This window comes from Dipteris shenzhenensis, chromosome 21, assembly GCF_047967505.1.
Source record: "Dipteris shenzhenensis isolate YYH24624 ecotype China chromosome 21, Dip_SZ_1.0, whole genome shotgun sequence".
In the NCBI taxonomy this organism is placed as follows: Eukaryota; Viridiplantae; Streptophyta; class Polypodiopsida; order Gleicheniales; family Dipteridaceae; genus Dipteris; species Dipteris shenzhenensis.
The window spans coordinates 10,950,230-11,009,827 of NC_141616.1; the positions used below are offsets into that span (position 1 = coordinate 10,950,230).

General features: G+C 42.6%; 4 protein-coding genes across 4 annotated transcripts; 2 read left to right on the forward strand and 2 right to left on the reverse strand.

Annotated features, from left to right (window-relative positions):
• The first annotated feature begins 6,006 nt into the window (after positions 1-6,006).
• On the forward strand, positions 6,007-36,746 carry LOC147888480 (pentatricopeptide repeat-containing protein At2g33680-like). The gene is made up of 2 exons (XM_087392451.1): positions 6,007-9,442; positions 35,938-36,746. The coding sequence occupies exons 1-2, from the start codon at positions 6,568-6,570 to the stop codon at positions 36,273-36,275; spliced, it is 3,213 nt and encodes a 1,070-aa protein (XP_087248577.1). The 5' UTR covers positions 6,007-6,567; the 3' UTR covers positions 36,276-36,746.
• Positions 25,510-35,835, forward strand: LOC147888481 (pentatricopeptide repeat-containing protein At2g39620-like). Its single transcript, XM_087392120.1, has 3 exons — positions 25,510-25,549; positions 32,380-35,724; positions 35,822-35,835. Exons 1-3 carry the CDS (start codon positions 25,510-25,512, stop codon positions 35,833-35,835), a joined length of 3,399 nt encoding a protein of 1,132 aa, XP_087248246.1.
• A 12,731-nt stretch (positions 36,747-49,477) lies between the features above and the next one.
• On the reverse strand, positions 49,478-52,096 carry LOC147888482 (pentatricopeptide repeat-containing protein At2g33680-like). Its single transcript, XM_087392171.1, has one exon. The coding sequence runs from the start codon at positions 52,094-52,096 to the stop codon at positions 49,478-49,480; it is 2,619 nt and encodes an 872-aa protein (XP_087248297.1).
• Positions 52,097-53,089: 993 nt separating this feature from the next.
• LOC147888483 (pentatricopeptide repeat-containing protein At2g33680-like) lies at positions 53,090-56,203 on the reverse strand. Its single transcript, XM_087392172.1, has one exon. It carries the CDS (start codon positions 56,201-56,203, stop codon positions 53,090-53,092), a length of 3,114 nt encoding a protein of 1,037 aa, XP_087248298.1.
• Positions 56,204-59,598: the final 3,395 nt, after the last annotated feature.

Here is a 59,598-nt window from a genome sequence, read left to right on the forward strand (position 1 = left end):
TAATCCTCATTATCTTCATTTATAGGGGACCGTAGTACTGCAAAATGATCACCCATTTGAAGTATGTCAGCCAATTGGTCTCTATCCATCGCATATGTTACAAATTCCTTTTCCATGTCTGATGCAATCTATCCATTGATGGGCTCCAACCTATTCAAGGTCCATGGACTTGCATGAGATAAATTGGTGCACTTATCCCATGTTTCATCCATGTAGAATGAACAAAAGCATGACAAATGTCTAAACAAGGCTTGTGTGGGATCTTTGTTACTAAAACCCAATATGCAGTGTGTTGAATGACTTCTTTTGATGGTCTAGCAATTCCATGCTTTAGACTTGTCAACATCACTAACCTTTAGTTCTACAAAGAGCCTTTGTTTAGAATCATCTCCCACCTTCCATGCCAACCATTCCACAACATCATGTGCATTTTGTAGCTTTGCACCATTTACATCCAATTTCTCACTGGTTAGGCACGCATTATGACTGCACCAGCCCCATCATGTTCTCCCTTGCCATGACCGCTTCTGAAAAAGTTCCACATCATCCGAATGCCAGTCAAAGAGAAATACCTAGCATAACAAAGAACACATATATTGCATTTTAAAATATGCAACATCTTCAGCGTGATGTAGAAAATAAGGGGGCAGTGTCCAATGTCTTACCTTGCAACAAAGTAAAATGGGTGACCGGCCTTGAACTGAGATGCTGCCCCATCTGACCAAACCTAGTGTCTTTTAAACTTCAAGCCTTTGGACACCAACCATTGATGGTGGAGCATAAAGCAATGCTGCACAAATAGTGTGTCATGTTCTTTGTCATCTTCTGAAATGCAAAAGGTGGATTGCTTTTTTCTCTCGCTCATCTCCTTCCAATAGCAAATATGAACCAAGATGGTCACTTGGTCATTATGTCAATGCATTGATTGAACCTCATTCTGCACTTTGAATGTATAGTTCTCTGCAAAGTCAACAACTGAAAGCACCACATCATTAAGAAAATTTGTGGTGCACTCTTTGAATTGAGAGTGTTGCCAGTAACTACAGAAGTTGTGAGTGATAAACACATTTAAGTGTTGCAAAAGTATTGAGGGATGATGATGGATGGAGGAGTTTCCTTGTATAAGAATTTTATACTTTTCTTTGCATCACCTTTTCCCGTATCCTCGGTGACATATTCATACGTATTCCATCTTATCAATGCACCATTTGCATCATCCAACTTACATGGGCAAAACAATGGCTGTGGGCACTTGTCACATTTGCACCATAAGCATTCAAGCTTGTGCCATTCAGCATCCTCTTCCTTTAAACATACTACTGAATGTCACATTTTAGACACAAAAGAACAACTACTGGTATGGGCAACACACGTGTCCTTCCCTTGGGGCCTACAAACCTTGCATAAGCAATCACACATATCTCCATTCAATAATGTACTATTCTGCCTCATGGAATTCACTATTAGTTGGAACAAGTCTATTCTTGTATGGTAGATACAACAACAAGTATTCCTTGCCTTTAGTTTTTTAATGAAATAGGGCTTCAGATTCTAAAAAGAACGAAAACCAATATCTATGGAAGGATGCTCCTTCTTGAAATTAAGGAAGAATTCTACCTGCAAAATCAATCATCAGTAATCAATATTATTTAAACCTAGACAACAAACAAAAAAACTATAAGTTATTGAAAACTTAAAGTGCCATCATTATTTTTCTAAGTTCTATCACTCAATTACTAAGTCTTAACTGCTACTAGTAGTGCCAAATATCAGTAAGTGCTAGATAGTACTAAATGCTAAATAGTACTAGGTGCTAAGTGTTGTTGTAAATTCTAGATAGTACTAAATAGTAAATGCTAGATAGTACTAAATATGTTTACATAGTACTAAGTGCGAATATTACTAACTACTAGTTTAGTACTATTAGTAAGTGCTGATATTAGTACTATTAGTAAGTGCTAGATAGTACTAAGTGCTAATATTAGTAAGTGCTAATATTACTAAGTGCTAGATAGTACTATTAGTACTAAATATTAAGCGGTAATATTAGTAAGTGCTAATATTACCAGTGCTGGATAGTACTAAACTAGATAGTACTAAATAGGAAGTATAATATTAGTAAGTGTTGGATAGTAAGTGCTAATATTACTAAATAGTAAATGCTTGATCTATAGTACTACTAGTACTAAATAGCAAGTGCTAGATGGTAAGTGTGATATTACTAGGTGCTATATAGTACTATTAGTATTAAATAGTAAGTGCTAATATTACTAAGTGCTAGATAATATTAAAGAGTACTTACTTAGTGCTAATATTACTAAGCGCTAAGAATTATTGAGTCCTAAATAGTACTCAGTAAATAGTATTTACTTAGTGCTAAATGTTACTAAATGCTACATAGTACTAAATAGTGCTAAAATACTGCAAAATAATACTAAATAGAACTCATAGTAGTAATAGCAGAGTTAAGGCAAGGAAGAGAACAATATCTAAATAGTACTATATTGTACTAGTAGCAAGCTTAGTGCAAAGGATAGTACTAAATAGAACTAGTAGCAGGGTTAGTGCAAGGAGAGAATGATTACGCTCGAAGTCCTTCTCTAATACAAACAATTTCAAACATCACACACTACTAATTAACACTAAATAGTACTATTTAGTCATAACGAGTATTCTATTTAGTCATAATAACTAACTTGAAAGAGCAAACGATACTATTTTGTCCTATCTTTATTCCTAGGACTGATTTCTAAAATATGGTCTATACTATAAACATATTAAGTCTCCTGTGTAGTATTTAGTACTATGATTCTATGATTTAGTGCTAAATTCACTTCATATGGAGTCTATTATAGTGTTAAATGTTAGCTTAACATCTGAACAATACTAATATTATCCCTGATAGTACTAAATAGTTGTAAAGAGTACCAAATAATAGTGTGTAACTTGGGCTTCATTGAAAGAAGGAAGATGCACCTCTGTGAGCTCCAAGAAATGGGTGGGATGTATTGCATACTTTTTTGGGCCAAGCCTATGCCTGCAAACATCCTTCTTGTTTGGGGAAACCCTGGTGTTGTCTTTCCAGAACTGGACAACACATTGAACAACCTCACAACTTAAGGAATCCTGTCGATGCTTTCAACCTCCATGTGCCCATTTGAAGGAAGCTTGTTTTATATCCACGCGATGTTTCTTCAGATTTTGTGCTTTAATTTCAAGGGCTTTAGCTACTTTGCTATCACTATATTTTTTTAATACTGAAGTGTTAGCAACCGTGTGGAGAGCTGCTCTCTTCGCAGCAGCTAACTTATCAGCACTTTCTACTCTTTTCACAAGACTCAATGATGTCTTTAGATTATCCACTATCGCCATTGATATGGACTGGCTTTGAAAATTTGTCTCATCAACAACCTCTTGCATATCTCGATGTTTTATAACCATAGACAAAATGTCAGCCTTCGCTTTCTTAAGTCCAAGTTCTTTGTGGTATGCTTGAAATGTCGCACAACTGTTAATGTCAAGTGTCTCATGTTTCTTTCGGAGCAATGTTGTGGCAGTGCATTAAGCGAGTTCCTTCATGGTGTGGCACTTCTAATGTGGAGTTCTACATCCTACGCACAACCATATTTCAATGGTAAATCATAAATTAAAATGACGCAAGAAGACAATATGTCAAAACATGCATGCTCAATCTTACTGTACAAGAAAGTCATCCTGAGAGAGAGAGAGAGAGAGAGAGAGAGAGAGAAAGAGAGAGAGCTCTAGAGAGGGAGAAAGAGAAGTGTAGAATCACTCAAACATAACTGGTTTTTGCGCCAGAGAGAACATACAGTCCAAAGTGTGAGGGCTTCAATAAGAGAGAAGGGGAGAGCCAGTTTGCACAGAGAATGGAGAGAGCCGAGGAGAGAGAGAGCAATGGACCTCTAGTGAAGATGAATGGAGATAATTGCAGAGATGAAGACAGGACTCCATGAGAGAGAAGAGAGTCGATTGTCAATGGTTTCAAACATGTGCAAGTGATTCCACAAGAGAGAAGAGAGTCAATTGAGAGTAGATTGCAGATCGCGGATTCCTTGATGTGCGGGCAAATCATCCTCGATTGAGAGTGGATTGCAGATTGTGGACTCCTTGATATGTGGAAATCTAATCCAACTATTAGCGCCTTTTAGTACACACTTTAATACTATATCTATGCTAGAACCTTTGGCAAAAAGAGTACTTTTTTAGACACCGTAGCATGCTTTCACCCAAGAATCCTCCCCCACTCTCCCACATTATTTATATGGTAGAGCTTGATTTGTTGGTGAGGAGCTGAAGTAGGAAGTAGAGGATATGATACCCTAGTAAGAGGATCTGTGCCTTGCTTACTCGTGTACCATCAAGAGTGTCTACCCATGAGGGGGTTTATGCTCAAGCTATCGTTATAGGGATAAGGTTGAACCTAATAAACTATAATCCTTTGGTATTCACTCTCAAAACAATGTCTAAGAATGATTAAACTACATGAGTACACAAGAAATGTGTGAATTGAGTCAAGGTGGAAGAATCAATGTGAAAGATCAAGCCTGTAGTAAAGTAACTACAACAAAATTTGGGGAATGGCCAAGAGTTTGTACAAGGCTATACAAAAGGCCAAGAGGCCGTACAAGGCTAGTCTATATGTGTAGGAACCAATGCAAAAAAAAAGAGTCAATACATCTAAATTTAGATGGGTGGCATGTGTGTACAAGATGTGTGCAACTATCCTAAATCCAATAGCAAGACCACTCTACCAATTGATGTTAGGAACTACCCAATGCAAAGGTATTGAGGTGGTATGTTATATGTATGAGTGTGTATACCGATGATAAAACCAAAGGCTAATTCAAGCAATGGCTCACATGGAGTGGTGCCAAGCTGGATCTCCTCTAAGGCTATACCACTCTACAGTTAGACTACATGTCGATGCATAAAATGCAGCAAAAGATTCGATCTTCGTTCATATGGCTACAATGGATAAAAAGGTGGTTTCAATGATGTTGGTTGAGCAATTGTGAACTCCACAAAAGTCAAATTTCAGATTTGATATGCTTAGCATGTAGAGCATGATCTATTAAGCATTTTTGCTTTTGTTGAGCTTTGTCCAAGGAGTGGTTAAAATGATGAGATGGCATGCATGATGATGAGGCACTATGTGTCCAAATGTTCCTTTCAAAAATGTGCGTGTGTGGCAATGTATGCATTGATGGCACATGATGAATGATGTGGCACTAATGATGCCACATGATGACTTGGCATTTGATGATGTGTCAGGCTGATTAGATATACTAACATAGCATTACCAGGTGTCATGATGGAATGGCAAAATGCGATGGTAGCACTGACATGGCATTGTGATGACATGGCAAATGTTGACTCGCCTCAGAGGTTTGGTTCCTAGTTGGTGGTTGGATGAGATGATCTGGAAGCAGATCTGGGAGCAAACCACTCTAAGGGGCTTTCATTAACGTTCGGGATGGATGAAGCCCCTGAATTTCGTGTCCGGATGCAAATGCTGACAAAATGGGTGTTTGCCCATCAGTTTTTTTTTTCATTTGAAAAGCTGTCGATCAAGGTTTTCAAACATGTGCCACTTTACCAAGTATAACTAGTCTAGTGGTTGGTATTCCTAATCTCGGCCCCTCCCGGTCGGGTCTGTACCGCCCATCAGTGCCACGTGTGAAAGCAGGGGCAGTCGGCACATATTCTCATTGGTGGGACGGGCGCCTAGGTGTGAAAACAATTAGGAGTTGTCAAAGGCTGGGGCTGCACGTAACGCGATCTCAGCCCCGTTAGATTAAAGATCTTGCAAAATGATAATTTTGACTGCGCAGAAAAGCTGCGCGCAGTCAAAATCATACAAGTGGCGCACTCCCCACACCTCTGATGGAAGGGAAAGGGGGTTCAACCCCCTTTTTCTACTCCTTGAAGGGAGGGGTCCTCTCATCGTTATAGAGCTTCTCTATATATAACGTAGAACCCCAACAATCAATCAAACACAGGCACTGTTACGTGGCAAAGACTTTCGGAGCAATTTTATGGCGTTGCTGTGTGGACATTGCGGGGATCTGAAGAATGAGCCAAAGCATTCGCCAATGGTAGGCAACACATTTCTGCCATATTGTCTCAGAGCCAACACAAGGACGCAGCAAACTTTGAGCAAGAACAAGATTGCCAGCCCTGTCCTCCAATGACCACAGATATCGCCTTGCATCTCCTGGGAAAGCTCTCTTGGTTGTGGGCACTGCCCACATGCCACCCAGCATCATCCAATGCTTGAACAGCTCTACCCACAATTGAGCATACAGATATTCCCCTTTACTCAGTTTCAAAGTCGACGTGTGATCACAAATCGGAATCGCACGCACATCGAGCAATATCACCATGGGTCAGAAGACCTCTATCCCTCTCCCCCAGCAGGGCTTTATTGGAAAATCCACCACGGCAGCCCCAAAGTCCGGCGGATCGATTGCTGTCCTCGTATAGATCGCGTGGCTACTTCATCTTCTCTTCTGTAAGATAGATCTCTGCCTACATTTTTTTTTGGTCATGGGCCCACAGCGTAGACTTCCCCCCTGGAGTTATTCCTTGGGTGATAGCAGAGTTGGAAATGGAATCCAAAAAAGACAGGTTAAGGAAATTCATCCCTCCACGGACGAAAGTTTTAATGAGCTTACAATATATAAGACAAACAATTTGATGCATACTTATGTGAAGCGTGGGAGCATGATGGATGCTCGCCGTCTGTTTGATAACATGCCACTGCGCAATGTGCTGTCATGGAACATTATGATCCTAGGTTATGCAAAGCACGAGGAGAGTGCACAGGCTTTGGAGTTGTATGCCTTGATGCAACGGCAAGGTGTCCAAGCGAGTGACCGAACCTTTGTTGGCACATTGAAGGCCTGCAGTAGCCTGGCAGCACTAGAAGAGGGGAAGCAATTCTATGGGAAATTTGTGAAAATAGGTTGCCTGCAGAAGGGTAGAGCTATCCACTCCAAAGTAGTAAAGGTTGGCTTTGAGTTAGATATCTTTGTTGGAACCACCTTGGTGGATATGTACACAAGATGTGGGAGCATGGAAGATGCACGGCATGTGTTTGATGAACTCCCTCATCGTGATGTGGTTACATGGACTACCCTGATCCAGGGGTATGCTGAGCAAGAAGATGGGGTGCTTGCTTTGGAATTATATGCACGGATGTACGAGGAAGGTGTCCAACTGAGTGCTCGAAGCTTTGTTGGTGCATTGAAGGCTTGTAGTAGCTTGGCAGGGAAAGTTAATGGAATCTTTGCAAGAGCAGGATGCCTGGCTAAAGGTCGAGCCATCCACTTCCAAGTATTAAAGAGTGGCTTTGAGTTGGACATATTTGTTGGGAACACCTTGGTGAATATGTATGCGAAATGTGGGAGCATGGAGGATGCATGCCGTGTTTTTGACAAATTGCCTTGTCGTAATGTCATCACATGGACTGCCATGATCATGGGGTATGCTGAGCAAGAAGATAGTGCACAAGCTTTGGAGTTCTACACTCGGATGCAACAGGAAGGTGTTCAACCAAATGATCGAACCTTTGTTGGCGCATTGAAGGCTTGCAGTAGCTTGACAACACTGGACGAAGAAGGGAAGCAAGTTGATAGGAAATTTGCATTAATAGGATGCCTGTTTAAAGGTAGAGCTGTCCACTCCCAAGTTATAAAACATGGCTTTGAACCAGATGTGTTCGTGGGCAACACTTTGGTGAAAATGTATGCGAAATGGGGGAGGCTGGAGGATGCATGGCATGTGTTCAACACATTGCCTCATCGTGATGTTGTTACATGGACTATTATGATCCTGGGGTATGCTGAGCAAGAAGAAAGTGTGCTGGCTTTGGCTTTATATGCACAGATCCGCCAGAAAGGTGTCCAATTACATCCTCAAACCTTCGTTGGAGCATTGAAGGCTTGCGGTAGCATGTTAGTATTGGAAGAAGGGATGCAAGCTGAGAGGCAATCTGCAAAAGCAAGATGCATAGAGAAAGGTAGAGCAATACACTCCCATGTTGTACTTAGTGGCTCTGAATCAGATGTATTTGTTGGAAGTACCTTGGTGGATATGTATGTGAAATATGGGGACATGGAGGATGCACAGTGTGTCTTTGATGAATTGCCTCATCGTAATGTGGTTACATGGACTTCCCTAATTTTGGGGTATGCTGAGCAAGAGCGAAGTGTGCTGGCTTTGGAACTGTATGCACGGATGCATGAGGAAGGTGTACAACCGAATGGTTGGACGTTTGTTGCTGCATTGAAGGCTTACAGTAGCCTGACAACTCTGGAAGAGTTGGTGCAAGCCAACAGGAAATTTGGGAGAACAGAATGCCTGGCAAAAGGTAGAGATATCCACTCCCAAGTGGTGCAGCGTGGATTTGAGTCAGACGTATTCTTGGGAACCACCTTGGTGGATATGTACACGAAATGTGGGAGTATGGATGATGCACGTCGTGTCTTTGACAAATTTCCTCATCGTGATGTCGTCACATGGACTACCATGATCCTTGGATATGCAGATCAAGGAGACAGTGTGCAGGCCTTGGAATTGTATGCACAGATACAGCAGGAAGGTGTCCAACCAAATGGTCGAACATTTGTTGGAGCATTGAAGGCTTGCAGTAGCCTGGCAACATCCGAAGAAGGGAAGCAAGGTGACATGAAATTTATGCAAACAGGATGCTTGGAGAAAGTTAGAGCCATCCACTCTCAGGGAGTAAAGAATGGCTTTGAACTGGATGTATTTATGGGAACCAGCTTGGTGAATATGTATGGAAAATGTGGGAGCATGGAGGATGCACGGCGTGTCTTTGATGAATTGTCTCATCGTAATGTGGTTACCTGGACCACCATGATCTTGGGGTATGTTGAGCAATTGGAAAGTGAGGAAGCTTTGAGACTCTATGTACAAATGCAAGATCAAGGTCTGTCACCAATTGGCGCTACGTTTGTTGCTATCCTAAAAGCATGTAGCAATACAGCAAACTTGAAAACTGGAAAGGAACTCCATTTTCAAATTAGCAGGGGTGGTTTTGATGCTGATGCAATGGTTACAAATAGTCTTATTGATATGTATGCTAAATGTGGGAGCATGGTTAATGCCCAACAGTTGTTTGATGTATTGCCTACAAGGGACATTGTACCATGGAGTGCATTGATTGCAGGATATGCCCGCCAAGGAGAGAGCGAGCTCGTGTTTCGTCTATTTGAGAGAATGAGGCAGGAAGGCATACAGCCAAACGGGGTTACATTTCTGAGTGTTCTCACTGCATGCAGTCATGTGGGTGTAGTGGACAAGGGCAAGAAGTACTTTCAGGCTATGAGCAAACAGTATGGCATTTCCCCAACGATTGAGCACTATACTTGCATGGTTGATCTTCTTGGCCGTGCAGGTCAAGTGGATGAGGCAGTGGAGATGTTGGAGAAAATGCCTTTCCAACCTGATATAGTTGTATGGTTGACCATACTGGGTGCGTGTCAAAAGTGGAAGAATGTAGAGGTTGGAAGGCATGCCTTTAAAAATGCAATGAGAATAGATGAAACGCTGCCTGCAATGTATGTTGTGATGGCAAACATATATGCTGACGCTCACATGCAGGAGGACTGTGATAAAATCCACATAATGAGAAAGAAAGCTCAATGCCTTGAAGTACCCAGAGCAGAACTGCTGAACTGACCTAAGCGGAATCTGTGCATATCTTTTTCATGGAGGAGAGGAGGCATCCCCAAAGCAGGGATACAGGTGCAAAGCTGAAAAATCTTTTTGACAAATTGAAGGCCAAGAGATATATGCCTCATTAGGACTGTATTTTAAAGCAAGTATGTGATGAGGACCTTTGTCTAACGGGATAAGTGGCATTCCCTAGCCTGATCAGGACTATGTGTTACAGGAATGTCTGGTGATGAAAAAGATGATGTGCATTGTTGACACAGTGAGAATCTGGCAAGCAAATGAATTAAGCGGAGGAGACACCATATGGGCTGTAAAAGATTCTGCTGGTCTAAGTTGATTCTCACAAGGTTGCTGTGAGAAGGGAAGCACATTGTTTGCAGAGATGCATTAGAATACAAGGATGCTCAGTATGACATGCCTCAAAGTTCGATTGACCACCAGTGAATGATATGAGGCAGAATCTACGTGATGCTGGACAGCTAGCTGACAGTGCCTGCTCAGATGAAGGCTGCATTCCTGTTGGAAAGGTCACCATCCCATCTGCAAGCCCCCATATGAGGAGAGCATGGGGGAGGTGGACCTAGGATCTGATGGATGGTCACATGGGACGCAAGATGGCTGCCATGAGGGCAGGAGTCTTAGAGATCAAAGGCGCCTTGCAATGGACAGGTATGAGGGCAGGCACATGGACTGCATCAGGCCTGGAACATGGTAAGAAGATAGTGCAGTAATGGCAGGGTATCCCAGGAGAGAATACGAGCCAGGTGGCGAAGCTTGTGGGCAGGAAGACGACCTGCAGCAAGCACTGTGCATGGCGCAGCATGGAGAGGGCAGCCAGCAACCAGGAGTCAACGGTTTGGAGGCTGGTAGGGCTGGTCACAGCCAGCCTACCAGCCCTGGAACATGGCTAGACTATGGGGGGCTGGACCCCTCAAGGTTTAGAGGGAATATGCCGTGGTTTTATAGCCCCACAGGGCAGTGGGGAGGCAGGGCACAAGGCATCCTGCATAGGGGCTGTGCCCCTGCCTTGAAGTGTGGGCCAAAGGCCCTGGAAAAGAGAGCCCCAAAGGGGCATTTATAGCAGACCAGGTCAGGGCCTGGTCAGCCTGTTTGGGTCGGCCATAGGCAGCCTGACTGGTCGGTTTTTGCAGCCCCTTGAGGGCCTATAAAAGGAGGGCCTCTAGGCCCTCATTTACCATTCTCTGGACCAACCACCAAGGAGCAGTTTGGAGCAGCACATCAGCAATCTCTGGGCCTACAACCAGGAGGACAAAGACAGGCTGAGGAAGCTGCAGACCTAGCTCAAGGTGCTGCCCACCTAGGCTGATACAGAGGCAGTAAGGTGGAGAGGATCATTCTGGACAGAAAGTCTACAGACATTCGAGGTGGAAGCCTGAAGGCAGGAACCTTGCTGAAGGACGACCCTAATTCAGAAGCTCTTAGGAATCGACTTCTACGATTGGAGGACAGTGCCCTTGCGAGAAGGAGGGTGACTTAGGTTCAGTCAGGTGCATACAGAGTTCTAGTCTACGGAAGATGAGTTTGATCGACTTTGTTGTGTGGTTTAGCAGTAGAGATATCGGTTTTAGAAGCCTATTCATCCCTTGCTCTCACTTCCTTCTCCCCCAAATTTCTTTCTTTCACCATCCCTAACTTTGGAGAGTCTGGGAAACTGGATTGGACAAATTACCCGATCTGGAAGGTGAAGTGTCACAGGGAAGTGATGGTGATGGTGAAGTGTCTAAACTGTCACTGAATTTAGCCTAGGGATGCTAGGCTAGGGGCCTTAGTTAATGCCCAAAGGGTACCTATGATTTCATGTGCAATAAGTGCAACTCCTAGTGCTATTAGAGTGGTTCCAATTTCTAAGGTCATTGTTTGGTTCACTAGGGTCATCCTTTAAAAATTGACCCCCTAGAGGTTCTATAAACTAGGGTCATTGGTTCCAAGCATTAGGTTCATGGTTTGCCAACTGGCCCCTCTAGGGGCATTAAATTCCCATGCCCCATTTGCCATGTGTCTGTGTGGAGCTTGTGTGGCCACTCTGCTTGCCTTGTGGCACTTGGGTGTCACCTTTGGAAGCACCTAGAAGGCCCTGGAGCCCTTCCCTTCCCTTCCTTGCTGTTTTGAGTCTTCTCCCCTACTAGAGGTCTCTCATTCTGAAGATGGTGGATTTTTGCAGCTTCCCTCTTGCTGGCTGAAGTGGATTTTGAAGCTTTCTCCGCGACAGTTCTCCTCCCCTTGGTGTTTCCTGCTACTTGCATGCTTCTTGGAACTGGGCGCCTTCATTCTAGGCCTTTTCTGGAGATTTTCTTGACTTTCTTCGCAACAAAAGTCCTCCTTTCCTGCATCTGAGGCCATAATCTTGGACGCCTCACTCCTAGCTCCTGTCTGGTGCAAGGTGCACTGAGATCCGCGGTGTTTGTGGGCTGGAATCTTTATTCCTGGTGGACGCAATCATGGTGGATTTGCTAGAGCTTGTTGGACGCTCTTTCTTTTGACCTTTGTTGGTGCTAGAAGTCAGTCAAGGGCAGCTCCCTCCTACCAGAGTTTGATGTATATTGTTCAACCATCTTCTGGGGCTGTTTCGAGCTGAAACAGGTTGTGTATGTTGGCTGGATTCTTGTCTTCTCCTTCTGCTCTATGCTACTATCATTCTTGCTGAGTTTCTGCAAGGTTGGATGCCCTGCCATTGGCCCGGGAGAGGATTGGGACACTAGTTGTGATACTCTCTTCTTGGGGGTGTAGTGGCAAGCCTTGGGCTCAGTAATGGCTTTGATCTATGTGCATGCATTGCTTGGCATGTTGTCAGGTTGTTCTCCTTGTGTTGTGCATGGCTACTGAAGGGAACCAAGAGAATAGCATTGGGACTTGGTCACGGGCACAGCCACGGATTGGTATTGTACTGGGTTACACCTGCGGGTGAGCTCTTGAAGGGAGTCCCTTGTATTTGAGCTAACTAGTAATTAAATAAATACCGCAAGGGGCGCCAAGTGTTGGGGCCAACAGGTGTCATTGTGTATGCTTTTGAGTAGGGGCATTCTAGCCTCCCTTGTTTTGAATGGTTCAATGATGCTATGCTGTCAAGTTTTATGCTCTAAGTATTGCTTGTGGGCAATGGCAATGGTTCATGTTGGTTGTATTTCAGAGTTGTGAGATAATAGTGTCAGTTACACTGCCCTTTGTTAGTCAAAGGCCGGTTACAGTGGCTCCATTGCCGGGATTCTCATTAAATCATCCAGAGTCGTCCCTAGCCAGCTTGGGTATTCTTGCATATTCTTGGGGAGGACGTTGTTATCTAGTTATGACCTTCTAGCAGGTACCGAGTTTGATGTGCACGAGCCTAAATTTTGATGTGTGACCAACATTATCTATGTAAGTTGTAATGTAGATTAACATTACTTGCAAATCAACTTCAGTTCTGTTATCTTTTGAATCAACTTCCAAGATCTGTACTGTATTGACTCCCAGTTCTTGATTTACTAGGAATTTCTTGTAATCATCAACGCTATCTTAGTACCTTGAATGAAATGGACCATTTCTCCTTCAATCTCTAATCATTGGTGTCTGTCAAAATTCTACCATACTCCCTAGGCACAAGACTATAGAAGTATTGGCATTGCCTCTAGGATGGATATCTCCATGTCTTGTTTTTGACATTACATTAGATCTTCGGAGTCCGTCTAAAATTCCCATGGAATTCTCTTTCCTTTCACTGCCTTGCAACCACTCCACCATCCATCTATCCTGTTTAATAGCACTCCATAGACCTACTCTTATCACAAGAGTTCCCTCGGTTCTCCACGAGTCCTAGCACCATCACTTGTCTTCCTTTTCTCAATCCAATGCACAAAACCTCTCTTCAGCCAAGACTTTGTATGATTAGCATATGGATAACGTTATCTTTGATTGCAACCCTAAGCTCTGAAAGACCTAATTTCAACGGTGACTATCCTCGTCCTTGTAGATGAAAAGCCATTTATCCCAATGAACTGACATTTTTTCTCTTGATCATACTCCCTATATTTGTCCATTTCAGGGATTACTCTCCCTATTTCCCAAATGGTCTTATTGCATCAGACTACAATCCCTAAAGTGAAAACAAAGCTATAATTGTTCAAAACTATTCCATTTTTGTTAGTGCTATCTTCTAGGCGACAACGCTCTACTAACATTTTGAAAAAAAGTGTTCTCCCAATTAATTTTGGACACTCATCCCATGCCCATGCCTCTATTCACTCCATTGTATTCTCATATTGCTTGTGCATGAGTGCTCTCTCTCTCTCTCTCTCTCTCTCTCTCTCTCTCTCTCTCTCTCTCTCTAGCATGCATGTGCTCTTCTCCCTCCCGCCCCCCCGCCTCCCCCGACCCACATCAACTATCGATATACTCCATAAAAGTTAGAAAAAGCGAAATAATGAAGGCAAGCACACCATGTGCTCTAACCATTTCTCCCTTCCATAGCATCGCAATTTGACAAATGCACCTCCAAATGTAGCTTTTGGAAGTTCATGCTCATTTATCGAAAAAGAAGTGACATATTTGTTGGCCATTATACTTGTTTTGGTTTCAAAAAAATCAAAGTATAGCCCTAAAGAATACTAACATTCCACAATTTTCCTTTTAACAACACGCCATTCCCAATGCGTCAATTAGAAAGATATAAATTTTTGAAATTTAAAGTGCATTCAAAGGCACCACTCTTTTTTCCTTTGACTTTAGTTGTGGAAAGTTCTGTATGGTGGTTGTCTTCTGTTGAATGCTTCTAGAGTTCCTACTATGTTGTTGAGTGCAATACATTGATATTAAATACTGTGGGTACAAGATTTTGCATGTTAATAATGATATGCATGGTCTTTTCATTGTGTTGATCTTCCGATGTAGATCCTTATGTGATAGGCCTTGTGTATATCCTTATGTGGATAGGCCTTGCACTTGAGCTTTCCTCCTCGACAGTAATTTTGGCTCAAGAAATGTTTATTTGTTATGTGATGTATTCCATTGGTATTCAACAAAGGGCTCCATCGATCTTGCCCCTAAGCACCATATGTATCTATGTATGTATGTATGTACGTACATACATACATACATACATATATATTATCTACCTAGCTAACCGGCTAGCAGAGCCGCCACCAACAACCAATAGCCGCCAGAAGCAAGCAACCCCCAACAACCGTCAGCCGCCAGCTCCCCTAGCCGTCATCACCAACAAACCCCCAATCCCGTCGTCAACAACATTCCTTTTCGTTTTTATAATTGGACAAACATAAAGTAAAGCAAGATTTAACCCTTTTTCACCCCCAGAAGAGCAACCTTCCAGCTACGCATCATAGCCTAGAATAGGTGATGGTTCTTAACATGCCATGTCCACATTAGTTGTCATCTTGCATTAGTGATCTTGAATATCTTAATATGACCCACGTAACTTGAACATCCAAAGAAGGCCATTAAATATCCCATGAAAAAGTGAAATTGTGAACTATAATAAAACTGAGTAGCTCATCACATGTTTAAGTGGAGAGGGATCTTTTAAGGAAACCCAAAACGAGTACTCTATCTTAGTACTGTATGATAGTACTCTATAATAGAGTGCTCTATATTAGTACTATAAGGGAGTACTACCTTAGTACATAGTATTGTACTATGTTGGTAGTCCTGTAACAAAGTGCTACATTCATAGTAATAGTAGTACTACCTAGTACTGTAATAGTACTATGTTTGTAGTTCTATAACAGAGTACTCTATTTACATTATAATAGCACTTTTTAATACTGTAATAGTACTCTATATGTACTACGGTCCTGCTCTTTTAGTACTGTGATAATAGTACTATAATAGTAGATTTATATGTATTTGTATATAAAGAATTAAAATATTTAATATTTTTCCTCTCTCTCTCTCTCTCTCACTCTCATGTCATGGCCACGTCATCTGGGTGCGAATGGCTAGGGCATGTCAAACTTTGCCACATGTCAACCTCTAGTTGCGGGTCACTCTGCAGTTTCTCACTCCTGTCTGCACCACACCATGTGTTGCCATGTCATTCCAGCTTCTGTTTGTGTGCCATGTCATCCTACTGCACTGCGTGTCCCACCCCACATGCATTTACGCCTCCCCTCCATCCTTGTGTGCTACACCACATCGTCATGTGCCTTCGCACTCTGAGCACTGAGCAACCACTGCATGGCCACGTGTTGCAAGCACTGCTTCTCAAGCCACAGTGTCTGCCATGTGGCTACATCTTCTATGCGTGGTGCCGCCATGTCTCATCATCGCGCTGGCACCTTGGCACTCTACAAGTGCATTTACTGTCCCAACGAATTATGCACTATTGGATCAACTGCGGGGCCCGAGCTTCTATCCACAAGCCTCTTCAGACCATTGATTCAAATTGCGTAGTCTGCCTCTCTAATCCTGTCCGCGCGACAGTCGCCATTGTTTCGCTGTGTGGACTCTATAGTCTGCCTCTACCGCTCTGCACTGTTTCTACCCTCTTGCACCACATGTCACGATGCGGCTCTCCTTTCTCTCCATTCCTGAACCTCCTCCTCCCCTTCCCGAACCTCCCGCAAACCTCCGTCCTGCTCTCTCCAAGCCTCCACAATGCTCCACATGGATCTCTTCCTTAAAGAATAGTAAGATTTAGCATGGAGACAATGATTTACTCATGGCCAATGGTACATTGGGTACCTCAATTTTATTGAGCCCATTGTACACGTGACAGCCACTGGGCTCGGCCCCTCCTTGAAAGCGCAAGCAAGTATTGCGGCCACTGGTCCAGTCACACCTTCTCCATCGGCATCTACTTCTACCCCGCCAACTTTGGTCCGGAGACCTCTGTCGCTCAACTACAACTAGGGGGGTTACCACTCCCACCAAGTGTTTGACGCATTGGTACCATGCGCACCCTTTTGGACCAACCCTTGTTCCCACCTCCAGGTACTCTAGAACGCCAAGCTCCCTCAAGTTACTTTTAGCTACGGCCAAGATGGCCGACTCCCTATGACCCACACGAAATCTTTCCTAGAACACTATCTTGTTTCGAACCTCATGTTCTCATGTAAGGGTCGCTTGCCGCCATGGTAGACCGAAGCCAAGAAGCATTGCCATGAGCATTAGCGTCCATTGAGATCCAAGGCAGAACCGTGCCATGAGCTTGGCTTTGTAAATTTCACCTTCAGCCATGTATCATATATACTTACCATACAATTCAACATCAAGTCATTGACTGCTTCTATCGATTTGCCACAATGTTGGTAGCACGGGTTGACGGGGAATCGTTTCGCTAGCTGGCCTCTAACCGGCAACCACTAACTCATGACCTTTTACATTAGAAAGTTGGATTTCCCAATTGTGTACACTTTCCAAACCCTCCTTTCTTTCCACCATCCTTGATCCCTCCTCAAAAATCATCTTCGGGAGTGTGGTGTTGTCTTGGGCTAACCGGCATTAGACCACCTTGGTCGCAACTTTACGAAGGAAAACCTTGCCTATGTACCATTGATTGACCTTCCAAATTTGAGAGCCAAGGGTTCGAGATGCTCTCCAACATAGCCAGTCTCCCGTTCATTGAGTTTAAACTTGGTAGGACCTATGGAGTCCTCACACAACTAACTTGCTTTCAGTTGGAGTGCTATTTCCCATGGTCCCACCCTATTTCCCACCTTTTACCCTTCTATTTGCTATAATGCATTTGCAAAAGCATAACACAAATAGCTATTTCTTACGTATTTCCCTTCCATGGCATAAGGCCCTAAGATCCCCCTAGAGTTTAGGGCCTCCTGTCTCCTCCTTCAGCCTAGATGAAGGCCCTGAACATCTGCTCCACTTCAAGCAAGTGACTCTTTTGAAAGTTCTAGATTGAGACTACATATGCATTCAGGAACTACGAAGGAGAGAAGACACAAGCAAAGCGAATACTTGTGGTACTGGAAGAGGGTCTGTAGCTGGATTTGAATGTGTGGCATGAATTATGGGCAACGGGTTGGTGCCGATATATCGGGTACGTCGGACGGCACAAAAGGTGACAAGGAGAGTGTACTGGACTAGAGGTGTGCAGAGTGGTTAAGAAATGCAGGTGATGTCTCCCATTGAACTCTGAGAATGGAGGAAACACCTTGATGGTGCACCGACTCGAGGTACTCCCTAGGTGAAAGGAGGGGTTGCTCTATGAAGCCCGGGAGTTCATTTAGGAGTATGTACGATACACATGCATCAGAAGGGACTTCAATTTTCTTCTAGACTTAGTCATAAGGGGTATAGGGGGTATATAAATACCCTTTGAGCGCAGGCACTGGCTATATTGTGTGGTTTTGTGTAGCATGCCATTCAATACTTGAACTGAAGGAGGATAGCGCTCTCTACTGACAAAAACGGACACATTGAACTGCTCTTCCACATTAAAAAACGTTGAAACTTCAGACTGACAGAGCTTGAGCTGTGTGGATTTTTTTAGTGAATGCCCAAGGTCTGTGGCATGCCATTCAATACTTGAACTGAAGGAGGATAACGCTATCTATTAGCAAAAACGGACAAATTGAACTGCTCTTCTAAATTGACAAACGTTGAAATTTCAGACTGACATAGCTTGAGCTCCATGATTTCAATCCAAGAGCTACAAGTACTAGAAGAAAGAACGTAAAGATGCACTATAGTTGGAAACACTCAACAAGGAACTACGATTGGAAAACTTAGTATCCTCGGCAATGTAGGGGATAACACTAACCCTTTAGCTCTATTACCATGTTGAAAGAAGTGAGAGGAGTGGGAGAGGAGTAGGAGGAGGCAGGCACCATAAGGCCAGGATCTCTATACAAAATATACACTCCTCTTATGGAACATAATGAGGGTTAGAATGTAACATTGGCAATCCTACCTAGGAGAACCCTAATCTCTAAGTTCTCATTACACACATTCTATGCCATTAGGGACATATCCCTTTACACCACTCTTTTGTACGTTGTATGCAATTGACATCCTCAATGGTCACATTGGTGATAGTGGGAGTGGTGGTACTGAAGTTAAGGTGGGAGTGGCAGTAGTGACAATGGAGAAGGTGGAGAAGATGGTCATGATGGTGGAGATAATAGAGGCAAAGGAGAAAGTAGTGATAGTGGGGGAGAGGCAAAGGTGGAGGTGGAGGTGGAGGTGGAGGTGGAGGTGGAAGTGTGGAGGAACGGGTGGAGGACAAGCGATGGAGGTGAGACGCAGATGGAGATGGAGATGGAGATGGACGTGGAGGAGTACGAGGAGGAGATGATGGAGGTGGATGTGGAAGTGGAGGTGGAGGAGGGACAGAAGGACTATAAGATAATTAGAAATGTATGGTATGGCACAATATGTAAACAAATGAAGTTGAATACATTACACTCCACAAGTTCATATATTAACCCCTCATGGCTCTGACATGTTTCCCCATTAGTTTGTTGATCTATACTTCCCATCTACCTATTCTAGAAGCCCTTCATTTCAACAAATTATGCCCTTGACTTAAGCCAAAACCTAATTGAAAAGGCCATTACTATTTTCAATGGAGAAATTCAAGTGAACTTCTTACGCGAAGTGGTGGAGATAGCCAATTAAGCAAAGGTAAAGGGATAACTTTAAAATTTCGTGCAAAGAGGAATTTGAACTCAAGACATTCTTTATCCCCGCTGAGAGGGACTATCCACTTAGCTACATGAGATGTTGTCAAAAAATTATTGTAGTGTGTTTAATTCTTACCCTCATAAAGAAGAGAGAGGGAGGCCCTTCACTCATAAAAGAAAGGACATCCTCTTTATTCACTCGCCTCTTTTACACCCCCCCCCCCCCCTTTCTGGCCCCTCTAGCCTTTTTTTTCCCCTTACCAACCCTTCCCTCTTCCTTTTCAACTAATTAATACATTTGTGAATTGTTTTCGATCAAGGGAACTTATTCGTACTTTGCACAAAAAGAACCAAATTCTTTTCCATCTACTTTCATATTACTGCAATCCTTGCATAACGATTCCAGTATCTCATATGTAACAAAATCCTTAACCAAACAACCTATATATCCTCTTGAATTGCTTTTAAGAAACACATGCTAGACCTCAAATCCTGATATATGTTAGTTATATGCATGTGCATGCATGCGGTCCATGTTTTATGGTGTGATCAAGTGTATTAAGCTTAGCTTGCTCTGAGATGTTTAAAAACTTCTAATGATATGGATTCTTATGACATTTATGATACCTTTTGAATTCCAAACATTAAGATATGCTATGGATATCAGCAATCAAGCCTTGATGGATATGCTCGATTTGGAAATTTGAAGACTTATATAGCATCATTCTCATTTCTTTTTTAACCCATTGGATAAATTCTGAAAAATAAATACATTAATGCATGAAACTCTTACTAAGTTCTTTTACTCTTGCATGTCATATGAAAATTTCCATCACGGGACAACTCCATAATGGAAAGTAGGAATAGAGATACGGAAACATGAAAACGGGACTGTGTAAGCTTACACGAGGAAAGTACACCTAGGAACTGTTACAAAACTCTACACGACAGTATGCCACACTAACAACCACGAACAATACTCTCAAATTGTCAGCCTATGACAAAAGATCTAACATAGATCGATGTAGGCAACTAGGGGAAGTGTCAGTTACTCAACAACAAGCCCAAACATATTATATGCAATCGGTGGTCTCTCTGCATTATAAAAAACTCACATACAACTCATTTTTACACAACAAAAAAATCGTCAAATAAAGGAATGTGGGATTTGATCAATTAGCAGGTCTAGAGTTATTAGAATAGATACATGCGGATAGGTAGGACGTACAGATGAGAAGATGCAAACATGGATACTCATTCAGAGTTGGACCAGGGGCCCTTTCATGACACGGCGTGGTGCAAGCCTTATCATCGAGATATTCTTTTAAGTAGCTCAGTCCATGTATCGTGCAAAAAATGTTGGTAGAGATGTGCTTGATGGAACAACCACCCGTACGTTGGCTCCTTTGCTACGGATGCCATACCAAGAAGCAAGCCCTTTTAATAGAAAGTTTACATATAAGGGGTTTGTTTATAACAAGACCAGAATGAAAGAAAGGTGGACAAGGAGAGAAGAATGATGATGATGACTATCGCAGAGATGGGAACCAATCAAGAATGATTGAAAGATAATGAAGTCTGAGGCCTTATGTGGACCACATCATGTGATGGCATGCTGTTAAGGCCTCCATTATATATGCTCCCATGGCAATTGTGCATGCAGTATAGGCCAGCAAACTAGCAATGGTAGCATGGCAAAATGTGATGTTCCAGAATTGTTCCCTAACCTCTGTATATGCTGAGCATCAGAAAGATGTGTTGTTCCGACTCTATGGCTTCCATAAGACACAGGGAGTGAGGTCCTCTGAAGCCATGTAGCCTGCTATAGTGGGAAAAAACACCAAGTATTCATTTCAAAAATTTCGGAAGGGTAAGATGCATCATGAGGTTGGCCAACATCCTCTCCAGAGTCCATAACATGCAGAATCGTAATCTTGAGGTCTGAAAAGAAAACATCTGCCAAAATATCAAGAATTAACTTGGCTCACAGTTGCATCATAATCACTTACTATTCTGCAACGGTTAAAAGACCATCAAGTTCCCTTATCAAAAAACCCTGCCCAATGCATCTCTTATGCACAAAGCATTGCCAGACCCCAGAGAAGAATGCAGTGTTCTGAACAATAGTCTCTACACGAACATCTTCTGTCATTGTGAATGTGATTTGCATCCCTGCAAGTAATATCTCAATGTTCTAGAGCAGCAGCCATTTGACAATGGTTTCATACCAAGATTGTTCACAATACGTATGGGTGTCCTCCTGCCTGTATTGAAGAGAGTAGCACTGATCAACAGCTTTCACTGTGCCTACACACAATGCTGAGCACGCCAGACTCTATGGATTCCACAAGACAGGGGGAAAGTGCAGTCTTCTGAGACAATGCTTAGTGCATAAAAGATGAACTGGGCCAGGGTTTTTTGATTAAGAGAACTTGATGGTCATGGACCATGGCAGGGTGGTATGTGATTGTCACAGAATTGAGCCTTCTGGAGAGTTGGCAAATGTTATCTGTTCAGACCTCAAGATTACAATCCAGAGAGAACTACATTGTTGTGAAGCAATATTCTCTACAAGAACAACTTCCGTCCATGCAAGTGTGAACCCGACTTGCATTCCTGCAAATAACATTTATCTTTGATATAAAAGCAGCAGGTTTCATACCAAAATTGTTCAAAACACGTATGGGTGCCCTCTGTATATTGACGAAGGCAGCAGCTTGTCGCTGTGCCCACAAACAGGTGCTTCCTTTTCACCAGTGTGCATTTCTTGTAACAAATAATCGAAATCAGGCACATAAACCAGCTCCTTTTTTAAAGAAATGTTTTTCAGCATTGCACTTACACCTTTTCTTAGGGTATGTCTCCTATCCCCCACTGCTACTATTCCACCGAGGTCTGCCCATGAGCTGCATACTGGCATCTTCAATGCTTGGGCATTCTTTAACATAACCTGGATTTTATCATGGTCTTCCAGCATATAAGCATCAGCATATATGTTTGCCATCAGCACATATGCCACAGGAAGCATCCTATCTAATCTCAATAGATTTTCAAAGGAACGCCTTCCAAGATCTACATTCTTCCACTTCCGGCAAGCACCCAAGACAGTCAACCATACAACGACATTAGGTTGGAAAGGCATCTTCTCCACCATCCTCACTGCCGCCTCCACTTGACCTGCACGGCCAAGGACATCAATCATACAAGTATAGTGCTCAATAGTTGGAACAATGCCATATTGTTTGCTCATAGTCTGAAAGTACTTCCGGCCCTTTTCCACTAGACCCACGTGGCTGCACACGGTTAGAACACTAAGAAACGTGACCCCATTTGGCTGTATGCCTTCTTCCCTCATTCTCTCAAACAAATGGAATACAAATTCACCCTGTCCTTGGCGGGCATATCCCGCAATCAATGCAGTCCAATGCACGACATCCCTTGTGGGCAAGGCATCGAACGACTGTTGGGCATCAACCATGCTCCCACATTTAGCATACATATCAATAAGACTAGTTGCCACAATTGCACTAGTCTCAAAGCCAAGCTTTCTAATTTCAGAATGCAGTTCCTTTCCAGATTCCAGAGCCCCTGTGTTGCCACATGCCCTGAGGATGGCAACGAATGTAACACTACTTGGTGACACATCTTGCTTTTGCATATGTGCATATATTCTGAAAGCCTCCTCGTTTTCTTCTTGCTCAGCATACCCCAAGATCATGGTTGTCCACGAAACCACATTGCGATTGGGCAACTCATCAAATACGTGGCGTGCATCCTCCATGCTCCCACATTTTGCATATGTATTCACTAAAGAGGTTCCCACAAACACATCTGCCTCAAAGAAATTGTTCACTACTTGGGAGTGGATGGCTCTGGCTTTTGCCAGGCACTTCAATTTCAGAAATCTCCCGTCAACTAGCTCCCCCTCTTCCTGTGCTGCTAGGTTACTGCAAGCCTTCAATGCGCCAACAAAGGTTCGATCATTCGGTTGTACACCTTCATGGTGCATCTGTGCATATAATTCCAAAGCCAGGGTGTCATCCTCCTCAACATACTCCAGGATCATAGTAGTCCATGTCACTACATTACGATGAGGCAGCTCGTCAAAGACACGCCGTGCATCTTCCATGCTCCCACATTTCGCATACATATTCACCAAGTTTGTACCCACAAGTACGTCTAACTGAAATCCACTCTTAACCACTTGGACATGGATGGCTCTCCCTTTTGCCAGGCAGTCTATTTTCACAAATTTCATGCCAACTTGCTTCCCCACTTCCAACACTAAAAGACTACAGCAAGCCTTCAATGCACCAGCAAATGTTCGATGATCTGCTGTTACAGCTTCCTGGAGCAACTTTGCATACAATTCCAGAGCCAAAGCACTTTCCCCTTTCTCAGCATACTCCAGGATCATCGTATTCCATGTGATAACATCAAGATGAGGCAATTTGTCAAAGACACTCCGTGCATCTTCCAAACTCCCACACTTTGCATACATATTCACCAAGGCAGTTCCTACAAATACATCGGTCTCACAGCACCTCCTTACCACTTGGGAGTGGATGGCTCTACCTTTCACCAGGCATCCTCCTCTCACATATTTCCCATCAGCTTGTTTTTTCTCTTCTAGTGCTGCGCAAGCTTTCAATGCACCAACAAAAGTTCGATCGCTCGATCGGACACCTTCCTGGTGCATCTGTGCATACAATTGCAAAGCCACTTCACAGTCTTCTTGCTCAGCATACCCCAGGATCATGGTACTCCATGTAACCACATTTCGAATGGGCAAATTATCAAATACGCAGCGTGCATCCTCCATGCTCTCACATTTCACATACAAATTCACTAACGTGGTTCCCACAAATATGTCTGATTCAGAACCACTCTTTACTGTTTGGAAATGAATGGCTCTACCCTTTTCTAGGGATCTTCTTTCTGCAAATTTCTCGTCAGCTTGCCTCCCCTCTTCTAAAGCTACCAAACTACTGCAAGCCTTCAATGCACCAACAAAGGTTCGATCACTTGGCTGGACACCTTCTTTGTGCATCCGTACATAGAAGTCTAAAGCCAAATCACAGTCTTCGTGCTCAACATACCCCATAATCATGGTTGTCCATAGAACAACATTATTATGACTCAGTTCATCAAAGACACACAATGCATCCTCCATGCTTCCACATTTTGTGTACATATTCACCAGAATAGTCCCCACAAATGCATCAGACTCAAAGCCACCTTGTATGACTTGGGAGTGGATGGCTCTACCTTTCACTAGGTACCCATTTTTCACAAATTTCACATCAACTTTCTTCATCACTTTCAGTGCTGCTAGGCTACTGCAAGCCTTCAACGCAACGACAAAGGTTCGATTATCTGCTTTGACACCTTCCAAATGCATCCGAGCGTACAATTCTAAGGCCAACCCACAATCTGCTTGGGCGGCATACCCTAGCATCATAGTATTCCACGTAACCACATCAAGATGAGGCAACTTGTCAAAGATGCGCCGTGCATCCTCCATGCTTCCACATTTCGCATACATATTCACCAAGTTGTTCCCCACAAATACATCTGACTCAAAACCACTATTTACTACTTTGGAGTGGATGGCTCTACCTTTCACCAAGCACCCTGCTTTCGTTGATTTGTGGTCAACTTGATGCCCCTCTTCCTGTGCTGCCAGGCTACTGCAAGCATTCAATGCACCAACAAAGGTTCTAACATTGGGTTGGACATTTTCTTGAAACATTCGACCATACAACTCCAGAGCCCATCCACCCTCTTCCTGCTTGGCATACCCAAGGATCATAGTGTTCCAAGACACCACGTCGCGCATTGGCATGTTATCAAAAACACGGCGAGCATCTATGATGCTCCCACGCTGCATACACATGTGTATCAAATTGTTTGCCTTGAACAGAGGAAGCCCATTTAAACAGTCCTTACGGGCACGAATCTCCTTGACCTCCTCTGGCTGGGCCAACCTCTTGTGGAGTGGTTTTCCACTTTTCCCCGCGTGAAAGGCCGGACTGCAAAACAGCAGCCTAAGGTGGCAGCCCATGACCAACGAATACACAATACAAAAGAGTAACCCAATACCTCAGTTTACGCAAGTAAACATGCTGGCGGAAAAGGCCTCTGCTGCAAAAATAGAGCGCAGAGACGTTTGTATCAGAGGCAAGCTGAGGAAACGATGGCGATGCCAAAGCTGAAGAGGAAGGCAAGGAACTCCGGTGAGACGTGTTTTGTGACACATTGCGAAGGGGATCGAGCAAAAGATTGTATCGGCTGGTGTTGCGATCCAAGCAAGGCAACTGGGTCTCCCAAGCCATGCTCGTGTATGGAGCAAAGCTCTCCTGGAGGAGAGGTGACAGAGGTGAGCTTGGGGGTTGCGCACCATTTCTGATTGGTGGTGATGGTGGTGCTCCATGGGAATGCATGCGCAGAAGTTGATGTGGAGGAAGCACAAGACCTTTGAAGTAGAGATTGTCGCTATGAGTGTTCACACTGACCGGGGTCGACTCACATGTTGATCAGACCATCTTGGATTTCCTTCAATCTTGCATCCATCTTGGATTTTCTTGCTCCCTTGCATTGATAACATGCATTATAAACGAGAGGCATGTTGTAAGAATTTAGATTAAAAACAAGAAATTCTGAATAGACCAATAATTGAAAATATTTATATTATTATATATAATATATAATTGTTATAACCACACATAGTGTGGGCGGGAAGGTAGTGCGCTTCCTTCCCCAAAGAGTTATAATCCGAGGGAACGGGCCTTTCCCTGGGTGCCGAGATAACGTCGAGAATATAAACGCTGAGAATATTAGCACCGAGGGTAAGTCTCACGAATGGATAAGAAACTAGCATATTACATGAATGTCAATATTCGTAATTGTAGTCGAAAGCCGAGAGACAATATCCGAAAAACTTGCCAATGTGACCTGGAGAGGATTTGTGTGTGTCCTTATTCCGACATTCTCAGATCATTCAGTAGACTCTGGACAGCACAAAAAGACAACTATCATTAGAGGAAGCCCGAAGTGGAGCGAATAACATTCTCACTCTCCACTTAGCTAGCGTTATGTGCCTCTCCAACCTCGAGAAAATGGGAGTTTGATCACTATAGTAAGTCGAGCTTTTAGGCTTGTGAGAGTAGAGCATAAGGTCATCGTCGCTCGCGAGGCTCTCCAAAGCTTCACATGCCAATAAGCCCAAACTTGCAAATCAAGTAGACCATCTCTTCAAATCGAATAGGTTTGAAACGTTTATATAGTCTTGTTATTGTGAAAAGCACCTATATGCTTTTAGTGCTTTAGTCAAAAGCTTAGCTTTCACATTAAAGGAAATCAATGGTATAAAATGAAACCAGATCAAGGGCTTAGATTATCATGACACGTGGCTCAAGGAGGTGTGAAAAAACCCAAACATCTCCCTAGGCTACCTGCCCTAACAAGTGCCATAGCCCGAAGCTGGATAAAATTTTTGAAGTGCCCGTTGGGCATTTGGGTTAGCCACAAGCCAGGAAGCTTGGCATTGCTCGAGGGACCCTGGAATACCTTGTGATTGATGTGCCCACCTTTGGGCGCCCAAAACGGAAGGGCTCTCCCCAAGCATGTAGTGGCATCCACTTAAGAAGGAACGTTGGTAGCTCGGGCATTTGGTGTGTAATGGCTCACTCTCCCATTGGTTACGAGTAGCATGACCTATCTACGATTGTTAGAGACCCGCTTCGCTAGATAAGATGTCTTTGATTTCAAGACCTCCTCCACTATAGGCACCGCTTGGCTTGGCTCTACGCTTAGTTTACTCATCGATTCAACTAGATGGTGATGTTGATCGAGGGACAAAGCATTCACACAACCCCCCCGCACACATACAATATTTCTCTCTTCATCAGACACCCATGTGTGCCTTGAATGTCTTCCTCACATGCATACACATGTGGACACTCAAACATATAAGATCCCTCCCCCACCTTCTCTTTCTGACGTACACCTCCACATACATACATGCACATGTCCTTGTTACAGACTCTCTCTCTCATTCACAAACAAACTCTCTCCTGTAATGCCTTCGAGCGAAAAGCCAAGCACACTAAGGGCAGGTATTGACTCAAGCAATTAAATAACAAAATCTACTCCTTAAAAACCTTTCTTTATTTTAGACTTCCTTCCAACACAATGGTTTCCATTTATACATAAGTTTTATGTTATTGCTCATCACCTCGTCACACATTTTCTAACACTATTGCTCAATGTCCCCCTCACGATTGCTAGAGGCATGTTGAGTAGAGCCTTAGGATTTGTGACAGCTTTAGGTGCCGTCACCTCATCACACATTTTTTGACGTTATTGCTCATCCTCATAATAGGTGTTTTGCTAGAGGCATGTTGATTCAAGCCAGACAATTTGTGGCATCTTTGGGTCACCTCCAATTCGATTTAGTGAGCGTCCTTCTCTCCTCCTCTGCTCCGAAGTCTATCCTTTCTAGCAAATTGAGTTCAATGAGAGACACCCATCCCTCAGTGTGCCACATCACACCAACCCTCTGAGTGCCATATGCCAAGCTCATCTCTCTCTCTCTCTCTCTCTCTCTCTCTCTCTCTCTCTCTCTCTCTCTCTCTCTCTAAGTGTGTCTGTGTGTGTGTGCTAAATCTCTCTCTAAAACTACACACACCACGCACTTTTTTTATGTGAAATCTAGTTGTGATTATAGTACAACATATAGCCCCAAAGAAAGGGACTCTCTCTCTCTCTCTCTCTCTCTCTCTCTCTCTCTCTTTAATATATCTATCTATGTATCTATCTCTCTCTCTCTCTCGGCCACACACCCACACAGACACACACACACTTTTTTGTTGTTGTAAAAGCTACACACACATCTTATATATAATATTGAATCTCTCTCTCTCTCTCTCTCTCTCTCTCTCTCTCTCTCTCTCTCTCTCTCTCTCTCCCATGTGTTAATCTTCCACATATTAATCTACCACATGCTTCCACGATATGGAAGGTGTAAGGCTCGCACTACAATGAATGAACAAAATTAATGCCCATCTTGTGCTTGCCCTTTCCACTCTAATCCAGGAAAGTGCATTCAAAGAGAGCCAAGACATCCATCCCTCTATGAGGGGTGCCACATCGCTCCGCCCTTTGAGTGTCATGTGCCATTCTGTCTCTCTCTCTCTCACCTCGACAAAGAACTCCAAATTAAATAAAATGCGTGCGCATGTGTGTGTATGTGTGTGGAAGACAAGACGACAACCCTTTTGGCATTGTGAAAAGACGAAATAAATGCTTGTACTTTGAAGCTTTTCAACTCTTTCTAGCCTTGTAGGAAAATAGGAGAAAATTGGTTAAAGATGCCTGGGGGGAGAGAGAGAGAGAGAGAGAGAGAGAGAGAGAGCTTTAAGATAGAAATTGAAAAACAATTAGGAGGAATCAAGAAAAATTAGGGAGTGTTTGTGAGATAGAAGGAAAAGGAATTAGGAGAATTAGGAAAAGGGAAAATTAAGAAAAAGGAGAATAGAAGGTGTGTGTGTGTGTGCACCTTTGCCCCAATAGGATACAACACACTAGTGTGATGACGTACTAGGAAAAGGGAAAATTAAGAAAAAGGAGAATAGAAGGTGTGTGTGTGTGTGTGTGTGCACCTTTGCCCCAATAGGATACAACACACTAGTGTGATGACATACTGTCTACCCGAAAAGGAGTAGTAATGTTTAGAAGTGTCAAATAAGTAGTGGAAAAAGAGTAAGAGATGTGCTTGAGTAAGACATGCGATTTTGGAGCAATGGGAGTTGTTGGTTTTGCAAGTAACCAAGGGAAAAATAGTTTATATGATAGCCATAACAGGGATGGAGTGGGCTAATCTGGGAATTGTTTGGCGTGGAAAACTTCTTAGAAAGAAGAAAAAAACCAAAAGAAAGAGAAAATTGCTTTGGCAAGCAATGAAGTGAGTGAAAAAGCAACCCCATGATGACTTAAATGTAATAAGTGCAACCATCCAAAGATGCTTGGGATGAGGGAGAAGGAGCCGGAGGAGGGTTGTTGAGAGCTTCTGATTGGAGTGAAATGTGCCATCGAAAATTCGGAAAGGAAAACAAGACATAAGTTAGAGAAAGGAGTCAAGAAGCCAAAAAAAGCCGTAATGACTTAAGTGTACTACGTGCATCTGTCCAAAGTTGTAGGGGAAAGGACATGTGAGTGGAAGACAAGACAACAACCCCTTTTGCATAGTGAAAAAGCAAAAGAGTCAAAGGAGAATAGTAAGTGTGTGTGTGTGTACCCACCTTTGCCCCAGTAGGATACAACACACCAGTGTGATGACCTACTGTCTACCCGAAAAGGAATAGTAATGTTTTAGAAGTGTCAAATAAGCAGTGGAAAAAGAGTAAGAGAAGTGCTTGAGTAAGACATGTGATTTTGGAGCGATGGGAGTTGGTTTTGCAAGTAACCAAGGGAAAAAAGAGTTTACATGATAGCCATAATAGGGATAGAGTGGGCTAATTTGGGAATTGTTTAGGGTGGAAGACTTCTTAGAAAGAAGAAAAAACTAAAAGAAAGAGAAAATTGCTTGACAAGCAATAAAGTGAGTCAAAAAGCAAACCCACGATGACTTATATGTAATAAGTGCAACCATCCAAAGATGCTTGGGATGAGGGAGAAGGAGCCGAAAGAGGGTTGATGAGAGATTCTAATTGGAGTGAAACAGCCCATGAAGAATTCAGAAAGGAAAAGAGGACACAAGTTAGAGAAAGGAGTCAAGAAGCCAAAAAAGGCCTTAATGACTTAAGTGTAGTATGTGCAACCATCCAGAGCTGTAGGGAAAAGGACATGTGTGTGGAAGACAAGACAACAACCCCTTTTGCATAGTGAAAAGACAAAAGAGTCAAGGTAAAGGATAGAAAGAAAACATTATAGAATTAAGGAAGAGCTTGAGTATGTAGGTAAAGCACCTACAAAATTGCATAAAAAGTATATAAGAGCTTTGATAAGAAATGACAATAATGTTTTTGCAAAAATAATTTGGAGCTTCGTGAAGTCGTGATAACCATCTCTTTTATTGAAGATGCGAGTCCACATACCTGCCACCATCCAACAAGAAAACCTAGTAAGAACCAGCTTAACTTTAATTGGGAAGACAAGTGTCATAAACACCCCTCCCTTGTTATCATGGTCACAATAAAATAGTGGCTTAAACACATACTTAAATAGCTCGATGTAGACTTTAAAGGTGTAAAAAAAGGGGCGTAGAGAGAATTTGAAAAAAAGGAAAAAGGATTTAAAAAGTTAGTTTTAAAAAATTAATAAAAATAATTAGGGAGAAATCAAGTGAAATTAGGAAAAATTATGGGGAAGGAAGAGGGAAAAATAGGGAAGAAAATAGGTTCAAATTATGGGGAAGGAAGAGGAAAAAATAGGGAAGAAAATAGGAGAAAATTGGTTAAAGATGCTCAGGGGGGGGGGGAGAGAGAGAGAGAGAGAGAGATTTGGATTTCATGGAGTTGGTTCTCCAAACCGACTTAGAGGCTCAAACTAGCCTAGCTATTTGCTAGAGTATGTGGCATTCAATAAATCACAAAATTGATGCAATGGGCAATATGCATGGAAAATGATGATGTGGCAATTGTCTGCACATGCAAGGTGTGCCTATGAAACATCATGCTGACCATGGGTAATGTTTGTGCACATGTAGAATGTAGAGTGTGCTTAGATGGCACTGTGTGTGCATAGGATGCATAGAGATGAGGTTGCATTATGTGTTGAGGTGGTAGCATGGTGATGACTTGGCTTATTACATCTCTAGCTAGCACTAGTTAGCTAGTGACTGGTTAGCTAGCATTGGGTAACAATCACCTATGGGTTGGAAGAGCCCCGAGTGGGTAGGAGGAAGAGGTTAGAATGTAACTAGCAAAAACCCAAATATATAGGGCAAAAATATAGAGAGCCCTCATGCTTGCTATTAATGAGATAGCTTACTATGTATTAATCACCTCATGCATTAAATCACATAACACACAAGCACAACTGATTAAGATCATACTCATCTCAATTTCAATTTCTTTATGCTTGTGTTTAGAGTGCAATTTCTCAATAATGCAAATCGACTTTTTCAATTCACACATTGCTCATATTGAAACAAAAATAACTTTTAATACCTTTAAAGTAGCAAATTCACGTACATGACTTCTACCTTATTGATTCAATCACATCTTAGCATTTTATACATTATGCCATACACTTGAGAGCTTCTTCTTTTCTTCCCAAGTACAAACTAATCGCCAAAAATGTAACTACGCATATTTTGTTACTGTAAGACTTTTTACATCATGCCATAAAATGGAGAACTTCTCAAATTATATACTTTGTAAAGTGAATTTCAAGAAACTTATTCTATTATGTAGTTTCTTAAATCTCACAATGTTATTTCCTTTCGAAGGTTTTTTATTGCATCCACCACATCTAATTTATGGTGCCACCAAAATCTCGAAGAGCTTATTCATCAAACTAACACATCTTACTCACCCATTCTTGCCAAACGAAATACCTTTTTATCATATGCTCATGTAATCTTGATAAGGATATCCACAAGATTTTTGCTTCCACGTTTTTGACAAGCTTTTGTTTTTAATATATTCTAACGTGACATGCTCATATATGATAAAGGAGGAGGATGTTATGAGTTGATTTGGTGCAGAGAGAGAGAGAGAGAGAGAGAGAGAGAGAGAGAGAGAGATTAAAATAGAAAGGAGTGTTGGCACGGGACGAGTGTCCAAACTGTATTGGGAGGCTCCCAACTCCTCCTTCCTCTCTTCCACTACTATTGTTCGAGGGACCTTTTGGGCAGGTGCCTTATGAATGACAAAAGTCATCCACTTGTTTTTCAAAAGTCTCAATAGAGGGCTGCCTTGCACTTTAAAAAAAATTTAGAATATAAAATAATCATTCACAATTAGATGAGGCCTTTCTTTAAATGGAGCGAATTAATTATTTCGAATCTTTCGCTTGATTCAAATGCTCATGTTGTTTTGTTTGTGATAATTTGACTTTGCAGGATGTTGTCTCGTAATCTATACGGGCCTCATGGGCAGGCCACCCCTCTGCATTTCTTCCTTTAACGCCTGCAGAATTGACAACGCTGTCCACAAGAGATTGCCCCTGCTTAAAGAGCAACCTTCAATTGATCCAGTATCGAAGACAAACAATTTAATACACATGCATGTGAAGCGTGGGAGAATTGTGGATGCTCGCAATGTTTTTGATACCATGCCAAAGCGGGATGTCGTGTCCTGGAACATTATGGTCATGGCGTATGCCAAGCAGGAAGAGGGTGCAATCGCATTGGGGTTGTATGCACGGATGCACCAGGAAGGGGTCCAACCCGATGATCGAACCTTTGTCAGTGCATTGAAGGCTTGCAGTACCCTCGCAACATTGCATGAGGAGAGGCAATATGCTGCAGAAACAGTGTGGTTAGGTAGAGCCATCCATGCTGAGGTAGTAAAGAGTGGTTTTGAGTCAAATGTATTTGTGAGAAACACCCTGGTGAATATGTATGCTAAATGTAAAAGTATGGAGGACGCACGGTCTATCTTTGATGGATTGCCTACTCATGATGTTCTTACGTGGAATATAATGATCCGGGGATATGCTGAGCAAGAAGACAATGCACTAGCTTTGCGATTCTATGCACGGATGCACCAGGAAGGTGTAGCAGCAGATAGTCGAACCTTTGTTGGTGCATTGAAGGCTTGTAGCAGCTTGGCAGCACTGGAAGATGGGAAACATGTTGGGACGAAGGTTGCAAAATTAGGATGCCTTGTAAAAGGCAGAGAAATTCACTCTCAAGTACTAAAGAGTGGATTTGAATTGGATGTATTCGTGGGAAACAACTTGGTGAATATGTATATGAAATTTGGGAGCATGGAAGATGCACGGCATGTCTTTGAGGTATTGCCTGAGCGTAATGTGGTCACATGGACAACAATGATCCTAGAGTATGCTGAGCAAGAAGAAAATGTGATGGCTTTAGAGTTATACACTCAGATGCAGCAGGAAGGTGTCCAACCGAATGATCGAACCTTTGTGGCCACATTAAAGGCTTGCAGTAACCTGGCAGAACATGAAAACGGGGAGCATGTTGACAATAAATATGTAAAACAAGGATGGTTGGTGAAAGGTAGAGCCATCCACTCACAAATAGTTATGCGTGGTTTTGAGTCAGATATCTTTGTGACAAACACCTTGGTGAATATGTATGTGAAATGTGGCAGTGTGGAGGATGCAGCTCGTGTCTTTGATGGCTTAACTCACCGTGACGTGGTTACGTGGACTACCATGATCGTTGGGTATGCTGAGCAAGAGGACAGTGCACCAGCTCTGGAATTGTATGCACAAATGCACCAAGAAGGTGTCCAACCGAATGATCGAACCTTTGTTGGCGCATTGAAGGCTTGCGGTACCCTGGCGATACTGGAAGATGGTAAGCTGGTTGATAAAATCATTAAAATTGGATGCCTGGCAAAAGGTAGAGCCATTCACTCTCAAGTGATCAAGAGTGGCTTTGAGTTAGATGAATTTGTTGGAAATACCTTGGTGAATATGTACACAAAATGTTGGTGCATGGAAGATGCACGGTGTATCTTTGACAAACTGCCTCATCGTGATGTGGTTAGGTGGAATACCATGATCCTGGGATATACTGAGCAAGGAGACAGTGCATTTGCTTTAGAATTGTATGCACAGATGTACGAGGATGGTGTCCACCCGAATGATCGAACCTTTGCAGGTGCATTGATGGCTTGCGGCAGCCTTGCAGCATGGCAAGTCCATGGGAAAATGGGATGCCTAGTGGAGAAGGGTAGGGGCATCCACTGCCAAGTAGTAAAGAGTGGCCTTGAGTCAGATATGTTTGTAAGAACCTCCTTGGTAGATATGTATTCAAAATGTGGGAGGATGCAGGATGCACGGCACATATTTTATGAATTCCCACATCGACATGTGGTTACATGGACTACTATGGTTCTGGGATATACTGAGCAAGAAGAAAGTGAGATGGTATTGGAATTGTATTCACAGATGCAACAGGAAAGAGTTCAACCAAGTGCTCACATCTTTGCTGGTGCTTTCCGGGCTTGTAGTAGTCTGGCAGCAATAGAAGAGGGGAAGCAAGTCGGCAGGAAATTTGTGAAATTAGGATGTCTGATGAAAGGTAGAGCCATCCACTCCCAACTAGTACATAGTGGCATTGAGCCAGATGTGTTTGTGGCAAACACCTTGGTGAATATGTATGCCAAATGTGGAAGCCTGGATGATGCATGGTGTGTTTTCAAGGAAGTACCTGATCGTAATGTGGTTACGTGGACTACAATGATCCTTGGGTATGCTGAGCTGGAAGAAAGTGTGCTGGCCTTAGAATTGTATAAAGGGATGCACGAGGAAGGTGTCCAACCTAATGATCGAACCTTTGTTGCTGCGTTGAAGGCTTGTAGTAGCCTGACAGCACCAGAAGAGGAAAAACACATTGACGGAAGATTTGTAAAAGTAGAACCCCTGGTGAAAGGGAGAGTCATCCACGCCCGAATAGTGAAGAGTGGCTTTGAATCAGATGTGTTTGTGGGGAATGCCTTGGTGAACATGTATGCAAAATGTGCAAGCATGGAGGATGCACAGTGTGCCTTTAATGAATTGCCTCATTGTGATGTGGTTACATGGACTACTATGATACTGGGATATGCTGATCAAGGACACAGTGCACATGCTTTGAAATTCTATGCACGGATGCAGCAAGAAGGCGTCCAGCCAAATGATCGAAGCTTTGTTGGCGCATTGAAGGCCTGTATTAGTATGGCAGCACTTCAAAAGGGTGAGCAAGTTGATGTGAACTTTAAAAAAACAGGATGTCTTGTGAAAGGTAGGGGCATCCATTCCCAGATACTAAAGAGTGGCTATGAAGCAGATGTTTTTGTAGGAAATGCCTTATTGAATATGTATGCGAAGTGTGGAAGCATGGAGGATGTGCAGCATGTCTTTGATGAATTGCCTCACCGTAATGTAGTGACATGGACTACCATGATCTTGGGCTATGCCGAGCAAGGAGGAAGTGAGAAGGCTTTTGGACTTTATACACAAATGCAAGAGCAAGGTATGCCACCAAGTAGTGTGACCTTTGTTGCCCTTCTGAAAGCATGTACGAATACAACAGATTTGGAAAGTGGAAAGGAACTCCATTCTCAAATTAGTAGTGCTGGTTTCGAGACTATGGAGACTGTGGCAAACAGTCTTGTTGACATGTATGCTAAATGTGGGAGCATGTTTGATGCCCACCAGTTGTTTGATGCATTGGCAATGAAGGATGTTGTACCATGTAGTGCATTAATTGGAGGATATGCTCGTCAAGGTGAGAGTGAACCTGTGTTTTACTTATTTGAGAGAATGAGGCAGGAAGGCATACAACCAAATGGCGTCACATTTCTTAGTGTTCTCACTGCATGCAGTCATGTGGGTCTAGTGGACAAGGGCCAGAAGTACTTCCAGATGATGAGCAATCACTATGGCATTACTCCGACTATGGAGCACTATTCTTGCATGGTTGATCTCCTCAGCCGTGCAGGCCAAGTGGATGAGGCTGTGGTGATGGTAGAGAAGATGCCTTTCCAACCTGATGTTGTTGTATGGTTGACTGTGTTGGCTGCTTGTCGGAAGTGGAAGAATGTAAAGGTTGGAAGGCATGCCTTCGAAAATTTAATGAGGTTAGATGGAAAAATACCTTCAGCATATGTCGTGATGGCAAATATATATGCTGATGCTCAGATGTGGGAGGAGTCTGATAAAATCCAAGTAATGAGAAACAATGCTCAGCTTGGAAGAAACCAGGATAGAGCTGTTGGATGGGTCCTGATTGATGACGCGAAAGTTTGTGGTGGGGGATTCTCAGCAGCAAAGATATAGATCCAAATCAAGCAGATACCTTTTGAAGGTGCAGAAAGGAGCGCCCATGCATAAATCAATGTTTTAAGCCAACAGCCAGTGCAGAACCTAAGCAGAGGGGCAGACAGGTACAACAGCCGGTTGCAAAGGGCACGTAGTAAATACTTGCGTGAACAACATTCTCCCTTTTGAGCCTCGATTTTGCAGCCAGTGCACAACTGGTTCGCCTCCAGCCTCAAAATTTTGCCCGCGTGTGCACTGGCTCTTAGATAGGGTATTTGATGATCAAAAGGAAGATGCAATGTGTGCGGTGAGAAGTTGGCTATTGCTTGTGCTGTTGAAGTTCGTATGGTCACCTCCCCATGTGTAAGTCCCCATATGAGGAGAGCATGGGGGGGGTGAGCCTAGAAATGATGTGGCTGCCACATGGGCAGCACATTGGCTGCCATGTGGGCAGCATACATAGAGCAAAACAAGAGTGCATGCCTCCAATCTGACATATGGTCACACAGATGTTTTTTGGGCACAAGTTTGACTATGCCATGCTTCCAAGAGTGCGGCAACTGATTTTCTTGCCAGGCAACATTGATCATTTGCAAGAGGACATCTTTCAAATCATCCCAAAAAGCAATATAAAATTCCACCGTAAGGCCATCCCAGCCAGGGGACTTGTATTTGCTGAGGTGGAACAATGCATCATCAAGTTCTGAGTCAGTAAAAGGTCTCTCCAAAGTAAGAGCATCATCCATTTCCACTATTTCAGAAACATATTGGAGAAATTCAGCCCTCGCATCAGCCATTTGATTTGATGGGGAACCAGGAGCAGAGAACAATTTCTGAAAATAATTTTGGCATTCATCTTGAAGATCAGAGAAAGAGTGTGTCCAAGAGCCATCTAGCTTCCTTACTCTTAAACATGAGTTTTTCTTTCGAGTAGCATGCAGGCCCTGGAAAAAGGCTTTTGATGATCAGCCCTTATCCATGAAGGGCTTCATTCTTGCCCTAATCTGCCATTTGTGCAATTTCCTCTGATCATTAACAGTCAATTTAATCTGAGCATGTGAAAGGGAATCATTTTTTGAATCAGAGACAGGCCTTAACTGAGAAAATTCAGTCAATTGTTGTGCTGTCCTTTTTGCCCATTTAACCTCATTCCTCCATTGGGTCATATGCCAGTTTCCATACTTCCTAATGACATTCTGTATACGAGAGACAAAACTGTCCCAAGCATAATCCATGTCCTCCTGAGCATGCAAAGGCAAGGGATGAATTGCAAGTCTGATCATTTGCTGGAAATAGTGATGTCGGAAATAAGCCTGATTAACATGCAATAATCTACTGGAAAGGGGTGGCGAATCATCCAGTGGCATACCAAGGTGCAAATTCATCCACAATGGGGCATGATCGGACAAGCCCAATGAGAAATCTATAAGGAGATGAGGGCTAAAATCTGCATATTGTTGTGGGTAAAATAAATACCATCTGTCAAGCCTTGCCCAGTATGTAGTAAGTGCATTATGATGAAAAGTATATCCACGCACTGACCCTTGGAGAAGCAGCCATAAATCTTCAGCTTGCACAGAAAGAAGCATACTATCCCATTTCTGCCTTTCCAATGATAGCATATGAGATCTTGAAGTGGTGTTATCTCTTGGCAGAGGGGAAATATTAAAATCTCCACAGATGAATGCATTAGATCTCCATGGATATCTGCATAAAGAATCCCATAAAGAAGCCCTCATGGCAGAGGTTTGGGAGGCATAGACTGATGCAAATTCAAGAATATCACCATTGACATTACATTGTATGACCATCCATCTTCCACTGTTGTCATTGAAGGCTAACTGAGGCTCCAGCTCATGTCTAATCAGTATGCATACACCTGAGTAGGTAGTGGTACCAGCATAGTATATATCATAACCACCAAAATAATTATGATGACCAACCTTGGAGTGTTGATTATGCTCTTGCAAACAGACAATATCTGGCTGCATTTTATGTACATAATTCCAGAAAAGCCTCCACTTTGAAACATTGTAGAGGCTCTATACATTGTATGTAAAGCACTTAAGTGTTTGATGCATGAAAGAGGTATATACAGTAAAGTATAAGAATAAAACAAGACATCAGAGAGGCAAAGCCTCTGCCTGCATGGGCTGCATTCCTTCATGATCCATGAAAGAAATAGCATTCTCCCCTTCTTCAGAGTCACATATGGGGATGCCCTTCTTCAAAACCCCCACCCACTTTTGAAGGACAGGAGCTGAAGTAGAAGCCTGTCCTGGTGAGGGAGAAGTAGCATCCCATTGACAAGATTGAAAGGGGCGTTGCTTCAATACAACCACCTTTTTAGGCTGTTGAAAACCATCCTGATTAGTTCCCGCAGATTCCTTCATCTTCTCTTTTTCTTTATCTTTTCCTTTTCCAGCAAGTGACTGCACCTGATTGATTGGTTTGGCATTCTTTGCTCCATTTCTATTTGCTGTCTTAGCTTGCAAATTCTCACTCTTTTCTCGTGTCTGGGGCGGCAAGGCATTGGGAGGGGGCTGATGCAGAACCATTGGGCATTCAGAGGCTAGATGCCCACACTTATGGCAGGCAAAACAAGCTCCTGCAAACACGCCCCATTTCAATTCAAAATACTTTTTTCCCAATTGCACTCCCTCAACTTCCATTGCAATAGAAGGAGGGATAGGTGTGTCCGTGTCCCAGAGAATGCAGAACCTGTTACGGTTTCCCATAGGGCATGGAGGACAAATGACCTGTCCCAAAGAAGTAGCCAAACCAGGCAACTCTTCATGCATATAGTCCGGGAAGTTAACAACCTCAACCCATACAAGACAATGATGTCGTATAAGACTTTGATAATCCTTGTTTGGGGACCAGGGCCTAGGATGGACCATCTGCTTCCCGTAAAAGAGGGGAGAGAACTCAAGTAGCTTCTGCTTGCACGAAGCATCTGATAAATGCACCTCATAAAACCCTTTGGATGCAAAATACACTCCCTCTACAAAGCATCCTCCAAGGATGGACTTAATCCACTGTGCGACGTCACTGGCTGCTGGAATTCTTCCTGGAAAGAAAATTATAACCGCGGTTTGAGATAACTTCCTCAGAGGATTCACGAGGGATGGCAATTTCAATTTGTACATGACCTCTGGAACTGGTTTGGCCCATTCCTGTCGTGACTGCTGAAAGTCATCCTTGAGGGTATCAAACATGTACTGAGCTTCCATAGTAAGTTCATCATCTTGTGATGCAGGCTGTGAAGGGTGGCGCTTAGCATCTGCGGGTCTTTCTTTTCGAGCATATGTACAAACATCCAAACATGAAGCCATGATTGAAATATGACAAGACAAGAAGGACTGTATGGAGAAGTGTAGAAGCAACACGCTAGACACAGGGCTGTACGGAAAAGTTTAGGAGTAAAACACAGGACTGTACGGAAAAGACAGGACTGTACGGGCAAGTACACAGAAGGACTGTATGGATCTGCAGATAGTCTTCCTAAGTTCTGTACGGAGATGCAGATGGTCTTCCTGAAATCTGTACGGGGATGCACACAGCAGACAGGACTGTACGGAAAATCAAACGGGGCTGTACGGACGTACGGAACGTGGCCTTCCTGAAAAGAAGTACAGCGATGTAGACGGGTACGGAACTGTGTTCAGAGTTGCGTGGAGGTAAGTCAGACCTAACGGGTTTGTTCGTACGGGCGTACGAACACTGTACGACGACCGTACAGGTGTACGGACGAAAAGGGAGGCTGTACAGAGTCCTTGGCGAGGTTGAACAGCAGAGGTCGCACACCGTCTCTCACACACACACTACACACACACACACACACACTTTTTTTTGGTAATATCCAGTGCTGTATTTATATGCTCATAAATTTACAAGATGGGAAGTCTCCAAAATAGAGAGTATCCCAAAGATCAGAAACATAAAAAGAAAAGCTCTATGCAAGAAGCATCTATATCACCCTCATGGCAGGCATCATATAAGGATTGCCGCAATGAGGCTCGGAAAGATTCATATGACTTGTGAATCTGCCGACCCAAGTATGCCAAATTATGCTCACTCCAGATTGTCGAAAGAGCCCAATATCTCACCCAAGAGAGAAATAGTGAGTATTGAGACAAAGACCTCATAAATCTGTCAAACAGCCAGAAATGTTTCCCAAATCTGTGACTCGCGAAACGAAGTCGAAGATGATGTGAAATTCTTCCGAGGAGGTTCCTAGAACACTGGAAGTGCCAAAGCAAATAAGGGACAGTCTCTGAAGGAGCCTAACATCGTAAACATGTGGATGGTGCAATGCGACGTTTGGCAAGTGTGACTCCCACTGACAATGTGCCTGTCATGCATCTCCAAAGAAAAAGTCTTTGTTTCAAAGGCATTTTACACTTCCATAATATCTGGAGATTCTTCCGCCACCATGAGAGGGGCTTCCTGATATGCCACAGAGTATTAGCATATTGCTAAATCCATGGAGCAGGCTGAAGAAGCCTGTAGGCTTTGATGGAGGTCAAGGCAGGTAGAGGAACAGGATGAGAGCATGTAGCAGAGGGTTGCAATTACCAATTCATAAGCCTGTCTGTGTCAGCCACAGGGGGAACAGGTAGAAAAGGATGTAACAAATCAGCAATTTTCTTCCATATCGACCTATGGTGCATTCCCAATGCATAGGAAGCAGTGGCTTGAGGAAAAGATAAGACATAGCCCTGATTATCTACTACATCATGTATATATCTAATTCCCAATTTCATGAGATTGTGTGCCCGAACAGGTTCCTGTAAAGCTAGTGGAATGTCAAAGATGGCACTCCAATGAATACTTTCTTTCCTCATTGAGTTTGTCCCCGAGTACTTGTCCATAGCCCATTTGACCTTAGAAAGTACTTGTTTCTAGTCAAGTATCAGAGCAGTAGAGAAAGGACAGCCAGGTATCTTCCCTACAAATCTCCCAATGACAATCTCCCAATGATCTGTAGTCCAATGACCATAAGTAGAAGTCCTCATGTTGACACACATGGATGCTATCATACAAGTCCATGGCTGTTGTTGGCAGAAAAAAGTATGGAGCATAGTCGCCTTCCTTGCAAGTACATGATATCTTATATTAAGGATATTAAGTCCACCATGCATCCTAGGAGAGCACACCATTTCCATCTTCATCAGTCTCAATGCTTTCACAGCAGTTTTTGTCCTCCATAACATCTCCATAGCTTGAGACATAAAGGCTGAAATATCTCTGGATGACCAATGTAGCAAAGGCAAAAAGAACTGAACATAGGACATTACAATGGACTGTACTATTCTCAGCCTGACATGAAGTGGCCAAGTAGAAATTTTTTAGTATTTCAGTTTATGTTGAAGTCTTTGGAAGATCCATTTTAATTGCTGCTTCCTGGTGATATGCCATCCTATAGCATATCCCAAATGTCTGACTACATCTTTGGAATGCACCACCTGACCTGGCCAAAGAATAGAATGCCAGTCACATTGTTTCAGGGGAAGCAATTTGGATTTGTCAAAATTGACATGCAATCCCACTGCCAATCCATACAATGATAGAGTGGTCATAAGCATGTGAACTTCGTGGGGAGAATTCTATGGCATAAAGAAGGAATCATCCGCATATGCTTGTGCCAAAAAAGATGTAGCCCTAGGAAAAGAATGAGAATTTGCAAGCTAAGACAGCAAATAGAAATGGAGCAAAGAATGCCAAACCAATTAATCAAGTGCAATCACTTGCTGGAAAAGAAAAAGATAAAGAAAAAGAGAAAATGAAGGAATCTGCGGGAACTGATCGGGATGGTTTTCAACAGCCTAAGAAGGTAGTTGTATTGAAGCAACGCCCCTTTCAATCTCGTCAATGGGATGCTTCTTATCCCTCACCAGGACAGGCTTCTACTTCAGCTCCTGTCCTTCAAAATTGGATGGGGGTTTTGAAGAAGGGCATCCCCATATGTGATTCTGAAGAAGGGGAGAATGCTATTTCTTTCATGGATCATGAGGGAATGCAGCCCATGTAGGCAGAGGCTTTGCCTCTCTGACATCTTGTTCTATCCTTATACTTTACTGTATATACCTCTTTCATGCATCGAACACTTAAGTGCTTTACATACAATGTATAGAGCCTCTGCAATGTCTCAAAGTGGAGGCTTTTATGGAATTATGTACATAAAATGCAGCCAGATATTGTGTGTTTGCAAGAGCATAATCAACACTCTAAGGTTGGTCATCATGATTATTTTGGCGGCTATGACATATACTATGCTGGTACCACCACCTATTCAGGTGTATGCATATTGGTTAGACATGAGCTGGAGCCTCAGTTAGCCTTCAATGACAGCAGTGGCAGATGGATGGTCAGACAATGTAATGTCAATGGTGATATTCTTGAGTTTGCATCAGTCTATGCCTCCCAAACCTCTGCCATGAGGGCTTCTTTATGGGATTCTTTATGCAAATATCCATGGAGATCTAATGCATTCTTCTGTGGAGATTTTAATAATTCCCCTCTACAAAGAGATAACACCACTTCAAGATCTCATATGCTATCATTGGAAAGGCAGAAATGGGATAGCATGCTTCTTTCTGTGCAGGCTGAAGATTTATGGCTGCTCCTCCAAGGGTAAGTGCTTGGATGTACTTTTCATCACAATGCACTTACTACATACTGGGCAAGGCTTGACAGATGGTATTTGTTTTACCCACAACAATATGCATATTTTAGCCCTCATCTCCTCGTAGATTTCTCATTGGGCTTGTCAGATCATGCCCCATTATGGATGAATCTGCACCTTGGTATGCCACTGGATGATTTGCCACCCCTTTCAGTAGATTATTACATGTTAATCAGGCTTATTTCCGACATCGCTATTTTCAGCAAATGATCAGACTAGCGATTCATCCCTTACCTTTGCATGCCCAGGAGGACATGGATTATGCTTGGGACAGCCTTGTCTCTCGTATACATAATTTCATAAGGGAGTATGGAAACTGGCATATGACTAAATGGAGGAATGAGGTTAAATGGGCAAAAAGGACAGCACAACAATTGACTGAATTTTCACATTTGAGGCCTCTCTCTGAATCAGAAAATGATTCCCTTTCACATGCTCGGATTAAATTGACTGCTAATGATCATAGAAAATTGCACAAATGGCATATTAGAGCAAGAATGAAGCCCCTCATGGATAAGGGCTGCTCATCAAAAGCCTTTTTCCAGGGCCTGCATGCTACTCGAAAGAAAAACTCATGTCTAAGGGTAAGGAAGCTAGATGGCTCTTGGACGCACTCCTTCTCTGATCTCCAAGATGAATGCCAAAATTATTTCCAGAAACTGTTCTCTGCTCCTGGTTCCCCATCAAATCAAATGACTGATGCGAGGACTGAATTCCTCCAATATGTTTCTGAAATAGTGGAAATGGATGATGCTCTTACCTTGGAGAGGCCTTTTACTAATACAGAACTTGATAATGCATTGTTCCACCTCAGCAAATACAAGTCCCCTGGCTGGGATGGCCTTACGGTGGAATTTTATATTTCTTTTTGGGATGATTTGAAAGATATCCTCTTGCAAATGATCAATGTTGCCTGGCAAGAAAATCAGTTACCGCACTCTTGGAAGCATGGCATAGTCAAACTTATGCCCAAAAAACATCTGTGTGACCATATGTCAGATTGGAGGCCTATTACTTTGATGCTTGTAGTTTATAAACTCATTGCCAAAATGATTGTGTATAGGCTTCACGGGATACTGAATGCGGGCCTTCATCCTCATCAGTATGGGTTTGTGCCGTGAAGACAAATCCATGACAATATCTCCAATGTATTGACTGCAATTGAATATGCCAATTACTCGCATCAAGATGTGCTCATATTGCAGGTAGACATTGCTAAGGCATTTGACACTGTTCAATGGGATTTTATCTCTCAAATCATGACAAAGTTGGGCTTTGGTCCAAAGATATCAAATGCAGTTTACTGGCTTTATTCTGGCTCTACTTCTCAGTGCATTCTTGGGAGTCATCTATCTCGGTCATGGACATTGGGTAGATCAGTTAGACAGGGCTGCCCTCTTAGTGCTCTCTTCTATGACACACACACACACACACACACACACACACACACATGCATGCATGCATGTATACATACATACATACATACATATATAGATATATAAATATATATGTAGATATATATATATATATATATATATATATGTATGTATGTATACTTGACAATTAGGACATGATACCTACCAAGCACCCGAACAAACCATAGTTAGTCAATGATGGTAAGGTAGGTGTCATGGGTCCAAGCTACTTTGCTCGTTTGCCAAACTAAACAAAGAATTAAAGAGAAATATCATGTTTAAAAGAAAAGTCAAACAAAATGACAAATACGATACCATAGTACCCCTTGTGTTGAGATCTCCAAGATTTAAAACATCCATTACACAACCTTAAAGATATAAAAATATCACATGTGTGTCAAAGTGTTATGATCTTCACATTGGACACAGGTAATGGAAAATGCAAGGAAAAATAGGTTTCTTTGATGGAAATCCTTTATTAAAAAATGCATTTTTTTGTAAATAAGGTGTAATAATAATTAATGTTTAGACAAGATATATAGACAATATCGAGGGAGATGATAATCTTCTCTCAATCCATCAAACACATGGTTGAGGCAACACATCTTCGGGTGGATCTTACCAAAGATATATAGACAATCATGCATGCAAATAGATTTTGATAAAAGGCATGTGACAAGAATAATATTATATATTATATATTACTTGAATGAATAAATACTTGCCCACTTATATATGAAATTTATGCATAAGCCTACTATAGCAATAAGCAAAGAAAAGCACTTAGTAAGATACCTTGGGTAAAGAACTTAGAGTAAAAGACACGACCACTTTTACAACTCGATTCATAAAAGGAAACTGAAAATATCTAAAATGCTCTATTTAGTTTAAAACTGTTACTACATAATAGACTATACATTTTCTTTTAGAGAACATAAAATTGAAGTCTAGTAAGAGAAAAGTACTACTAAGGCTTTAATATACTTGTATTAGGTTAGGAAACAATGTGAACCATACAGTAAGAGAAAATCTAGATACAATAATCACAATTTATCAACTTATTATAAAGTAAGATACAATAATATCAATACACCAACTTATTATAAAGTATATGATTATAAATGTAGATTAGCTTAAGGGTATGCCTTGTTGTGCAAGGAAAAGGGTCAAAAGCTAGGTAGCACACTGATTGGATCTGCCCAAGCGTCACATTTAAACTTTGAGATTGTGGCCAATGGCTTTTAGCTTTAATGATATGACAAAAATTGGGAGTTTATCCCTTTGTTCCATGCAAGTTGCATTGAAGAGAGCCCATAAAAAAATATATTGCACAAAAAAAGAGAGGTAGTAGTGATGGTAAAATTATCATAAGGTAGGATTAAGTCATTTGTTATCTCAATTTCAATACTGGAAATATCTAATGCATATACCCAAAAATGGGCACTATGTACTAATGGACAGAAAATCTTAAAACTAGAGGGTTATTTAGGATGATGGTATCATCAATGAATTTGAAGGATTTGGAGAAGAGTATTAACAAGTTAGTTCTACCTAGTTTAGCAAGGCGATAAATAAATGAAAACTCATACCAAACAAAATAGTAATTACATCATAAGGGAAAACATGAGTATCCATGGGTATACCTTTGGATTCACGGTAAGTCAAATTACTTATCTGAAGAAAAGAATGATCTACGCATTTGATAAGAAAAATGAGGCTCGTAAACCAAAGGAGGAAGGAAAGGATTCAGCATTAGAAGGCTGTGCTATTTCTCATAGTTAACCTTTTGAAACCAAGTTTCGATTGGCTTAAGAATTTAGTTGCGAAATAGCTAAAATGTTATCAAGTAGACTAAGATTTTCTTTTGATGGAATGCTTTCATAACACAGAGTTGTTGGCAACAAAAATGTTTTGTGTTTGCTGATGAACAAGTCTAAGGAAGACTTACAAATCCAAAGAGTAGACATATGAGTCTAAGGAAAGATAAGATCAAATTTTCTTTCTGTTGGGTTATTGTATCAAAAGTAGTAAAGAAAATACTAAAGGAGATGTGATCAAATCAATAACTTTAGAAAAAGCACAACTTGGGGCATCAATAATTTATATGAAAGTATCCTCATGTGTTTCTTGTCATGTAATTCTGATGTCTTTAGGACGGTCGCTTATAGTCAAGGACTCCATTGGGAGAATAATATTGAGAGTATAAATTAGATGTAGCACCTCCTTCCAAACCTATGCAAAGGGCAATCTTAAGGACTACTATTAGATTTATTAAGTCCAAAGATATAGAAAGAATTGGGAAACCATTTCAACGTCCATCCAAGGATGAGGTGACATCTAAGAGGATTCTTTAAGTGACTTTGCATTGCTTTAAAAAATCTTTGTAATCTGTAAAGTGATCATTTCTCTTTCTAGGCCTATAATACCTATATATTTTGAAGGCAAAACTGCCATTAAAAGTTTCAAAACGTTCAATGTTGGGACAATATCCACAATACGTATCATTAGCTTTAGCCTTATGAAAACTCTAGGAAGGAATTGTTACTATTCTCTAGTTGAAATAAAAAAATTAAATCAAAGAACAAGTGTCACTAGCTCCATTAAAGTTCTGAGAAGAACGTCATTCACTCCATAGATTTTATGTCAGCCATTCAGGATTACATGTTGTAGGGAATATGGATTTATAACGATGTCATTATTAGTCTCTGAAACGTCTTTTTTAAGTTTTGAGGTGAAAAAGATCATCAATCAATTTTTGCCACGCCAATTTGAGATTGATTAAGAAAAGATGTTGGTTTATTGTTTAATCATATGTACGTGTGTGGTGTGATGCGTGCAAGCACACATGCGAACCAATCGATCGATCAATCAACAAATACATAGGTGTCTACATGCGTGTGTGCACGTGCATGCTCGTGGGTTGTGTGCATACGTAAATGCGCATCAATCAATGGATCAACAAATACATACATAACATAATGCATGTTGCCACTTGGTGTTGTCAGGTGGCTAATATACCCAGATGCATACCATGAATGTAAGATAGATGCAAACCATGAATGTGCGTTCTAATATACTCAGATGCATACCATGAATGTAAGATAGATGCATACCATAAATGTGCATGTTCGTGGGTTGTGTGCATGCGTACATGCGCATCAATCAATGGATCAGCAAATACATACATAACATAATGCATGTTGCCACTTGGTGTTGTGAGGTGCCTAGATATCCCGTGAGCTAGTATACCCAGATGCATCCATCAATGTAAGATACATCAAATATGCACGGCCAGGCCAAGGAGCCGTGCTCTCTTGGTGTGCCACTTGACTCGCTTTAAAGACCTATAAATCTAAAACATAACCTTAAAATAACCAATGGTCTCATAGACCCAACAGCTGAGTTGTGTTTATTGTTTCTGTCCTTACTACCTCTAGAAGTATCACCGCCCTCCTTTCCTGTCATGGCCTGGGTCTAATCTTCCAAAAGGCATTTTATGACTATTAGTATACTCAGTCTTGCATTAAGAACTGTCTTCAAACCTTGACAAAGGCACTACCAGGACAGGTGGACATTTCTTGGTAAATTCTACAATTGTTTGGTCTTCTTTTTTTCTCATGTCCTCTCCTCTATCATAATTCTTTCTCAGCTCTTGTTTGGGAGCATGGTCCTCAGCTGAATTTAGAATCCTTGGTCAACATCTTAATGGCACGAGTTTAGAAGAGGAATTATTCTTCCAATGAGTCCAGAAGTTGCTCCACAGTACCCGTGCGACCAATAGATCCAAGTGAATGAGCGAGGAGTGAACTCTCGCTCATTTGCAGAGAGTCGTGTGTCTGAGAATCATCCAAATGAGAGGAAGAGATGTCTACATCATATGCCATCTTCACTCTCCTTTGGCTTCCAGCTCCTCAATGATTGGCTTAACAACTGGCAGCTCAAATTTTGGTTCTGTACTGGACCTTGTCCAAGATGGCCTCCAAGACCACCACACCCTCCTAGCCATGATAGTTAAAATGAGAGCATCTGATAGTAACTGCTCCTGAAATCAATGCATTTTGCATTACATCTCTCCCAATGTAGCATTCAAATGTCTCAGATGTAGGCATAACACTTCAATTGTCGACACCTGAAGAGAGTACTCTACTTGTCAACCAAATCTTGCACTATTTCAATGGAGCTCTAAAATTTTTGCTCTGCACAACTGCATTCACCCCCTTCTTATCGACTCTTCATGATCACTGTGTCCTTCGTTGTAGATTATTGTTGCATAGATGAAAGGCATATGATTTCGATCCTTGGCACTACATCAATTTCCTTTTAGCCATCCTTTTTTTGGCATACTCTCCTCTCAGCAGATGCTGCAGAATTGAAGACTGTCATGTGGAGAAAGAGAGATCATAATGATCGTGTTAACATAGATTGAAGGCCAAATTATGACCTATGGGTTTTGGGGCACGCTCTCTCCTCCCCAACAGGAGATGATGCAGAATATAAGACTGTGCTGTGGAAGGAGATGATGATGTAATATGGAGCAGCCCTAGTGATTGCTCCCAAACATTAATATGTTTGAGGTGTGGAAGAGGCAACGCCATATTGGTGTTCAAGGAGTTGTAATCTAGGATGTGAGGATTCTATCTCATACAATGGAGTATGTTGTATGCTTAGGAACACGCTCAATCTCAACCTATGCTTGATTGCTGAGTAAACAAAGCTGCCTGTCCCACCACATGCAATCTCGCTCCCCCATCTGCCAACGGCCTCTCTCAAATCTCAAGAGGTGTGAGCCTATGGCTGCTGCTCTTTCTTCCTACATGGGCACCCGTTCAAGCTACGTTGTTGTACTTGAAACCTAAGGGTGTCTCCAAGACGGACTTCACCTTTTGCCTCAAAAACCAGCATTAGACCAGGTTTTTATGACCAAAACTGGAGGTTAGCCCAGGTATCTTATATGATTAAGCTGATTAAGCTCTTCCTCATTATCTGGATGTTACCAAGGCCTTCCTGTATGTAAGCATCAGTACTTAACCTTTTTCCATCAAGACATATGCCTCTGGAAGTTTTTGATCTAATCTCACCACATTTTCAAAGGCATAACTTAGAACCTCTATATTCTTCTACTTTTGGCATGCACCCAACACAGTCAACCATGCAACAACATCAGGCTGGTGGGGCATATTCTCCACCATCATCACAGCCGCTTCCACTTGGCCTGCACGGCCAAGGAGATCCACAACGCAAGTATAATGCTCAATAGTTGGACTAATACCATACTGCTTGCTCATAGCCCAAAAGTACATTTGCCCCTTGTGCACTAGACCCATATGACTGCATACAGTGAGAACACTAAGAAACGTAGCTCGGTTTGGCTGTATGCCTTCATGTATCATTCTCTCAAACAAATGGAACACAAGATCACTCTCTCCTTGGCGAGCATATCCTGCAATCATTACACTCCATGGTATAACATGCCTTGTGGGCACTGCATCAAACAAGCGTCGGGCATCTGCCATACTCCCACACTTTGCATACATGTCAATGAGACTAGTTTCCACAATTGAAGTCCTCTCAACAAAATCGACCCTGCTAATTTGAGAATGGAGTTCCTTTCCAGAGTCCAGAGCTGCCGTATCCCCGCATGCTTTCAGAATGGCAACAAAGGTGACATAATTTGGTGACAGACCTTGCACTTGCATATCTGCATAAAGCCTAAAAGCTTCCCCACTTTCTTGTTGCTCAGCATACCCCAAGATCAGAGCAGTCCACGTTACCACATCACGATGAGGCAATTTATCAAAGACGCTCTCTGCATCCACCATGCTCCCACATTTTGCATACATATTCACCAAGGTGTTCCCAACAGATACATCTGACTCAAAGCCACCTTTTAGTACTCTAGAGTGGATAGCTCTACCTTCCGCCAGGCATCTAATTTTCTGGACTTGCTTCCTCTCTTCCAGAACTGCCAGGCTACTACAAGCCTTCAATGCACCGATATATGTCAGCTCATTTGGCTGCACACCTTCCTCGTGCATCCATGCATAAAATTCCAAAGCCAGCACAGACTCCTGCTTAGCATATCCCAGGATCATGGCAGTCCACCTAACAACATCCCGATGAGCCATTTCATCAAAGATGCACTGTGCATCCTCCATGCTCTCACAGTTCACATACGTACTCACCAAAGTGTTTCTCATGAATACATCCGATTCAAAGCCGCACTTTACCGCTTGGGAGTGGATGGCTCTACTGTTTGCTAGACATCCTATTTTTGCACTTGTCCCATGATGTTGTTTCCCCTCTTCCATTGCTGCCAGGCTACTGCAAGCCTTCAATGCACCAACAAAAGTTCGATCATTTGGCTGAACACCTTCCCGGTGCATTTGCGTATACAATTCCAAAGCCCGCACACTATCTTCTCTCCTAGCATATCCCAGGACCATGGTAGTCCAGGTAACCACATCACGACGATGCAATTCATCAAAGACACACTGGGCATCCTCCATGCTCCCAAATTTCACATACATGTTCACCAAGGTGTTTCCCACAAATATATCTGATTCAAAGCTGCTATTGAGTACTTGGGAGTGAATGGCTCTACCAATCGCTAGGCATTGTAATCTTGCAAATTTCCCATCAGCTTGCTTCCCCTCTTCCAGTGCTGCCAGCTGACTGCAAGCTTTCAATGCACAAGCAAAGGTTCGATCATTCGGTTGGACACCTTCCTGGTACATGCGTGAGTACAATACCATAGCCAGCTCGCCCTCCTCCAACTCAGCATATCCCAGGATCATAGCAGTCCATGTAAACACATTACGGTGAGCCAATTTGTCAAAGACAGATCGTGCATCATCAATTCCCCCACATTTTGCATATGTATCCACCAAGGTGGTTCCGACAAATACATCTGACTCAAAGCCACTCTTTATTACTTGGGAGTGGATGGCTCTACTTTTTACCATGCAACCTATTTTAACAGGTTTCCCATCAAAAAGCTTCCCCTCTTCCAGGGCTGCCAGGTTACTACAAGCCTTCAATGCAGCAACAAAGGTCCCCCGATCTGCTTTGACATCTTCTCGGTGCATCTGTGTGTACAATTTCAAAGCCAGCTCACTTTGTTGGTCAGCATATCCAAGAATCATGGCAGTCCATGTAACCTCGTTACGATGAGGCAGTTTAGAAAAGACTTGCCATGCATCATCCATACTCCCACATTTGGCATACATATACACCAAGGTTGTTCCCACGTATACATCCGACTCAAAACCATACTTCAGAACTCGGCAGTGAATGTCTCGACCTTTCAGCAGGCAATCAATTTGCTTTCTGTCTTCCATTCCCGCCAGGCTGCTGCAAGCCCTCAATGCGCCAACAAAGGTTCGATCGCTCGGTTGGACACCTTGGTGGTGCATTTGGGCATACAACTGCAAAGCCTGCGCACCCTCTTCTTGCTTCGCATAGCCGAGAATCATGATATTCCATGATATCACATCACGCTCGGGCAGTGCGTCAAACACCTGGCGAGCATCCACCATGCTCCCACGCTTCACATACATTTGCATTAAATCGTTTGTCTTGGCCATTGTAGGCTTATTTACATGTTTCTCATTTGACTCTTTCTCCGTACGGGCAATAATTTTTTTGATAGCCCTCAACTCAGGCAGTCGCTTGTGGACTGCGTTTCCTCCTCTATTAGCACCAAAGGAAGGACTGCAGAGGGGAAGCTGCAGACCCATAATCGACGAAAACGCAAGCAGAGAGCCTCATAGAAGGTTTTTCTCTCTGGAAAAAAAAGTACATGCACGAGTGGAGGGATGTAGTAATTGCAGCCACAAAGGCAGATCAGTTGTATTTATGGGTTACAAGAATTTGAACTCTCACATTTAGTGGCATTGGATTCCATCTTCAAGGAAAGTGAACCTTTTAAATGGGCCGTATTAGGCCGCGACACATATCCAAAACCTTTTACTAGGGATTAGCGCCTCCGGCAGTTATTTTCTTTTGACGACAGACCCTTTTTATGTGGGCATTTAATTTGGTGTTAAGGTTTGCATTGTGTGCTTTTCCTTCTTCCCCCCCCCCCCCCCCCCAAAAAAAAAAATCCATTAAACTGTACTCCATTGCAAAACAGTCAAAGCAACAAACACCAATCCAAGTAGCAAGCAAGACTCTAGCTTAATCTGAAAAAATTATGTCAGCTAATCCTTTGACAGAACTACAACTGGTCGATTAATCACGAATGTTTATTTCATCCCCATGGCCCGGAACACCATGGATTCACTTTTGCAAGATAGGCCCGAGAGGAGATGGACACTTTAATGGATGCAGTGTTGTCACAGGCAGTCCCAACACAAACACTTAATATATGAAATCGAGTATGCAACCGGCATCTTTCTAGATGGTCTTTTGGCATTCTAGACTCTAGCCTTAAGCAGAGGTCACGTGACAATTGTCTCTGACCCCCAGATGTTTTATGATTGTGTCCCCTCTGGTGAAATTAGGGCACAACACAAGAGCCAGCTTCTGACTGTCCTCACACTCATATTTTCCTTTTCATCATCACAGGCCGCACAGTTGTCATCAGTCATATATGCTCCCTTCATTTTGCAAGAGAAATATTTCATCTTTGAATTTCTACCTTTTGCTTTGGGATGTGTCACCGATCCCTACCTTAAATATATGTACAAGCCCACTAGGACATTCGGCCCGCGGCCTTAGGTCATCTCTAATTACCTGATCTCATCACAAATCTGCATGTGAGCATCATCATCGTATATGTTAGTCATCAAGATATACGCTGCAGGAAGCTTTTCATCTAGGCTTCTGACATTTTCAAAAGCATACCTTCCAGTCTCAACATTTTTCCACTGTCGGCATGCACCCAACACGATCAACCATAAAAGAACATCAGGTTGGAAAGGCATCTTTTCCACAGTTGCCACGGCCTTGTCCAGATGACCTGCACGGCAGAAGAGATCAACCATGCAAGTATAGTGCTCAATAGTCGGAATAATGCCATACTGTTTGCTCATAGCCTGAAAATAGTTTTGGCCACTGTCAATTAGACCCACACGACTGCATACAGTTAAAATACTTAGAAATATGACTCCATCTGGCTGTATGCCTTTCTGCATCATTCTTTCCAACAGATGAAACAAAAGTTCACTCTCTGCCTGGCAGGCATATCCTGCAATCAATATACTCCACGGCGCCACATCCCCTATGGGTAATGCATCAAATAACCGTTGGGCATCAACCATGCTCCCACATTTGGCATACATGTCAATAAGGCTCATTCCCAATATTTCAGTACTCTCAAAACCAACACTGGTAATTTGAGAATGAAGTTCCCTTCCTATTTCCAGAGTTGCAGTGTTGCCACATGCTCTCAGAATGGCAACAAAGGTAATGCTGGTTGGTGAGATACCTTGCTTTTGCATTTGCACATAGGTTCTGAAAGCCTTTCCAATTTCTTCTTCTTCAGAATAACCGAAGATCATGGTATTCCATGTCACCACATCACGATGAGGCGATTCATCAAAGACACAACGGGCATCATCCATTCTCCCACATTTTGCATACATCTTCACCAACGTAGTTTCCATATGCACGTCTGTCTCAAAACCATACTTTACTGCTTGGGAATGGATGACTCTACCTTTTGCCAGGCCTTTCAGAAACTTCCCATCAACTTGTTTCCCCTCTTCCACAGCTGCCAGGCTACTGCAAGCCTTCAACGCACCAATGATGGTTCGACCATTCGGGTCCACACCTTCTCTGCACATCTGTGCATACAAATCCAAAGCTATCACACTGTCCTCTAGCTCAGCATACCCCAGGATCATGATAGTCCATGTAACCACATCAGAATGAGGCAATAAATCAAAGACACACCATGCATCCTCCATGCTCCTGTATTTCACATACATATTCACCAAAATGGTTCCCAAGAATACATCTGACTCGAGGCCACTTATTACCACTTGGGAGTGGATGGCTCTGCCTTGTTTGAGGCATCCCATTTGAACAATTTCACTGTATACTTGCTTGTCTTCTTGCAATGCTGCCAGGCTACTATGAGCCTTCAATCCACCATGATAGGTCTGATCATTTGGTTCAGCACTTTCCTGCTGATACGTATCTGTGGCCAGCCCACGATTACCTTGCTCAGTATACCCAAGAATCATGGTGGCCCACGTACGCACGTCTCGATGAGATAGTTCATCAAAGACGCACTGTGAATCCTCCATGCTCCCACATTTCACGTACATATTCACCAAGGCATTTGCCACAAACCCATCTAACTCAAAACCCCTCTGTGTTACTTGTGCATGGATGGCTCTACCTTTTGCCAGGCACATAATTTTCGATGTTTTCCCATTCACTACCCGCCCCTCTTCCAGTGCTGCAAGGCTACTGCAAGCCTTCAATGCACCGACAAAGGTCCTATCACTCGGTTCAACGCCTTTCTGGTGCATTCGTGTATACAACTCCAAAGCCAGCGCACTGTCTTCTTGATCAGCATACCCTTGGATCATGGAAGACCATGTAACCACATCCAGACAAGGCAGTTCTGCAAAGACAAGCTGTGCATCCTCCATACTCCCACTTTTCACATACATATTTAGCAGGGTAGTTCCCACAAATATATCTGACTCAAAGCCATTTTTTATTACTTGTGAGTGGATGGCTCTCCCTTTTACTAAGCACCCTAATTTCAACAGGTTGCCATCAGCTTGCTTAACCTCTTCCCGTGTTGTCAGGCTGCTGCAAGCCTTCAGCACGCCAACAAATGTTCGGTCATTCGGTTGGGTGCCCTCCTGGTGCATCTGTGCATACAACTCCAAAGCCCTTGCACTGTCTTCGTGCTCAGCATATCCAAGAATCATGGTGGTCCAACTAACCACATTACGATTCGGCAATTCATCAAAGACACGCTGTCCATCTTCCATGCTCCCACATTTGACAAACATGTGCACCAAAGTGTTTCCCACAAACACATTTGATCCAAAGCCACTCTTTACAATGTGGGAGTATATGGCTCTACCTTTCATCAGGCATCCATTTTTCCCGAAATTCCCACTGACTTTCCCCCCTTCCAGTGCTGCGAGGCTGCTGCAAGCCTTCAATGCACCAATAAATGTTCGATCATTCAGTTGAACACATTCCTGGTGCATCTGGGCATACAATTCCAAAGACAGGACACTTTCTTTTCGCTCAGCATACCCCAGGATCATGGTGGCCCAAGTAACCACATTTCGATGGGGCAATTCGTCAAAGACGTGCCGTGCATCTTCCATGCTCCCACATTTCGCATACATATGTACCAAGGTGGTTCCCACAAACACATCCAACTCAAAGCCCCTTTTCATTACTTGGGAATGAATGGCTCTACCTTGTATAAGGCAGTCTATTTTCACAAATTTCCGGTCAAGTTGCTTCCCCTCTTCCAAAGCTGCAAGACTACAACAAGCCTTTAATGCGCCAACAAATGTTCTATCATTTTCTACGACACCTTCATGATGCATCTGTGAATACATCTCCAGAGCCAATGCACCCTCTGCCTGTTTGGCATACCCCAGGATCATTATGTTCCACGACACCACATCGTGCTTTGGCATAATGTCAAACAAACGGCGAGCATCCAACATGCTCCCATTCTTCACAAACATATGAATCGCATGGTTTGTCTTAGAGACAGGCGGTTCGTTTAAGCCTTTGTCCTTATGTGCAAGAATTTCCTTAAGCTCCTTCAGCTGGGGCAATTCCTGGCGGACTGCATTTTCAGATCTGCCCGAACCAAAGGAATGACTGCGGAGGGGCAGTCTAACCTGCGGTCCCATAACCGATAAAGATGCAAGCAGAGAGCTAACTTGTGCAACTAGCAAAGAGAACAAGCTCAAACCGAAAGCAAGAGGAGAGCAGAGAGGGGCAATCATTCAATATTCGGATGCAAAAAAAGGGGCACAAGTGCCCAGCATTGAAGCTACTGCAAGGCAGACGATCTGTGAAGCCTTGTAGGGCAGCAAAGCCAAGCATACATTGTAGTAGCCAATCTGCTAAGCCTTGTAATGCAGCAAAGGCATCCATACACGTGGGATGAAGGTACCGAACGACCCAGAAGGGTGTGATGTAGCGACGGATCGTTGGGGCTACTGTGGTGAATGGATTGATAGTGGGTGTGATAAGCCAATGGCGAAAGAGCTGCTGATGGTGGAGGTGTGAAAGCTGAGGAGGGAGTCCGAACCGCAGAGAGTAGTGATCCATGGGAGATTGCAATTCTGTCAAGAATCGTTGATCATCCATGGACTGATTTGGAAAATTCAAATCAATACAACCAGGCCATCTCAAAGCAGGGTCGGGCTTCAGCAACTCCCTCTTGTGTTGTCCAACTGCCAGTCCTTCAACCGTTCGTCTTTCTACCCTTTGTAACATGTTCCACGTAGGCTAGTCGTTCTTTACATTGTGAATATTCTTTTTGATTCACCTTGGGAGGTTAGCAAACCACTTGGGCGCCATGTGTGCACGATAACTCCATTAGGGGAGCAAGGCCCTATAAATAGAATTGCGAAATGGTTGACTAAGGAATTGCCAAGAGTGTTAGTCTACTGACGACCCAGGTTAAGTCAATTGACCCATCCTTGGTTAACCAACTGACTCGACCAAGGTTAACAAGACTTAGTGGCCTAGTTAGCGCTAACCAATCGGTCCCATGCCCTAGGCAAAGAGTCCGCCTCAAATAAGCCCCAAACTCAGAAAAATACTACTCTTGTCCAAGGCGGGCACACCAGATGCCCTTAATGCTGACAGCCTCTCTGCAGCCCATAGTGTGCACATAGTTCATAGAAGAAAGGCGATGAAGATGCAACCATGGAGCCTCCAGCACCGCAAGACTAGAATCACCTCGAAAAGAGCACCTAACAACTTGGATCCTCGAAATATAATGCCACTATGAACAATAAAGAGATTTGCTTGGCTTTGATTTCCCATACCAATGTGCATTGAATTCCAAGTGAAAAATGATGAGCTATAGAACAAACCATGCCCAATATCCCCTTGTGAACACATCATGTCTAGGAACCTTGAACCTTGAACTTAGAACACATTGTGTCCATAGTCTTTGCTACACCAAGCAATGAACTTCTAACACATCTAGTCCATATCTCCAAAGCTTACCTTATATGTCAGATTTCAGTCATAGGAGATGCAATCTGTACACTCTCCAGCCCACAAGCCATCTTTGGCTCTGGCACGTGGGGGAACCCATACCTTCCTATTAGGAAATCCCTCAAGAAATATTGCCTTATACAAAACGCTTACTCTTGAACGAATACCATCATATATGACATATGCAGTAGTAGATCCTTAAGAAATACCATCTTATACAACAAGCACAAGGGCTCTCAACCCTTAAATACCCCTTGGCAACTGCATGTGTTTTGATGAGTCCCAACAAACCCATCATTATGCACCTAGGTGTTATAATGCATTCACATAGTGAAGCCCCTTGAAAGCACCTAGGAAATGCCTTGATATGTATGAGCTAAAATGCATCAAAACTCCTAATGGGGCTCAAAATAGAAGCTCTTTGGGCAGAATGAATAAAATGATTCTTAGCAAGAACTATCACTTTTTGAGGGGAGTAGTAGACGTTGTGAGTTTTCTCAACCACATCATGGCATGCCTATTTAGTGAAAAGATATTGCGTCAAACACTTCTAATGAATTCATTAAAAAGATAGAGAGAACCACCAAGGACTCAAATTTTCCTTCATTCAACTATGGCGAATAGTCGATGACAAAAAATTGCACCCTGCTTTAGCTACAAAATGGGTTTTTTTAATTGCAAAGAAAAAATTAAGTGCACCCGAATAGAGTATTGGACTTGACATATCTATGAAGCAGCTTGGGCTAGTACCCAAGAAAGTGTAATTACAATGGGACACATGGGAGATAAAAGCTCCGCATAGAATATGACAAAATGTAGAGTCAAAATTTTGATCTTAACACATTTCAAATTTTATAAAGATTGTAAATCCAACAACTTGAAGCATGTGGCCAAATTTTAATTTACAAAAGACGCTTTTAGTGATGGACCATCCTCTCTCTCCTTTGCAATGGATTGAGACAAACTGGAGGCAGCCTTCATCTTATTGATGGAAGAAGGATGAATGTGTCTATAACAAGCTATAGAAAGCCAATCCTAGAAGGAAACTAATAGGGGACCCGTGCATTACTGTGGCACAACATGATTGAACCTAGTGGCAACAACTAGTGAAGGATGTACAAAATGAAGAAACATTCTTGGATTATAGTAGTTTATGTGGCAAAGGGGATTATCGCTATTGGCTTGTTAGCCTTGTAGTTCTTGCATGTGATGGAAATGGTCTTGAGTTTAGTCCCTAGAGGTGTGCGCTGTGATTCAAGCTTTGGTGGGCAGTGCGGAACCTTATGGCAGGCACGAGCAACTACCTTCTCAGCTTTGGTCCTTGTGCATAGCTAACTCACCACATGGCATCTGCGCTTCATTTGCATCTCCTCACTTTAAAATTCGTCATCTTTTTTAAGCTTCCATTTTTCACATCTCTCTAAAGGTGACACGCGTAGAGAGAGAGTAGAGTTTTAAAAAGAGAACAACATCAATTATATATGGTATAGATTTGTCGATATTGAAGGGGTCTCTACTACAACTTTCTAACCTAAAGCGAGAAGCGAGGTTTCAGTACATCAACATATAGAAATCTTGTTAGAGTCTTGCGATTCCTTTCCTAACTAGCAGAAGGACAAAATGTGTGCAGTTCCTAAAGTGAGCCACTTTTGGCGGGGGGGGGAGGTGATGGCAACTAAGAATACATCTAGTTTCCAGGGAGAATGGGTCTAGTCTAGAGGGAGAATGCTTCTTCTTTGGTGGATGATCTCCCTTGAAGTCCCCTTGATCTTCTTTACTCGATGGTAATGAAGAATTCTTGGAGATTTTAGTGTGTTGAATGGAAGTTTGCAATATGTTCTAATTTGTCCATAGACATTATAGCCAAAGCATTGGGGCCTCCCTTGGAAAATCGACTATCGTTTTTTTGCATTGTGAACATAGTTTGTTTCCATTAGAGTTGGAGTGTGATTTGGAGCTAGCAAAATCAAAGGAAAAGGAGGTAGTTTGATCAGACACTTTCATTCCACAATTAAGAGCTCTTCATGCAACATCTTTGGCCATCCATTTTGCCTTTTTTGAAAAATCTATA

Coding starts and splice junctions, on each gene's coding strand:
- LOC147888480 (XM_087392451.1), top strand. CDS start 6,568: ATGGGCCCACAGCGTAGACTTCCCCCCTGGAGTTATTCCTTGGGTGAT. Junction 9,443..35,937: donor TGATCTTCTTGGCCGTGCAG/GTCAAGTGGATG, acceptor TCAGCCGTGCAG/GCCAAGTGGATGAGGCTGTG.
- LOC147888482 (XM_087392171.1), bottom strand. CDS start 52,096: ATGGGTCTGCAGCTTCCCCTCTGCAGTCCTTCCTTTGGTGCTAATAGA.
- LOC147888483 (XM_087392172.1), bottom strand. CDS start 56,203: ATGGGACCGCAGGTTAGACTGCCCCTCCGCAGTCATTCCTTTGGTTCG.
- LOC147888481 (XM_087392120.1), top strand. CDS start 25,510: ATGGCGATGCCAAAGCTGAAGAGGAAGGCAAGGAACTCCG. Junction 25,550..32,379: donor GAGGAAGGCAAGGAACTCCG/GTGAGACGTGTT, acceptor TTGACTTTGCAG/GATGTTGTCTCGTAATCTAT.